General features: G+C 41.9%; 9 protein-coding genes, 1 long non-coding RNA gene and 1 other non-coding gene across 14 annotated transcripts in view; 5 read left to right on the plus strand and 6 right to left on the minus strand.

Annotated features, from left to right (window-relative positions):
- Positions 1 to 11,116: 11,116 nt before the first annotated feature.
- Positions 11,117 to 12,022, plus strand: LOC133905397 (pectinesterase inhibitor 10-like). Its single transcript, XM_062347154.1, has one exon. The coding sequence runs from the start codon at positions 11,120 to 11,122 to the stop codon at positions 11,816 to 11,818; it is 699 nt and encodes a 232-aa protein (XP_062203138.1). The 5' UTR covers positions 11,117 to 11,119; the 3' UTR covers positions 11,819 to 12,022.
- A 2,398-nt stretch (positions 12,023 to 14,420) lies between these two features.
- Positions 14,421 to 17,371, plus strand: LOC133904895 (uncharacterized). Of its 2 annotated transcripts, none has more exons than XM_062346537.1 (7): positions 14,421 to 14,628; positions 14,804 to 15,324; positions 15,663 to 16,263; positions 16,370 to 16,470; positions 16,555 to 16,635; positions 16,726 to 16,853; positions 16,951 to 17,371. In XM_062346537.1, exons 2-7 carry the CDS (start codon positions 14,815 to 14,817, stop codon positions 17,075 to 17,077), a joined length of 1,548 nt encoding a protein of 515 aa, XP_062202521.1. In that variant the 5' UTR covers positions 14,421 to 14,628; positions 14,804 to 14,814; the 3' UTR covers positions 17,078 to 17,371. The 2 variants fall into 2 exon arrangements, with proteins under 2 accessions (XP_062202521.1, XP_062202520.1); XM_062346536.1 differs by having other exon boundaries at positions 14,421 to 14,624.
- A 244-nt stretch (positions 17,372 to 17,615) lies between these two features.
- Positions 17,616 to 17,687, minus strand: TRNAP-AGG (transfer RNA proline (anticodon AGG)). Its single transcript has one exon. It is a non-coding gene; the product is annotated as a tRNA-Pro (tRNA).
- Positions 17,688 to 18,483: 796 nt separating this feature from the next.
- On the plus strand, positions 18,484 to 21,541 carry LOC133905236 (cytochrome c oxidase subunit 5C). The gene is made up of 2 exons (XM_062346969.1): positions 18,484 to 18,625; positions 21,071 to 21,541. The coding sequence occupies exon 2, from the start codon at positions 21,102 to 21,104 to the stop codon at positions 21,291 to 21,293; it is 192 nt and encodes a 63-aa protein (XP_062202953.1). The 5' UTR covers positions 18,484 to 18,625; positions 21,071 to 21,101; the 3' UTR covers positions 21,294 to 21,541.
- A 701-nt stretch (positions 21,542 to 22,242) lies between these two features.
- LOC133904952 (ocs element-binding factor 1-like) lies at positions 22,243 to 23,612 on the minus strand. The gene has a single exon (XM_062346611.1). It carries the CDS (start codon positions 23,035 to 23,037, stop codon positions 22,579 to 22,581), a length of 459 nt encoding a protein of 152 aa, XP_062202595.1. The 5' UTR covers positions 23,038 to 23,612; the 3' UTR covers positions 22,243 to 22,578.
- An 11,527-nt stretch (positions 23,613 to 35,139) lies between these two features.
- Positions 35,140 to 40,199, plus strand: LOC133904265 (DNA replication licensing factor MCM7-like). The gene is made up of 15 exons (XM_062345724.1): positions 35,140 to 35,240; positions 35,383 to 35,450; positions 35,625 to 35,684; positions 35,797 to 36,026; positions 36,558 to 36,735; positions 36,962 to 37,084; positions 37,205 to 37,294; positions 37,527 to 37,669; positions 37,748 to 37,925; positions 38,026 to 38,217; positions 38,536 to 38,708; positions 38,796 to 38,999; positions 39,179 to 39,344; positions 39,435 to 39,656; positions 39,756 to 40,199. Exons 1-15 carry the CDS (start codon positions 35,210 to 35,212, stop codon positions 39,858 to 39,860), a joined length of 2,163 nt encoding a protein of 720 aa, XP_062201708.1. The 5' UTR covers positions 35,140 to 35,209; the 3' UTR covers positions 39,861 to 40,199.
- Positions 40,200 to 40,541: 342 nt separating this feature from the next.
- LOC133905493 (uncharacterized) lies at positions 40,542 to 42,841 on the minus strand. Its single transcript, XM_062347299.1, has 3 exons — positions 42,491 to 42,841; positions 41,642 to 41,757; positions 40,542 to 41,141 (listed from the first exon to the last, which is right to left on the minus strand). The coding sequence occupies exons 1-3, from the start codon at positions 42,599 to 42,601 to the stop codon at positions 40,796 to 40,798; spliced, it is 573 nt and encodes a 190-aa protein (XP_062203283.1). The 5' UTR covers positions 42,602 to 42,841; the 3' UTR covers positions 40,542 to 40,795.
- Positions 42,842 to 46,245: 3,404 nt separating this feature from the next.
- Positions 46,246 to 48,843, plus strand: LOC133905419 (RNA pseudouridine synthase 1). Its single transcript, XM_062347185.1, has 2 exons — positions 46,246 to 46,617; positions 47,853 to 48,843. The coding sequence occupies exons 1-2, from the start codon at positions 46,272 to 46,274 to the stop codon at positions 48,533 to 48,535; spliced, it is 1,029 nt and encodes a 342-aa protein (XP_062203169.1). The 5' UTR covers positions 46,246 to 46,271; the 3' UTR covers positions 48,536 to 48,843.
- Positions 48,844 to 49,032: 189 nt separating this feature from the next.
- LOC133905420 (uncharacterized) lies at positions 49,033 to 49,438 on the minus strand. Its single transcript, XR_009907608.1, has 2 exons — positions 49,257 to 49,438; positions 49,033 to 49,155 (listed from the first exon to the last, which is right to left on the minus strand). It is a non-coding gene; the product is annotated as an uncharacterized LOC133905420 (long non-coding RNA).
- A 5,298-nt stretch (positions 49,439 to 54,736) lies between these two features.
- LOC133904796 (DNA-directed RNA polymerases II, IV and V subunit 9B) lies at positions 54,737 to 57,129 on the minus strand. 3 transcript variants are annotated; one of them, XM_062346348.1, is made up of 6 exons: positions 56,856 to 57,129; positions 56,659 to 56,734; positions 56,057 to 56,215; positions 55,450 to 55,934; positions 55,048 to 55,354; positions 54,737 to 54,972 (listed from the first exon to the last, which is right to left on the minus strand). In XM_062346348.1, the coding sequence occupies exons 1-4, from the start codon at positions 56,882 to 56,884 to the stop codon at positions 55,854 to 55,856; spliced, it is 345 nt and encodes a 114-aa protein (XP_062202332.1). In that variant the 5' UTR covers positions 56,885 to 57,129; the 3' UTR covers positions 54,737 to 54,972; positions 55,048 to 55,354; positions 55,450 to 55,853. The 3 variants fall into 3 exon arrangements, with proteins under 3 accessions (XP_062202332.1, XP_062202331.1, XP_062202330.1); XM_062346347.1 differs by having other exon boundaries at positions 54,737 to 55,332; XM_062346346.1 differs by having other exon boundaries at positions 54,737 to 55,354.
- Positions 57,130 to 69,081: 11,952 nt separating this feature from the next.
- The window catches only part of LOC133904792 (alpha-2-purothionin-like), an 884-nt gene continuing 751 nt past the window's right edge, over positions 69,082 to 69,214 (minus strand). Inside the window, exon 3 of the mRNA XM_062346343.1 lies at positions 69,082 to 69,214. This exon is cut by the window's right edge and continues 228 nt beyond it. The gene's annotated coding sequence lies outside the window, so the exon portion shown is untranslated.

Consider the following 69,214-nt stretch of genomic DNA (forward strand, 5'->3'; position numbering starts at 1 on the left):
GTGTGCTCGGGGCCATGAACAGTGGTCCCCGAGTACCCGTAGTTCCCCGAGGACTGAGAAGAGACGTATCCAGAAGAGGGCGCTCGGGCTATGAACAGTAGTCCCCGAGCACCCAGAGTTCCTCGAGGACCTGAGAAGCCCCTTGCCGGTGGACCCCACAAGGGCTCAACGGTGAGGTGTTAATTGGTGAGAGGTCTGATGCTGCATTTAAGAGAGGGCGTGGCCTGTCACTTCCGACCACTCCCCCCACGCCTGTTGTCAGTCCCTGCCACCACCTGGCAGGAAGGCGTGGGGATATTTAATGCGACGGGTCCCATCGCACGTCACCCTGCGCGGCTTGGAGATATCGTCGCTGGGCTCAAGGCATATCGCCTGCCGCCCTGCTGTGTCAGACCTGCTCTGACCGGGCGGGCACGCGGGGTTGCTCAGCGACTGCCCGGTGGGCCTCCCCTGTTGCGCCCGCTAAAAGGTGGCGTAATGGGCGACAAGACCGGCCAAGGGCGTATTTTCAACCTCTTGTAACATCAAATTGCAGCCCCATGATTGTTGCTTTCCATTTATGGCTCATGGGGACTAGCGCCCTCCTTTCTGGGCACGCCAAGCCTCCCCCGACGGGATAAAAGGGGGGTGCACCTTGGAGAAGAACAGGTCACGACATACGAAGCACGAAGCCGAGTAGAAGCTCAGAGAGATCGGCGCTTGAAGACCGAAGCTCTAGACTTAGACAAAAATCCTTGTAACACAAGAGATCTAGAGAAAGGCATTCCCAGAGCATTAATAGCATACACACGGGAGTAAAGTATTACGCTCTATGCGGCCCGAACCTGTCTAAAATCCATCGAGCATTTACTCCCACTAGCAGCTGATCATCCGTCCCGCCTACATCTCACATACTCTCATTAAAATCCACGTACGAGGTAGATTCAGAATCATCCCCTCGGTCGAATCTCAAACGGGGTCCCTCAGAATCCTCGCTTGAGGAGTTCATCCTCCGACAACGGCACAACCCGATGAGCACAGAGGCTCAATGGGCTACTAGACCTGCAAGAGAACAACTAGCAGTAGCACACACCACAAGAGCATGAAGGTCAGAACACATCCATCAGCAAAGTACAACCGGGGCAGATCCCCACCCTGCAACCCGCATAGGAATCACCGACGACCCGACCGGGGCACAGGTGGTAACATCCGGCAAGCGAGCAGACCAATCTGACTGCCACCACACTACGCCATGGCCAGCCAAAAGTCCAGCTAGGACCACCAGGCCATGCGGATCTGGCAACAGATCAGGCGAACAGAGCGGCCCGACTGGGAGAAGCGCAGGTCCGACCGGAGCAACACTCTACCGGCGGAACCAGCAGGAGCAACAAGCAGCATCGGGCAAGACGCGTGGATCCAGTAGGGAGGAAGTAGATCCGGCAAACAGAAGCGCAACTCCAGTTGGGAAGAAGCAGATCCGTCGAGTAGAAGTGCGGAAACAACCGGAGCAGGCGCAACACACGACAGAGGTAGGGGGAGGGGAGGGGAAGGAAGGAAGGGAGGGGGAGGAAACCGCGACGTCATGAGCGGCGGCCGGATCTAGCTCATTGTGAAAGAGTGGTGGGTTGGAGGTGGAGTCGCCCCCCCCCCCCTGTCGCCAAAGCGGCCGACGCGAGGGGGGGGGGCAAAAAGGTCAGAGGAGACTATCTAAATCTGTAGGATTACTATGCTTATACACAGTAATCCAATTATCATCATCCATGGTTTCCAACCATAAAAACCACTTTCTGATTCCATAAGAAGTATCTGATAGAGGAAATCAGGTATACACATTTTGTTGTTTCAAACTTGAAAGAAAAAGATCTCATCAGTTAATACATTTCAAGAAAGAGCAGGTTTCTGAAATTGTTCCTCCTTCCATTCTGCTCTACGTCAGGAACATCTGATCACACACTATCACCTTGAAAGGTCATGCAAAGAAGCCTCACAGAGGATAAGAACAAAGGATAAACACTTATGTTTTTGCACAAAATTCAGCATGGCAAATCCTGCCAATGGAATATGCAAGCACATAGATTTAACCAGCAACCTCAACATATTTTGTTGTAACAAAATGGTCACTTAGATCTGCCATCATGTCAATCCTTAGAAAATCCAGGCCAGCGTTTCATCAGTTTTTGCAAGACTTTGAGGATGTGGCTACAACCTGCAAGCAAGAGGCCACCTGCACATGCACACTGAAGGTTTTTTCGCCTGAGACCACGAGGATGGGCATGTGGAGCTATCAAAGCCACAAAGCTGCGCGGCAAAAACGATTCTATGCTTGCATTGTACACTCCTTCAGCAAAATCTGGAATTAAAATATCAAGCAGTTTTCGATTGGAAAGAACACTTACTGATCATTGTAACATAGAGATGTTTGGCCATTTGCACTGATTGTATTTCCTCATGGTGGTCTCAAGACACAACTCATAGTTTTAGTATTCCTTAGAATCTATAGATTCAAGGCTCAGACTGCTTCACCTTCTGTTGTGATGTATGATAAGGTTAGGTGCCTAGGCTATGGATATCCAAACCATATATATCCAGAAAATTGGGTTCAGAGTACATAGGCTTAACGGATGGCATGTTCTGAAATGAAGACTTTTACAATACATCTAAATAAGTGTATGTCTTTCATTTTCTTTATCCAGTGATTTAGATTGCTCTAATGATACTCTATCGCCCATCAGTATTATAGGTACTATTAAGGAGTATCATGGGTATCATAAAGGTAGGATTGGAAATAAAAAAACTATAAAAAAACTTGTAAATTATATGTTTAATTAGGGAAGGTCAAAATGTTAGTTTATTCTTCAGATAAGTTTTCACTTGTTCTGTTCATTTCATTTATTATAGTTTCCACACTCCGTCGGTCGGTCAATAATGGATGGTGGTGATCCGAACGGTCAGCCAATGACGTAATTGCCCTAAGGGTATAAAGATAATTACAATAATACCTACTCAAATGGACGGTTGGATCACAACAATAATACTCTCAAACATTTAGTATCATGATGTACTGTAAAGGTTCTCGATGAAATAGCTCACTTTGTTCATAGTACCAAATTTTCAAAACAAGGATGTAAGAAAAAGTTCATGGGAAGTTAGATATTCTTGAAAATTATGAACACTGTTTGTTCAGAATACCAAATTGTGCTTTGCATTCTTCATACAAGAGTGTATGAGTGAGAATCCTTCATACCTGGCTTACATGCATAAAGATTGCCACTTCTCTAGGTTCTCTTATTATTTCTACCTGATCGATTCTCTAATTTTTCTGTTGATTTTTCCTTCGCTCTTTTCCATTTTGTTAATATTTTCTATTTGTGCTGTAGTTAACAGATCTAATAGTTGTTCCTTTGATAATCTGCAGGCTTATTGAGAAGAAAAGGCTAAGGTATCTTCCTACAGTCAGCACCTATCTTAGTTTTCAATTTCTAAATTCCACTCACTCCTTTGTCCGTTTAGTTCAAATTTTGTCGTAATTTTTCGGTTATGGCATGTATTCTAGCATCATAAACTTTTTTTTTTTTACAATAGGACCTATTTTCATGGCCTTCTTTAGAGACAGGGTCGGGCGAGCCGTTTTGTGCGCACCAGCTCCATGCATACCGGTGCGAACGCTCGGACTCGAACGCAGACTGGCTCGAACGCTCACACCGTGCGAGTGCTGTCCTTGCCAACCGGGCGCTACACCAGCACCATGAACTTGTTTCGCACTATTTCTGCTTACTCTAATACAAAGACCAGCATGGCTTGCGCGATAAGTGTTTGACGAAATTACTTTGGTCTGTAGAGCTTTTACTTCTTTTTTATCAGGAGCAATCGATTTCATTAATACGAACACACTGGCAGATTGTTGTTCCGTTGCCATGTCCGGGCATTTGGCTAGTTTATTAAAGAAGAGCGAGCCAGCAAGAGAACAATGCGCCATCTTTGATCGGACACAAAGAGGAGAAATATGTTCATATAAGCATGCTCATGTACATGTTCTCAAACACGATAAGATCAACCAGGGTGACAAAGGCTGAGATATGCTTTTATTCCATGATTAAAGAACAGCCTACGGGAATGCAGCTTCTCTCCCTTGATGAGTGGGTTGCTGCGGGCGATGGCGTCGCCGCCGGCGCCCTTGAAGTCCAAGGTGCAGCCATGCTTTTTCTGAGCCAGCGGTCCGACGAACCCTGTCAGGCCGACCTTTTTCTTGCAGCACGCGCACCGGTTCGGCTGCAGCTTCCTCGCCGCCGCCTCGGGCTTGGAGGACGCGGCGGCTTATGCGAAACCATCAGCCTTCGCAGCAGGAGGCGCAAAAGAGACGCTGGCGGCGGGCGCCGCCACCGCTGGCTCAGCGAGAGCAGGGGCGCCGGTGGTCACCACGTACGGTAGCAGCGGCGGCGGCGGCGGCGGTGGCGGCGATGGCTTCGGACGCCAAGGCGGTGGAGGAGGCGCCCGGCGGCAGCTCAACGTTAAATTGGTTGATGATTTGTTTCCGGTTTCATTTGAACCAATATATCGATCGTGTAGTCCCATGGACACCAATATATACAGTTAATAGATATGTATGGCACCGTGGATATAATGGAAAGGCATCGCTGTCTGTTATATAGTATCTTTCTCAAAGTACATGTGTATAGCTTTAAGGTAATGTTTAATTTGTGGGATGAGATAGGATAGAGTAGATTTATTTTATTTTTTTAAGTTGTTTGGATGAAGAGTCGTGTAATGAAATAGTTTAGAATTAAGAAATATTTTTAAAAAATTTGTAACGGAGTCGTTAAAAAAAATAGTATAACATAATCATCTCACTTCGAACTTGATACTGATGATAAGCTAACTATATTAAAATAGACTTATTTTATCCCATCTACCAAACGAACATATATGTATTAATAGAATTATCTTATATCACCTCACTCTCCAATCAAACACTATCTAAATGTTTGCATGCGAAAGTAGTTTATCTTACTTTACGTCATAGGTAATAAGCTCACTGACATATAGAGCTTACTAAGAGATAGCTCATATGTTAACGATCACATCACTGTGATTTAACGTTAGAGTATCTGGTTTCGTGAATGTGATTTTAGATTGCAACATATATACTAAGTAGCTGGACACGTATTTCACATACGTGAAATCGATCTAAAATATTGCGAACTGAAGAAACAAAAAATAGCATAACAAAATAAAAATTTGCATACATGAAATTCACAATATGTGCATGTAATCTTAGGAGGGAGGAGAATGATAAGTATGTGGTCAGATGGTGAAGAGGATCATATCATTCAGAGTTATCTATTCATAGCAACGGTATAAAAAGGATCAAGATTAGGGGTGGAAATGGATGGCAAGAAATCCGAATTATCCGATTCTGTATCCATTAAAATACGAATATGGATATCTGTATCTGTATTCGTTTCTGAAATAGATACTAAAATTGATATATCCGAATTCGTTTTCGAGATTCGGATTCAAATGTGGATATCCGAATTCGAGATATATCCGATTCGTATCCGTATCTGCCAACCAGGGAACCAAATTTTGCTAAAGTTTTAGAAATTTTAGATATGAACGAAATTCCAACCCAATCAAATTGGAACAAATTTCAGTCAAATTTCATCAAATTTCAGTTAAATTTGATAAAAAAATTTAAATTTCCAAGATGAATTTTGAACAAAATTTCTAAAATTCCGGCCCAATCAAATTAGAACAAATTTCAGTCAAATTTTATCAAATTTCAGTCAAATTTTTTCAAAAATTTAAATTTCTGACCTGAATTTCGAAGATCAAGTAGATATCCAAATGCGGATTCGTATTCGAACTGTCCGATTCATATTCGTATTCGAAGATATCCGAATCCGTATTTGCATTCAGATTAAAATGTGGTAAATCGTACTATCCAAATTTGATTTCATCCTTAATCAAGATGATGACCGATATCGGTTTGTGAGGGGATAAAAACAATTATTGTATAGTACCTTAGTGTAAATATAGCATGATGGAGGAGATCTCCATGGTAAATAACAGAGGAGGTGACGTGCGGGTGGCAATGCACCCTCTGAAGAAACCCAACAATGAATATATAGAAGATAAATATTAGACGTCTTAAAATGTATGAAAGATAAATATTGAACATCTAGATATAGAAGATAAATAATAGAAAATTAGATGTATTTTTAAGAGAAGAAATACGATCTAATTTTATATAGTGACCGTTTGGTAAATAGGGTGTACTATGAAGATCGATATATCTATCAATCTCACATGATCTCTTCCTTTGATAACTAATAAATATATTTCATACTAATTAGTAGTAATTATCTTTATATATTACTATGTTTTTTTATCTATAGAAGGTTACATAATCATAAGAAATGTTCGGACGGTTATCAGTGACATCTTTCCATTGTAGAAATTACAGCGAGATGCTTGCACGACCTATGAAACAAAACGAAGATAATTAATATAGTCCATTGGATGGAGAGAATAGCGGTACATCGATTTATTTGTGTATGGTCTAAGTGGCTATATTTTTTAAGGAAAAATCCAAATAATTTTCTTGAACTATTTTTAGTGTTTGGATAACCTCTGAAGTTTAAAACCATTTATTTAACTCTCCGAACTTTAAATATTGGATCACATAATCTCCTGAAATGATTTACAACAGCGGTTTTAATGACGTGGCTACCATATCACCTGTTTTTGCCATATGGCTAACACGTCATTTCTCTCTCGCGCGTATTTTGAAACCGAGTTAGCTTAGACACTAGTAGAGCTCGTCGCATATGGCCTAAGTCGTCCAGCAAGTACTAATCATTTTTCCTCCACGGGTTTATTCAGCTTGTTCTAACTTTACCTATTTCAATTGCAATGACAGGGCATGCATTTTCTGCAATGAAACTTGTTAAGACAAGACTTTGAAATAAGAGAAAATCTACGATTTGCCATCGAATAACTACTGATTCTACAATTCGCCATCGAATAAATTCTGTTTATTTCTATACCATCGAATAAATGTTTCAGTTCCTTATATGCCATCGACTTCCGATACTACCCTCCGCTACACTGTTCATGAACAGTATGAACAGTACCCGTGAATAAAAAAAGTCAAAAAATATGTCGATTTTTGTGCACACTCTATAATTCATAATCAACCCGTTTTAACTGTATTCATCTAAAAATACTGTATAGAATTCAAACTAAAATTCTTCAAAATGTACTACTTTTGTAACTTCTTACAATTTTTAAGCCTCATAAAAATTTACAAAAAATCTGAGAAAATTTACTAATATTCCTCTAATGTGATGTAATAATTTCTAAAATTATCTCCCGCGGTGAAAAAATTAGTTCTTTGTAATGCACAGTATTACAAAAGTAGCTCATTTTGAGAAATTTTAGTTTGAATTTTACACAGTATTTTTAGGTGAATACAGTTAAAATGGGTTGATTATGAATTATAAAGCGTGCACAAAAATCAACATTTTTTTTTGACTTTTTTTATTCTCAGGTACTGTTCATGAACAGTACAGCGGATGGTATATAAGGAACTGAAATATTTATTTGATGGTATAAAAGTAAACAAAATTTATTCGATGGTGGATTGTAGAATCAGTAGTTATTCAATAGCGAATCGTAGATTTTCTTGAAATAAAATGGGAGATGGGTTGATAAGAAATTGCTTGATAATCTACATTAAGAAAGATACTGCAATAGAGTTCAAATTACCATAAAATTGCTTGAGCGAGCCCAATCCAAGATGTATCATGATGTGAGGATCGGTAACATCCAAAGATATAGGTGAATTCGGACACTTAAAATATAAACTAAAATAGCTCTAAAAACTTCACAAGATATACATATATCAGTTTTTATCTAAATATGCTCTAAATTTATCTAGTGTGTTTACTCTACTGTTTAAAAGAGATTGCAACCTGTCTAGAAAGATAAATTGCAAGAATGTGAATACAAAAGCGTAAATAAGTTAGAGAGAGCAAACTCGGTATAAGAGATTTTTATCTCGTGGTATCGATATCATAAATGACACATGTAGTCCACATTGAAGCTCCACTAAGAATATGCTCCCGGTCGGCGTCCGATCATAACTCTTGAGCCACCAAGGTAAGGCCTCAAGCCGAATGAGCTGCTAAGCCACCAAGGCAAGGCCTCACCATTAGCTTTTCTCCTAGTCGTTTGCCGCCCTAATCACTTTGGAGCTTGAGCCACCAAAGCAAGAGTCTCTACATTCTCGTACACGTGTCTTACCATCGCTCCACACCATGTCAGAGGGTCAACAAGCTTGAGCAATTCTGGCTCAAATTGCCGGTGAGTCACTAAGACTCCAAGGCATCGGCGTACCACTTGATATAAGATAGGATCACTCTTTGATCCCTTCTTTAAGCTACAACACCTAGCTACAACTCACTCTAGGTCTATAAGCACTTCTCTAATTTTGTGTTTAATTGTCTTGGATTATCCCTTTTAGCACTTTGGTGGCTTGAATATCTTCTCAAGTGTCTTTGTGTATTTCTGGACTCTAGCAGCATGCCACAGCTTCAAATGACTGAGTGGACGGGTATTTATAGCCACAAACTCGTACACTAGCCGTCAACCCAACGACTCAGAAAAGCTATTAACACCAGATTGTCCAGTGAGAATAGTAATACAAGTACCAGACAATCTGGTGAGTACTTAGAAACTAGCTGTTGGATTCCACTCAAAGTCATCCTAAACACCGGATATCTCGGAGTATTCTTCAACTACATCACCAGACTATCTGGTGAGTTGTCTTGAGCCAGACCACATCACTTCTTCTCTATACAAAACACTCCGGTGAAAACCTTCTGTGCTCTTCTTCTTAACATCGAGACATTCGGTGGGTTGAGCTTCAAACTTCAACGGCTGATATCTTCTCTGCAAGAATTGCTCCGGTGATAAGGCTTCGATGTACGCAATATGATCATCGGACTATTTGGTTCGTTGTTCTTCATTCTTCAGCATTTGGAAATGCCTCTGCAGAAAATACTCTGGTGATTCTCTTGCACCTACATCATACAATTCGGTGAGTTGAATCTCCTTTTGCCCCAAAATGCCTCTGCTGCACAAATACTCCAGTAGTTCAACAGCAGGGCACCGGACTATCTGGTAAAGCGATCAACCTTCATTTTGCCTTTGGACAAAATACTCGATAAGTTCAACACCCTGAACACCAGAACATCTGGTGAGAACAAATCTCCTAGGATTTCTCTAATTTGATCAAATTTTGTCCTGACTACAATGACTTCTTCATGCATTGTATTCATAAAACATACTAAAATATATACTTAACAAATATGTTAGTCTCGTGGATAATACTGTTATTAATCACCAAAATCGTATACATGCCCTAAAGATATTCCGCTACAATCTCACTAAAGTCACGTTCAAAAGTTATAAAATGGGGCGCCCCAACTTCTAGGATTCAGAGTACCTTCGACCTTGACTTTTATGGTGGCATGTTACGAAAATAGTCACGTTGTACAAAACCACCGAATTTCTAAATTGAGGATGTAACAAAAGGGTTCGTGGAAAGTTAGAAATTCCGGAAAATTTTGAACACTAAGTTGCAAATATATTAAACTTAACACATACTACAATTCTCAACGAAAATCGGGGCATCGCGCCGGATGTCTGTATTTGAGTTGTTTGTCACCAAACACGAGTGGTAAAACTATTTCAGATGCTACTATGATCTTATACAACTAGTGATGTTATTAAATCCTCACAGCACATGGAAAGATGATGCTCAACGGGAAATGGAATTAGGGGGACTGGTATATATCTCAATGCGATAAATTACTGTCTCAAACTGAGTGAGATGACTAGAAATGGTTTGATAAAAGGGGTAGCAAAATTCTGATCCCCAAATGAAACACCACCTAACATTACAAGCTACTTCATGAGATAGATACAACAACCCATTATGACTGAGTCTTGTCATTGTTCGTTATGATGAGTTTAGTCCATGCTAACGAACTAAATTAATATGCAACCGTCCAGATCCTAATTTGCTAACTACTTTTCCTTTTCTTTTGAGGCTACATGATAGACATACAAGAAAAGCAGTATAGCACACACCTATTAGATTTGAACCCTGCCGGATAGAGTCGTACTTCTATGAATCTACTTTGCTTTAGATCGCGCTTTCCACAAACACCCAAATCAATGCATCATACTAATCACTTTGCTGACTTTTAGGACTACGGCCACCTGCCTTCTTCCTCGTGTCCTATAAAGTTTACATTGAAATATTTAAAGCTTAATGAACCATGTTGTCCTCTTAGGCCACTCCTAATGCAAATGCAAATTTCTTATAGCAATATCTATCACATTCCACGTCATATAGACGTTAATGTAGAAATTAATGTAAAGTTTCTTGCACATCTTAAAATATATGTCCACATCCAATCTTCTATTGGTACTCATTTATTTGCTTGTTTCATGCAAAACATGAAGATGAATATTGAGCACCACAATGAATATATTGGTTTGTTTCTTGTGTTGGATATTGTACATAGATTGTTTCTTTGGGAAGAAACTAGCTTCAACTCTTTTCTTTAATTCATTGCTACCTTATAAAAAATCATATGTAGCATGGTCATTTAGTGTCTAAGAAACAAGCCAAGATGAAACATTGGAAGTGGCATTAAATCTCTTCCGTCCATGTGCTAAATTCTCTCGAGTCATAAAAGAATTCCAAATCAATTCATTCATTTTGTTTCATGACACTATCTTACCAACAGATTAATCATCACTAACCGTAGACCAAATCCAGTTCAGTTCATCTTTCCATAAATTTCAAAGCCCCCAAAATAGCAAATTTTGGCACCACACCTTCACCATTTGCTATTTTTTCCCCTTCAAATGGCAGTTGCTTGCCGATGGCCATCGTTTCCGCCACTTTTCCCGGGAAAATGCAGCCGGCCAATCCCCTCCTTTCCCTCCCATTCAAATAAATAATTGATAATTAAATTAAATTAAATTAAGTTAACCACGTCTCCTCCTATTTACTTGACCCTAATCAAACTTGGCCTCCATTTCTCCCCCCTTCGCCATGCACGCCATGGAGCCGCTGCCGCCGCCGCCGCCGCTTCTTGCCTGCCTCCTCCTGCTCCTCCTCGCCGCTGCGGTGGCGCCGCCGGCCGCGGCCGTCTGCGTTCCGCGCAAGCCCGGCTCGCCCGGGAAGCCCGGACGCCCCACCGGCCCCACCCCAGTGCCGCCGCCGAAGCCGAAGCCAACGCCGCCCGCGCCCGCGCCGCCGAAGCTGACGCCGATCATCCCGGGAGCCGACATCGTGAAGAGCATGTGCCTCAAGACGGATTACCCCGACGTGTGCCTGTCGTCCATCGCAAAGCTGCTGCAGCCGCCGCCGCCGCCGGGCGGGAAGCGTCTGGACGGCGCGGGCGTGCTGCGGCTGGCGATGAGCGCCGTGCGCGGCAAGGCAGCCGAGGCCAAGAACGCGGCGGGCGCGCTCGCTGCCAACCCCAAGACGCCGCCGCTGGCGCGGGGCCCGCTGCAGGACTGCGTGGAGTCGTACGACGACATCGCCTACAGCCTGGACAATGCCGAGAAAGCCATGGCCGGCGGCGACAGGGACACCACGGGGACCATGCTCGACACCGTGCGCACCGACGTGGACACCTGCGACCAGGGCTTCGAGGAGCGCGAGGAGCTCACGCCGCTCATGGCCAAGCACGACGCCGAGCTCGCCAAGCTCGCCAGCAACTGCCTCGCCATCGCCACCGCCGCCGGCCTGCGCTAGATCGATCGATCGTTCATCCATAGCTGCGCTAGCACCTAGACAACAACAATTACACCGTATACGCGTACACCTCGTCGCGTCGAAGAAGCTTGGCTGATGCACGAAGCTTGTGTATCCATCTCCCTAGGAAGAACATGTAGTTAGTGGAAGCCTTTCGATTTGTGTCCGATTTTAATCTTGCAACCTCCAATCTTTATTTGTGTTTCCCTCTTTAAATTCCTTTTATCTTCAGTCCTCGATAGAAATATGAGGAAGAACTACTATCTTTGCATTAAGAAGATGAAAATACAAGGGCTTTTACAACGCGATAGATGCGCGTCGAGTTTCGTTTTCAATCTAGATGACTTGAGAAATTCTAATATCATGTAAATTAATTCGCCCTCTAAAAGGTTTGGGGGCTTTTGGGATTTTAGGTACGAATAGGGTTTTGAAAATGATTAGGTGGTCCAATATAAGTTTTCTAAATGTTTCAAATACTTAAAACATGATTTTAAAATACTATAATGCTTATGTATGCTCCGCGACTGAATTAAGATTTTAAAGTCATAACATGTAGCTGGGCAGCGCCAAACTTTCACAGGCAAGCTAAAGTTTGATACAGAACCAAGTGATGACCAAATCTCACGAGCACGCCAAATTTTGGAATGGTTTGCATCAATAACCAACCAAACACACCCGTAGACCCCACAGGGATTTGGTTAGCCACTGCATACACGTTGGAGAAACCATCCACGAGGGAGCTGGTCACCTTGTGCATTTGGGGAATTTGGCATGAATTTTCCACAAGGGTTGGTCTCCTCATTGAGGCTCCGAGGTACAAGCGTTGGGATGTCGTGTGGGGGAGGAGATCGTCCAGCGTCCATGGTGGTGGGTTGTTGCTGCCGGCATACAGGATTGCCAAAAAGGAGGCGATACGATGAATCACGGAGGTGAGGCCGCGCTGTGTGGTTGTGTGGAACGGTTCCCGACCTTGGAAGGAGTTGCTTCTTTCCCTGATAGATTAGGGTGGATCGGACCCAGAAGTTTCCTACCCACGACCTATCTAAATACTTGATTGGGACACACCGGGAGATTTTCCACACCTAGGTTTTACACATGGGTTAGGCCTTGATCCCAGCCCACCTAAACGAGGCCTGAGAGAGCAGTCAATCCTCATAGTTTCTGGTTTCCTGTAATTTAGGCATGTTGATAGAGAGCCATATCTATATGTGAGTTTTCTCCAATCATGCAGGGTGCTGGTCTACTTCTAGAGAAAACTCATGCAAGGTCTGAATATATGTGAGCTGACAGAGGTGGAAGAATCAACTTCTAACGGCTGATTACTGTAGATTGATTTTGTGGGAGGCCATTGATACGTTGGCATGTGAATTTGACAGGGACGACCTTTCCGATGTCATAAAACAGGGTACACTACTGCATGCCTCTGTTTCTGCAGCGTGTGCCAATGCAGAGTTTCTGCGTTTAGTTATAACTGCTGGAAGACAATGAAGAATATCACAACATTTTATTTAGGCTCTGTTTGGAATTAAAAAACTTTGTAGGCTTTATGTTATTGGGTATGTGTCAAATATTATTATATGAGTACGATTATGTTAGAACTTGAAGTTGTAATTAATAGTATATGGTAGAGTTGGAGTTGTACTTTTGTAACGTGTCCTCATAAATATGAGAGGATTGTTGTTGTAATTGTATGAAGACATAGCGATAAGCTCGTGAGAGTATGTTGGCGGTTCTACTAGGATCCTAATAGTCGGTGTTGTAACTGTGAGGAGAAGTGCTCATAGTCATGTATCGAGATGTAAGTTTTAGTTGAATCTTATCGACAAGCATCACGTCTTCGATGTCATATATGATCTTGCATATTTATCTTGGTAGATTCATATTACTATGCAGGCTAATTTTTCTAACATATGTGGATTTTGTAGTGATTGCTGCAAAATCTTGTGTGGGATTCTTCTGCTCTAAATATGGCCTAAACGAAACATATTTATGAACATCTGAATAATATAAAATCAGTTCTTGCAATATCTTACGCGAAATTCCTGCATTCCAAACGCAATGTTAGAATGCAAATGAAGTATGCACAGACATCTGAATAATATAAAAATCACCATTGAAAGGCTAAGTACATGTCTTCACCTCACACTCTCTCTTTAAGAAAAGGCATGATCTCCGTCTAGTCACTGTTAGCAAGAAAAAGGGAAGGCATTCAGCTTTCTCATGTCTCAGTAATGTGGTAATGCTTCCAAATATAAGTCTGATGTGCTGGGACATTTCCAAACTAGACCAAATTTCTTTTTTATTTGAGCAAATGTAAACATATTACTCATACGATGAATCTTCTATTGTGAATTGTGATAGCCAAAATATATAGTTTTTAATTCAATCCATAATTGTGGGTTTTATTACACGAGAAGAAAATTATGATGTCTGTTTCCGTAATTCCGATAAAGTATAGGTACTAACGTGAAAGTACACTGAAAATTACACTGCACCATACGTCCTCCGGGGGATCTTACTTCATGTTATATTTGGATCGCAAATGAATAGCCAAGATTTAGTGTTACCGTATCTCGTGAACAGTGATTATCTGCAAATTATCTCCCATAAATACTGTTCCTCACTGACTTCATTGTGCTCCGCCTCCTCCTCGGCGTCCGAACCCAAACCAAGAAACCGTTCTTGACCTCTGGCTCCTCATCCACCACGGCGGCGGCTGCGGCGAAGATCATGTAAAGCTCGTCGGACCGTCTCAGATCCTTTCGTGGCGCTGCTCGTTTCGGGTTCTGCAGCTATTTTTTTTCTTGTAGGTCTCTCTCCAACTATTTCCCCCAATTTCGGGTTCTTGATCTATCTACGAAGCAGTCGGATTCATCAGCGAAAAGTTCATCTTTTGGGGGGCAATCCTCGTAGATATTTACTGTTTACGATCCGTGCAATAATTCCACGGCTCATGGTTTCTTTCCCCTTTCTCCTCACGTCTAGATTCCGGTCGGATGGAAGGCGGTGACGGCCCCGGATTCGACAGCGCGCCCATGAAGAGGCGCCGAAGCAGCGGGGCGAGGCGGCCGAGGCAGGACGGCGGTCCGGCCGCGGAGCCGCGGGACAACACCTCGCCTTCGTCGTCGTCGATGTCGCCGAGGAGCGGCTCAAGGAGGCTGTTGCCTTTGGATGAGAACGCCGCCGGTCCCGACGGAGGGCTCCAGAGGCGAGAGTTTCACCTGAACGCTCCTTCGCCGGAGCGTGTGACCCATGGGGGTAACCGGCTGCGTTCCGAGGCCGCGGGCAGTAGCTCCAGAAAGAGTGAGAGTAGCCATGGTGCTCATGTGTCTGAGGGGAATCGTGGTTCGTCCTCCACCGGTGACAAATCACGGAAGTTGAAGCTCAAGATCAGTCGTAACGTGTTATCGAAACCAAACCCTGATACGTCGTCAGATTCCAGGTCTTCGCCTGCGAAGCCTCCACGGCCAGGAGATTCACAGCACCAGCAAAAGCATGGTAATCTGGTAAGTGCCTAGCAGTATGTGTTTATTTTGTAGTGTACTTGCACCTGCACCTAATTGGCGCATAAATTGTTTCGATAGAAGTCTAGCTGCCTTCTGAAAGCAAGCTCTGTAATGGAAAACTAGCCGATTTTGTGAAGACATAAACAGATTTGCAGAGATGTGTGCACATGCAGTTTCAACTGAGATTGATTTTAACTCGACATCTAGGTTTAGCGCTTGTTCTAATTACTCTTTTCCAAGTGATCACCTTATCTGGGTCTTTTTTAATATCTTCTTTTGTTTACTCCAAGATGCTACCTGCAATTGATAACTGATTCAAAAGGATGAATTACTTGTAGACTGAAGGCAGAAAAGATCCCGATAGGTCAACCTCTTCGCGAGACAAGAAAACCAGAAAAGAGAGGTCAATTGAAGAAACATTGGCTCAGGAACAACCAGCCAAAGTTCAGAGAGAACTGCCTTCAGAACCTCTCCGGAAGAGTAGGAGGATTGCTAAGAAATCCATCTTGGACAGTGAGTTAGATGAGGACTATGATACAAGTAACCTTGAAAATCTTGGAACTCCTGAAGACATGGAGGGTCACAATCGTGGGCATAAAAACAAAGTAGAAAGTAGCTCTAAGAAGAATGCCTCGAAGAGAGTGAAAAATATGAGCAAGGTATATGAGGTCGATAATGATTTTTTTACTTCCAGATCTAGTAGAGATGGCAAGAAAAGGTCAAGAGAATCAACGGATGGTGATAATACTGAAGAGGAACCTACCTCTGATAGCGAACTTGATGCCGAAAACAAGAAGCAAAAACCAGTCAATGAATCACCCGCCAATGTTAGAAGTGAACCTCTCACAACACGTCGCCGTGCCCTTCAATCATGGATGGATGGGAGCAGCAATAGCACTGTTGAGTTTCCTGATGGTTTACCTCCAGCTCCTTCGAGAAGTACATACTATCCCTTGCTGTCTTTGTTATCCATGGGAATTTGATTAGAAAGATCCACCTTCATTCTTCTGTTAAATGCATTCGAAACATCTTTCTGTTGAACCAGGTAAGAAGGACAAGCTTTCTGAAGAGGAGATGCTTGCAAAGAAGGCCGAGGCTGCTCAGCGGCGCAAGATGCAAGTGGAAAAAACTACTAAAGAAAGCGAGGTAGGAGAAATATTTGGTCACCTTTTAATCTTCCTTGAAATGCTTCGATTTCAAGAACTTGTCAGTTATGTATAATCTCTGCAGGCTGAAGCTATAAGGAAAATATTGGGCCTGGACTCTGACAAGAAGAAAGAAGAGAGGAAGCAAAAGGAGCGAGAAGAGAAGGTCCGTTGCATCATTTCATCTTGCTCTGTTGAGCTCACTAGTGTTCCACTACTAGCAGTAGCAGCTTTCTGAAAAAATCTCTTCACACAGGAGCGGGCTACCAGAGCACAAAACCTTGCTGCTAGCTCAATCCGCTGGGTCATAGGGCCCACCGGAACCGTTGTTTCATTCCCAGATGCAGTAGGCCTCCCCAGCATCTTCAACTCCAAGCCTGTCAGGTAATCCTCACAACCTTTGCATTTTCTCTCTCTAACAAACTGCAACTGCTAAGAACACATACCTCACACCATATTGTCTTGTCTTCGTGACACGCAGCTATCCTCCCCCAAGAGAGAAATGTGCTGGGCCGTCATGCACAAACGCTTACCGGTACAGGGACTCCAAGCTGAACCTCCCCCTCTGCAGCCTGAAGTGCTACAAAGCTGTCCATGAGAAAGCCTGATGGGATTCTGGAAACATGACGAGTTCATCTCGCAACCATCAAGTTCTAGCCAATGAATGGTTGAAATAAGACATGGGTGATTTTTCCTGATGGTGCACATTTGTGCTTGACTTCTAAAAGATGCAATAAGCGCCTGTATAAATGTATAACTACATATAGATTTGTGTGTAGAGCTCTAGAAGATTTTATTTGGAGGTTATGATGAGATGTACGGGATGTTATCCCACGATGCCTGTGTTGCAGATATTAGACATACATTCATGTAATGAAATAGCAGAATAAATTTGTTTTTTTTTTATTTTCTTCCTTCAGCTGGTCATGCATACAGTTTCATAAGGTAGAAAAGAAAAGTCGAATGATAATGGATCATCAAGGTTTAAAAGGAACTTTTACTGTAGTACAGGAATCATAGAGTACCACTACCTGTTGAAGCTGCAAAAAAATCAAGGTTTAAAAGGAACTTTTACTGTAGTACATGAATCATAGACTATCACTACTTGTTGAAGCTGAAAAAAAGAACTTCATTTTATAAAAAGAAGGGGCATTCCGAGAATTGAACTCGGGACCTCTCGCACCCTAAGCGAGAATCATACCACTAGACCAAATGCCCTTTTGTATGTTTTGCTTTTAGATAACTTTTTATTATTTTTCTGGAGTACCCTTTGCTGTTTGCAGCTTTGCCTATGCAAAGCAGAATGCAAGCTCTTGAGTTGCAGCGCATTTGCAGTCACACAAGGCACAGGTCAACCATGCAAAAGGGGTCATTTCAATTTTATGAAGATATTATTATATTTCAGAATCTGATAATATTGGTCCTGATAAACCCCTCGAATTTGTAGAGTAAGGTTCAGACGTTTATCCATAATAGAGGAGTGGCCCCCCACCAACCAAAGCAAGTAGACAGCCACGATTTATCCCAGGTGAAAATAGAGATATCTCCTATATTACCTATAATATGTGAAAATATGGATGTAGTTTTATAGTCATTCAATCTTAATACTACATGAAGAACATAAGTTTGACAAAACCGAGCACAGATATATAACCTCGTAGCAGCATAATATAGTTTTAAATACGTGACCTGTATATTGAATACGTAAATCTTCTAGGAGCTATTCAGCGCCAGCCACTGAGAACCACGTCTTGATTGGGAGATTAATTGAGGTAGTTTTACTCTCTTTTCCACTGAAGATCAAATTTCAGATTTATTTATTATGTGTCTTGTTAAGTAAAATTTTCATTAGTGATAGCGTGACATAACCGTCGACGAGATACCTATGTGATTTTATCATTTTTTAAATTTTATATTTACAGTCTTCAGTAAGTGTTGTACGTGTCTGTGCACGCGTGTTAATGTGAGTTACTATTTGTAATACGGAGTAGTGTTTTTTTTTTTAAGTCAGCGCCAGCCACTCGCTCGCGAATAGGTGGCGTTTAAAGGGCGTCTCCGCAAAAACGCCACACCACACGGATCGAACACAAGGCTCGGTTCCTCTCGCGGCGGCGGCGCAGGCATCTCCCTCCTCCTCCTCCTCCATCTCCGGCAAGGTGAGCTCCTCTCTTCTTATCGCTCGGATCCCTTCTTCCTCAGCGCCCGATCCAAGCCCACGCTCTTGCTCGCGGGCCCTTTTTTTCAGTTACAGGAAGAATTCCCCTTGATTTGGTTGACCCCCTCTGGATCTGACTCCTCCTCGGTGCCTGCGTGCTGGGTTCGCGCGGCGGATCCATTCCGGTGGGGGTTTCGAGGGCTTGCAAGGCGAGGGATTTAGCTTGTCGTATGGATTAGGGGGGCGGATAGGGCGTCTCTGGTTTTTATTCGTGGGTTGAAGGACGCAAGGTCGCCTGCCATGGCGTGATGGGAGTGTACCCGTCCGTCCTGTGCGAACAGTTCTGGTGTTTTCATTCATATGCGCTGCTATCTGTTGACCTGTGATGCAAGGGCTATCGGGTTGATATTGGGATGTTAATGGTATAAGAGAAATGGTGGTTTCTTGCAAGGAAAATGTTGCGTAGTGCCTATGGAAAGCGATTTCTTTTGACGTGTTGTATCCTTTTCTATTCAGTCTTTGTGGCTGCCCTACAATCCGGATGCAGCAGGGCTAGGCTATAATACGCATAGGAATATAGCTCTGTTACATGATATTAAGGGCGTAACCTATGTCTTCGAGACATCGCCTGATGGGGTTATTACTTTAGGGTTTTGGGGTCTAGCGTGCTTTCAGGTTGCCGCCGGTTTATCTTCCGTTCTATCTTTAAGGCTTTGCGTCTTAGTTGAAGATGTTTTGCACTTCTTAGGCAATGTCCAGCGTGTGTAGGCAGTTTAGCCTCTAAGCTGGGCCCAGGATCCCCTGGATGTCTTCTAACCTAGCACAAGTTTCTCCAATGTGTAGAAATTGTTTCACTTACAACAAGTTAGAAGACCTTATCAGCTTATCTGTTGCCTTCCATTTTCTTGTAGCTTCTAGGATTCATAACATTTAGGAAGGGTGTAATCTTTGTACTAAGCATAAGCATTTGGTACATGAATACATCACATGTTGTCACTGTGATTGCACCATATACACCTGTGATCCCTTATATTACTCGTTCGTTTTACTCTTGCAATAAGATGCATCTAGCGTTCCGCCGTTCCTGTGACTGCACTATGTATATACCTATACTTGTATGTGTAATAGCTGAGCGATCAGGTGGCATTATATGTTTATGAGGTGTAAATATTGGAAATTGCTTGCTGATGCTGGCCTGTAAACTGTGGGTAAGGTTCCTCGGCCTGGTTCTTGCATCATTGGTTGTGTCATTGTTCTAGCACTAGGCACAGGCATATATTTAGGTCACTAGAGCTTGTACCTGTAGATTAGTTGTTGTTTCACTATAAGCGTATCATAGCTACCTTCCAGTCCTTTCCTATCCCAAAGCATAAACTGCTCCTAGTGCAACCTCACCAAAGTCTCAAGTATACATCATATTTCTGAATGCCCGGGTTTTGCTTTGTTAGCAGTCTGATTTGTTTTATATTTCACAAATAAGTCAATGTGCTGTGTATTTTTGCTCCGGCTCATTGAATTTAAGTGATCAGCTTAATGGTCTTTCATGGACTTGTCTATGATTCATTGAATTTAAGTGCTCATACTTGGTCTTTTTTGGTCCGTTTCTATAGCTAATTGAATCAAATTGAGCTTGCCTTGTGTTACATTTTTAAGTTTAAGTGAGAATGCTCGTTGGTCCTTGTTGAGTGTGTCTGTAACACCTAAAATTCGCGTCAAGATGAAGAAAAAGGCCCGCTGGAACTCAGTATGGTGGCCTGATAGCTTATGAATTCATTTATTGTTTAGTAGATGACGAGTCAATGATGCAGCCTTGCACAAGTCTGATAGTGTTGTCTGTTTTGATTATATGCTTGTTAGGTAGTGGATAGTCTGAGCTCTCGCAATTGCATATGTTAGGATGCTGATATTTTTAACATGATTTGATGATGAGTGATAAGGAAATTCCTCCCAACTATTTCACTTTGCAGCATTTGCGGCTTTGTTTGATCATGATGGCTGTGTTTTTAGGTCTGAGTGGCAGGTTAGGTGAAGGGTACTTGGTGTACATTTGTCTTTTAATAGAAGAAGCAGTGATTGATTCCATTATTGGAAGTGTTTCTTGTGTGCAATCACACCCTGTACTGTTTCTGAATAACTGTTGGCTTTGCTTAGCTTTATATACCATTTTGCATATTGAGTGCTATTCCTTACTGATTCTTAATTTCTTATTTTAATCTATCCCATTTTTACCTCATTACTATACCGTTTTGGGTCCACTTTTGATAGTATAATCACCTCAACGTCCCTTGTAGGTGTGACTAATCATATAATGTGAATGGGCCAATATGTGTTATGCTGTATGTATATGTCTGCATTTATTAATAGTTTCTTTCTACCTTAGTGAAGATATGCTTTATGCCTGTTGCCCCTACGAATCATCTCACAGAATCTTCTCCATTTCTTTCAGGCATTTTGCATCTGACCTCAACAACAAGCCAATGGCAGGTGGCAGGGTTGCACATGCTACCCTCAAGGGCCCGAGCGTGGTGAAGGAGATCTTCATTGGGCTCACCCTTGGGCTGATCGCTGGTGGCATGTGGAAGATGCACCACTGGAACGAGCAGAGGAAGACTAGATCCTTCTACGACATGCTCGACAAGGGCCAAATCAGCGTTGTCGTTGAGGAGTAGTTTTCATGTGTCAAATCTGAAGTTGTCTAGTCTTTGTTTTTGCCCAGTTCTTTCTGAAACTCTCTGGAGAGCATGACGAAGTGAATGCTGTGGAGATTTGTCATGAAAATAAGCTTAACCATTTGAGAACACCAGATTTTGTTGAATTTCCGTCCTTTTCATGAATATTTTAAACGTGTTCGTGTCATATCAAACAACTTGGTACTGTATTGCTTCCACTTGTCATCAATCTGATCTAGTTTTACATATATTTATGCCATCTTTTTTAGAGTGATTATGCTTTGTGTTCACCCCTTTTTCTATGACTGGATCGGTGGGTAACCTAACAAGTCAGTTCTAATTTGTGTTTGACATAATCGTGAGTGGATCAAGCGCTATAACTCTTGACCTGTTGCACGCCCAGCTGGTGCCCTTTTATTAGGTGATGTCACTGGTTCGGTTAAGATAAATTTTTCAAAGTTTTCTTGTGCCTTTCACCGTCATTTTCGCACGCGTCATGGATGTAGTGATGACTCCATTGATTGATGCCTGATTCATTTTGCTTTGATCACGGTAGCAAGTGTTAATATTTTCTTGTTTAGTAGGTGAAGGAAAAAAAGGGTGATGCATGCATGCTGATGCAGTAATACATATTGTTATGTGTTTGTTTGTTCCAGTAAAAAAAGAGACGTGTTTGCATGTGACTGCTTCGATGCCAAGCAAGAAATCAAGCAACATATAAGACACAGCTTTCAGCAGACAGAATCAAGTGAAGAACTTTGGAACAGAAGATCTCCTTTGCTTTGATTTGAGCACTTTAGATGTTAGTTTGCACAAGTTGCAGACAGATGCCTTTCTCCTTGCTTTGAGATTTGATATGAGCTCACAACTTCTGTGATTTGAGAGGTGAAATATAATCATGTGAAGACAGCATATCTAACGAAGCCAGAGAAATCTACTGCTAGGTCCATGAGAAAACAGATTCATTCACTTGCTAAAAATCCAAAATTTGGACACCATCAGATCTGATGAAACACTTTTGAGTTGGAACAGGAATTTACATAACACTTATTCATCACATTACAAGACAGAAAGCACAACAAAACACAAAATTAAGCCTTACATAAGCATCAACTCCTACACACAGACAACGGCAACAATTATTGAAGCAACCGGAAGATAGATTTAACATAGCAGCAGCAGATAAAGCTTTCTAATTCTCAAAGCAGCCAGGTAGATGTGATCATGTGTGCAACCAATTCTTCTTGCCAACCACAGCCAAGCTCCAACTGCCTCGGCGGCATCATCAGTAGTGGAGCATGTGCGCTGCGGTGGCGCCGATGGGCATGGCGGCCGCGGGGCATGGGAGTTGCCACGGCCGGAGCAGCGGGTCGTCGGCCGGCAGCTCCTCCTGGATGTCCATGGCGACGCCGCTGAACTCCTCGAAGACGCGGAGCACCTCGTTGAAGGACCGCAGCCGGTCGCTGAGCTCCGCGGCGCGCGCGCGGAGTACCGTGTTCTCCTGCTCGACGCACGAGTACTGGGCCGCGATGCCCGCGGCGCGGGACGCCGCGCGCGCGTTCTCGGCCTGCAGCCGCGCCACCTCCTGCACCAGCTCGTCCAGGTGCTGCTGCTTCCGCAGCCGCGACCGCCGCGCCGACTCGCGGTTCGACAGCCGACGCTTCTCCCGGCGGTGGGTGTCCGCCGCCGAGTCGCCGTCCGACCCGGACATCCTCCCCGTCGGCGACAGCGACGACGACGACATCAAAAGGCGATCTTTTAGCAAGAAACCGGCCTAGCTTACCTCCAAATTCGCTACTTCTGCTGCTGCTGCTATTATTCACCGATTCTTCAAGAAACCAAGAAACGAGGAGGAACAAGAAACAAGAGGAGACAGCGAGAGAACTAGCAATGGAGGATCCGGGCGAATTATGAGATCACATAAAACCAGTAGAGGAAGACAACCGAGAAGGAGTGGAGGAAGCAGGAGCGGCGCAGGTGAGTGGCGATCTTCATAAAGTTCAGAGACTTGGCATCCACATGCTGCTTCCCAGCCAAACCATGGCCAGCGAGAACGAAACCTCCCTCCAGCGCAAGAAACCCCAAAGAATCCCGACAAAAACTCCGATCTTTGGCCAAGATCTACCAAGAACAAATGGGACAGGGAAGCTGGGGGCTTCGATCGGGCAAGGACGGTCTGCTCAAAACTAATGAAATCGGGCGGAAACCTTAGCTAATGGAAGAGGAACCGATGGGAGAAGAGGACCGGAAGCTCGGGCTGGCTGGGGAAGAACGGGATCCACTCAACCGGAGTGGGAGAGAGTGAAGGGGGGAGGGGATCAGGTGGGGTGGGGAGGGGAGGGTTATTTAATGCCAGGCCGAGGGTACTTTGGTAAACTTCCACGCAGGGGTGTTTCGGTAATTCTGTCGTGGGAGATTGCAATGCATCGCCGGTTAATTGCTAGGTTTACCACGGGTGGCGTACCAGGGTGCGACGTTGTTGTTGGGCGGTTTGGTAGTTTAGCCGATTGATTTGGAGCGTAATAGAGTATCTTATATTTGCGGCGGTGTGACGTGTTATATAAAATTTTGAGGGACTTTTTTTAAGGTCAGACTTACGCTGAAACTATGATGGTAGAATTTACGTAGAGCCGTTCATGGGACAACTTATTTTAGGCCGACACTAATCAAAAATATTAAACGGAATGAAATAAAATATTTATTTGTATATCACGCTTAAAATTTATTACTTTTACCCCTAAATGATAAAATTTTATTATTACAATGTTATCATGATTAAACAATAATGCAAATCATATTTTCGAGCTTTGCGTCTAGCCACCGGCTTTCGAGCTTTGCGTCTAGCCACCGGCTCAAGCTTTTATCCTCCTAATGTCTAATTTTTCGTAGCCTAGCCCAATCCAATATTTGAACATGTATACTTAGAAACTATGGCCAAGGACAATTTCAACGAAAATTCAAGTTAGCAGGGGTAGAAATAGAATAAAAATAAGTGAGATTACTATTTTATTTATTTGAGAGTCCGCTCGTCGGCGATAACATGAATGTGAAGCCATGCCTACTTTATTCGCTTGCAGCTCGTATTCTTACTCACTTATGCATATGTTCTCTCAAGTAAAAAAAAAATTGCATGTTGCTGCATTTTCCATCTCTTTTCCTTTACCTTTGAATTCAAAAGTTAATCTTTGCTAATAAAAAATAGATCTGTCTTTTAGTTGAAACAATTCTGAACCTCTCAACAATCTTTTATGTAAAATTGTACAAGCAGCATAAGAATCTGTTCCATTCAAATTGTTTATCATACAAGAAATCTCTTTTAATATTCACCCTATTTACACGGACCACATGTGTAGACAGGCTAATGTGAGCTCTAGGTATCTTTTCTAGTAAGTCCCCTGTAAGGAATCTTGAGCTTTTCCTCCTATACGTTTCTAGAGGTGGCATTTTAAAACATATCATATGAATTTACATATTAAAATTTAGTAAAAAAGACTGGACGAGTGACAAGTTAAAAACTTAGTATTCTACATTCTTTTTAAATTACAACAACTTGAACAACGTAGGCATGGTCTTTCTTACCATTTAAATGAGACTATCTTTAGGCATTCTACTGGACGACATTATTTGGAGTAATTCCAGAAGAGCAAGATAGCATACATCTTTTAGGTTCATTGTATCTTTTTTAAGGAAATTTTAGGATCATTGTATCTTTAGGTACTTGAAGAGCTCCAAGGATACAACTTCTAGCAACACATTTAGTCAGTGCTTAAGCTTTGTACGATAAGCACCATACTCGTTAATAATTGAAAGCCGTTATAATTTCTTTGAAAACGAATATGGTATTTTGTTGTGAAAGGAAAATGAAAAAATTCACGCAGCCATTTTTCTCTATGTGTATGATGACACGTGCTAGCACAAGAGATTGATGGGATGGAATATTTTCAGCAACAGTAGTCACACCACAGATTAATTAGAAACATCATGTCTATAATATTTGTTATCATGTAGTAAATTATTTCAATTGACTTTTTCACATGATAGCCCTAGTTTTATATGCTAATCACTCACTAACCAACATGATGAAATTTCTACCAAAGCTCATATAAGAAGAAACAAAGCATCACACTCACTCAACCCCAAATATATTAATTCGTTTCAGATGAGCTCAAGAAAAGAATCTCCCATTGAAATTCATGATCGTTGGGAAAATAGTATGCGGGAGGACGAGTCCAAATTATACGAGACCGCATACAAATATGTGAGCTGGAATTTTCTCCTTTTATTCATTTGTTCGTGGAGATAAAACGGAGGAGGAAAAAGGAGACAAATATGGCCACCTCAATTATTATTGTCTAGGGTCTTGTATATATGTTTAGGGCCTAACATCGTGGGCTCCACCTCACTTGAATGTGATGCCTCCATGATTGCCCATGAGAATGAACATTTTATGCATTTCTTGCTTAGAATAGGTTTTGAAATTTTTATTGTAGTGTGGAAATTTGGATAAAGAAAGAAAATCAATCGCAAAAAATTTACTGTTTTTGAACTTTCAATTTTAATCTAGTTAGCTTACAACTTAGAATATAATTCTAGAAATTAACATGGTTAAGTTATGAATTGCACCTTTAGTTTTAACATAAACCAAGATGTTGAATTGCTAGAAAATCAAAATGTGACAAAGAGTTATTGATACTGTAAAAACATATATAGATGGGAGTTTCACAAGAAAGTTCCAAGTGGCAACAAAATTAAAATAGCATGGCTAAATAGTAAACATGGACAATAGTGACATTCTACCTAGTAAAAAAATATATACATTAATAATTATTATTATTTAATAGGTTTGCATAGTCGGTGGGCGTCCACATATACATGATTCCTTTTTTTTCTAAATAATGATGATGCAGTAAGAGGAGCACTGTCGCAAGATTCTCATGGCTCATGTTTTGGCCAATTGATTGGTCCACACCGGAATGCAGCATTAAAAACCCTAAAAAAAAGGGAATTTTGATGTTAACTTAGCAACAATATATTTGCTCCTTTTGAGGTCATATCTTTCAATGGATTTTGTAGCATAATTGTGAAAGATTTAGTTAGGTAGTAAAAACATATGTTGATTAAGCAAAAAAAATTTAACTAGTGGGTTTGCTTAGAGCCTAATTGTTTTTTATTATGATTTCAGGATTCTAATTTTAAAATTAGAATAAAAAAATAAGCCGATTCTATAATCAGGTTCCACAAACTGGAGGAAGATTGCCATAATCTATAATATAGGGAAAGACTGCTTTTGAATTATGGATCGTGGATTATGACACATATTTACTCACCCTTGTCATTACAAACATAATATTTTGTTTTTTTCCTCCCTTCGCTCTCTCCCTGCTTCTCCCGTGCACAACCCGGCGGCAGGTGGACAATGTCGCAGCAGCTGAGTTGCGCCGGATGGCAACCACTTGTTGTTCCCTCACTACAGCAGCACATCCCTGACACCGTCGCCGATCGAGCTCGGGAAGGCGGTGTCAAGCTTCGTGCACTCTGGCCGCCTCCTTGCCCACCTACTAGGCGCCGACCATCGGCCCACCTCACCACGTCGCTCGTCGATCTCCTCTACCATGCAACACTCATGCTCGGTCCCCATGCTTCACAATTTCGGAGGCAAAGGTGGTTCGATCCGCGGACGGCAGCAAGGAAAACAGTTGCATGCATCGCGAACATGACTAGAGGAGGAAAGGGCGATGGGGTTCGCGGTAGAGGTGTATGACTGAGCTCTGGTAATTGGGGAGGCTGGAAAATCGGTGACGATGACGATGAGCTGCTACTTAGGCAACGATGGTCGATGAAGAGGAAGGCATCAACAACAACGCTTGGCTGCTGGGAGACGGGGAAGGAGGTGGGGAGCAGGTGTAACATCCTGAGTTTAAACATGTTAAATTAATTATAAATTTCACTCTAAATTTAAACTTTTATGATTAGTTAGGCTAACTAAGATTAAGGAAATATGTATATGAATGTATATATACCAATATGTATGCATTCATATATATTAAGTGCACTAGAATCAATTTCAAAATAATCACTGCATTAAATTAATTCATATGCATTGGTTTGAGATCTTTATGGTTCTTTATGTGGAGGTTTGAAATCGAATATCTCTCCATTTCAAATCTACTCTTAGATTATATTTAGCTTAAATCTAATTTGAATTCAAATCCTTTGATTTAAATCGTCTTCAGAATCTCAAGATCCAAGTCCAAATTATAGTTCAAATATGTTTAAATGAGTTGATCCTAATCCAATGTCAAAACTAAATCCAAATAGTCCATTTGAATTTATTTTAAACTTCATTCTCATTTTTTTTTCTTTTCTTTTCCTTCTTTTCTTCCATTTCTCCCCATGCCGGATTTCCTCCTCTCCCTCTCTTTCTCAGCCCATCCAGCTGGCCTTCTTCTTCTTTCCTTCCCCTCTCCTTATTTCCCGTGCTAGGCTGCCATCGCGCCCCTCAGCCCAGCTCGCATAGCGCCGGCCTGCTCCCATGTGCTCGTCCACGCCCATTCACGTTCGGCTATCCACGTGTCGCGCATCCAACCGCTGCCCGTCGCGCCCTCTCCTCCTTCTTCCTCCAGCGCGAGGCCGCGCCTCTCGCCACCGCGGCAGTCGCCTCCTCTGGGAAATATCCCTGTGCACCTCGACCGACCTCCACTTCTCCCACTCTCTTCTTTCTCTCCCGCTCTCTCTCCGGCCATGCTCGCGCGCCCATGCTGTGCGACTTTTGCGCCCCCCTGCGCATGGACGGTGCAGAGCGCCCACACCGTGGGAAACGCAGTGGGCGCCGCCCCGCCACCTCATCGTTGCATTGCCTGCTGACGTCCGTCCGACATCACATGCGTGCATCGCCTCTCTGCAGCTCCCTCCCCCGCTATAAAATAGCGCAGCCCCAGCCTATCTTCTTCCCATTTCCCCCCATTTCATCGTCATTGTCGAGCCACCGACCACGTGCTGCCGAGGAGTCTCAGGACCTTGTCGTCGTCCCTGTGCCACCGTCCATTCGCCAGAAGCCCCACGGGAGCCTGCCCGAGCCAATAGTTGAGTAGTGCCGCCACCGCCTCTTCGACGAATCGCCAGCCACCGCCTCGCTCATCGCCGTTCTTGCGCTTGGTGAGCCTCCCAGTCCCCTCGTGTGTCCACATAGGTAGAGTATAGCCACCCAAGCTCTCTCTCTCTCTCTCTCTCTCTCTCTCTCTCTCTCTCTTAGATCGTAGCTATGAGCCGCCATGCTCTTGTTTCCACAGTCGTGCAAATCACTCATCACCGGCATGCGTATGCTTTGTGTGTGAGGCTGGCCTTCGTGTCGTGATGTCCAGGGTGTCTCAGGCCCCCTTTTCTTTGCAGGTTAGCACCTCCCAGTTAAGTGCATCTAAATTTGAGATCTACCCATCTATCACATTGTGATATCCATTAGGACTCATTTGGCTTTTCATTGGTGTTAATTTTCTTCTTCTCTAGTATAGCTTGTTACTGATCATGGTCGCAATTATAGAACCGTCAGAATTCTGCGAGAGCTACGCAGGAAGCGTCAGGAGCGAGGAAGATCCTGACTACAACCAAGACTTTGAAGAAAACCTCTGAGAAGGCAAGTCATATCTCATTGATCATATTGGATCTATGTTTTCAATTAATCTACATGATCAACTTAAAACTAGACTTATATCGCATGTGCTATATATTGCGCTTTTACAAATTGCTTATAGTAGTTAATCCTATCAAACACTGACCATGCCATAAATATTATCATCCAAAATGCATATCACCCTAGGATACCTGTTGATATCAAGCATGCTTAGGATTAAATACATCTCCTCGGAGACACCGCTTTTAAAAAAAAACATATCTCCTCAGAGATAAGATTTACCGTTGTCAATGATAACTCATATACCATGAATCTTTGGTGGTTGTGAATTCCATAATGATTGTAAAATTCTTGATGTCGTGTGGGATATGGTGAGTGATACGTACAAATAGTGAAAACTATTTGACGGGGGTAGGTGGAGTAGTACTTTAGATGAGGATGCTCATAGGGGCTTGAGTCACCTCTATGGTGTTCATTGCAAGAATATATTTGTTCTGGCCATTTAAAGACCGAGTCATTGCACCATCATGCTTAGCCACCCTCGTGCAACCATATATTCTGAATAGGCAGGACATGACTTCTGCTTCACCGGACTGAGTTGGGCATTCTACTATGAGGCTGAGAGCAGTGAGGAGTCAAGTGATTATGTGGCCCTCTATTTGAGCATGTAGAGACCAGCAAATGTTTAAAAATGGAACCTAGCGTTCAGTACAAGACCACTAGTACTTGGGGTAAATCTCGTAGAAAAGCTTAACAAGAAAGGTGATTGAAATGTTTCGGTATGATTTGCTCCTCTGCTTGCAACGGTTGGAGGCTAAGCATATCGCGTGGGTACAGTGTATAACCTCTGTAGAGTATAAACCTATTCGAATAGCCGTATCCACGGTCATGGAGATACGATTGCAATAACCGTTGTGGCTAGACTCTGGGTGTGTGTGTCTTGATGAGTGAGTGTGTGGACTAGATATCCGTATGATGAGATTCCTAGCTTAATCCACCAGAAGCTGTGTAGTATTAGAGGTACACTAGATGTGATAATAGGGACTGCGGAGCGAGGTGTAGCTCCTCCCAGGACCGAAAACCCCTCAGATATAGTCTGTTACCTGATTTGAACTATTCAAATTATTTTCAAGTCAAGCTAGATAATACAATGGAATACTTGCATAAAACTGCTTTACGCTTAAAACTAAACTGTAAAGCCTTGTCCTTGTTTCATCTCTTATGCATCTATCAAACACTCGGAATAGTATATGACTTGTTGAGTACTTTCCGTACTCATTCTTGCTGTCATTCAGATAAAGAAACTGATACCGACTTCGCCGGAGGTGAATGTGAGGATGAAGAGTAGTCCTAGAAGTCATATTCACGTCCTAGCTGCTTGTGGCTTGGGTCTTTATTTTCCGTTGTGTTTTAGTTGATCGCTTGGCTAGGTTTGTAATGTGTACGTTATAGTTTATAATTTTTTGTACTCTATAACTTTAATAATTATGTACAAAATTTGACTGTGATACTACAACTATTATATTATACGTATTATTGAAGGTATAGGAGAACCTGTGGCACGGGATCTTACAGCAGGCGGATGAGGCTGGAGTGGAGCTGAGAGGCCCCCGATGGTGTGATAGTGGTGGATTTGGTATCCCAGGTGCAGCGACGATGAGCAGCTACTGCATGCTTTCACTCAGTCGAGAGGGAAAATGGCAAGAGAGAGAAGAGAGCAGGAGTTGGAGAGAGAATAAGAATGCTGGTTTCTTGACAGAGAAAGAGACTATGCGGATGTGCCTCCCAAGGAGCAGAGAGGAGGTGCTTCATGGTGTGGAGTTGCTGTCCGGCTTGGGCATAGGCCGGCAGCCTCGTGACGACATGGCTTTGTCAAAGCAAAGCGAGAAGAGGGAGGGGAGACTATCCAGCAAGCCCCCTGAGCGCGGGGAGGGAGGGGAAGAGATTATAATATTTGGTGCTATTTGTTTTAAATTGTACAATCTAGATTCTAACCATCCAAATTTTAATTATAGAGTCATAATTTGAATTATTAGAATTATAATAAAAACAAATAGGCCTTTATTCACGCCAAATACTGAGGAAGGTTTCGTCGGTGTTGTCGAAGACTAAGAACCCACTATATTAGTAGATATATTTTCAAGGTTCTTTCATCTTTTTGCTCTATCCGAATATTCCATATTGCAACGAGAGATGATGCTTATCAGATTAAAAAAATCACTGAAAGTGTATGCCAAATGTCTTTCGGAAAATGACTCGTACCAAGCTGTTTAGTGCATTGCATGTGTTTCACCGTCCTTAACGTAACACGTAACATACTCTATTATAAAGTGACTTCATAGAAAGCTAAAGTCACATAGGAGTACTGGAAACGAATGAACGCCCGTTATTCCTATAATAAATACTAGATGATCAAATTTCAACGGAAATTAGACAGGTAAACCAAGCCATATCCTCCTTACGTTCTTCATTCCAAATCTATTAGCCGCTTAATTTTGGATGCATGCTTGTATGGCGGCCACACCAGTCAACCCAACCAGGCCAGTTTCTGAATTAATCTACCCATTCCGTTGGAACCAAAACAATCAGCTGATGTTCGTTTCTCTCCCTAAACATTCAGAAACAATTGGAGTACACTGTCTGATCCTGCTTTATGGCCTTTTTTCCATTGGTGCAATAACACTTCAGCTCAATATATAGGGTTATCCTACACGAATTTAAGTAATCGAAATGTTGGGCAACACATTGTGAAATTGGAAACTTCTCAGCAAGCAGAGAGTGCCACGTCTTCCTCCTTTGCTAGTACATGTTTTTTGACTTAATTTTCTTATGGTGCATCCATTACTCGAAAGTAAAAGCATGCATCTCTCTCTTTCCATGGTGCAAAAGGAGCTTTGCTAAGCAGCCATTTAAAAACTAAGCCTCCACAATCTTCTTTCTAAGTGGATTCCTTCTGATCACCAGACGAGAGGAAAACTAACACAAGGTTTTAAATGACAATTCATATCACAATCTCCATGAACCAAACACAAGAACCACATGTATGCAATTATAAATCAAGATCAAGAAGCTAGATTTCTTAGTCCCCAAAAAAAGAATCTAATCTTTTTTAGGTTACCAACAAAGTTGTGACAACCTAACTAATAGTAGATATATCAAATAAAAGAAAAAAAATGTTGTGCTAAAAATTCATGGCTGCTTCTCTAAGTTAGAGAGGACTAACAAAAGAAACTAAGAAAGCCATGTGGGCCATGGCTTGTCTCTCAAAAGAGCACAGTAAACGTGCTTGAATCCAGTGGCCACTTTGGCATGTTGCAGTGCGCTGATTTGCTCAATCTTTTTCTCCTTTCCGACCACGTTTAAGGTTTAGGCCTAACTCGAGAAGGGTCCCAATCTTGGAAGCACCAACGAATGTTCCAAATTACAGATTATCACAAAAAAATCTTGAACCATGCCGGTGACAGGCAGAACATGCTGCTTCCTGGCATGTTCGATGTGTTGAGTTTGAATGATAAATTTATATTCGAGAAATTACGGAGCGGACACCAACCGGAGTAAATTTATATTCGAGAAATCACAAGATTTGAAACCCTATATCAGCAAAAGAAGAAAAAAATTGAAGATTTGAAACCCTGGTACTAACTGTAACTAGCAGTGCCAGCATCAGATCCTGCAGGTGGTACTCACGGTTTGAGAATTTTTGGTGTCTAGTGGTGTTCGATTGTGATGGTGGCTTTCCAAGTGCATGCATCCATGTCTGGCATCTCAAGTTTTCTCTCTCTCTCTCTCTCTCTCTCTTGTGTTGACAAAATCCACCAACCAACCCTCCACAATTTTATTCGATTCCTGGATAGGCTAGACCAAGAAATTAAATGAAGTTGACAAAACCAGGGCTACGATAAAAAGATTTTTTTTGGCGAGGATAAAGGATAAAGTTGTGGATGGCATAAAAAAAGAGAGAAGGATAAAGTTGTGGAAAATTTACATGAACAAGGAATCATCTGCAAGTTATAGTTGCCGGGCGCTGATAGCTTGAAAACACACTCCGCTTTGTCTGTCTTTTTTTTTTCGATTCCATGGATTAATTAATGATAGGAAAATGGAACTCTAACTGTTCCATAATATTTGTCCCTTCTTTCGAGAGTCTTGTTTCAAAATTTATATTCACTGAGAAATAAAAGAACACTGTAGTTTTCGTAATACTTCTACTCTCTACTTTTAATGATGTGAAAGAGGTTAAACGATTACCACACCATAGTAGTGGTATTTGTGGTTATTTTTCATTACCTTTCCCTAGACAAATGAATTTTGGCATATATGATTGGCAGTCATGGGTAAATATCGTGAAATAGAAGTTTTCTCATTTACCTCCTATCTATAAAGTGTTTATTTCTAAAAGCTAAAACAAAGCATGTGTTTCTATAATTGGCCGGACATTTTATTATTTCTTTGTGAGAGGCGCAGATTAGATTTTCAATGCTTATTTTATCGAAGAACATTGTTTATAGGCATATGAACGCCTTATAATGAATCTGAGAAGTCTATGACACTCGAGTTTTCTAGCTAACGGATGTGGTTTGATTCCCACAAAATTCATGTTAAAACGATTTTATTGTTAAAACGATTTTATTGAAGATTATGATTTGATACAATAATCTCTAGGTGGCTCAACCATAAATATGAACATGATAATCAAATGCATACTTCGCATATTACTTTCTTAGTAAAGAGATCGTCATACCTGTCCTGTCTTGACAATCCAATCAAAGTATAGACAATTGTGGTTAGCAAATTTGCGATTAAGTATTGGCAGGAAAATTGAACTCCATCTATTTCATAGTATTTGTCCCTTCTTTCGAGGGTCTTGTTTCAAAATTTCTATTCATTGAGGAAAAAAAAGGAAATTTGTACCTTTGTTTTTCTACTCTACTACTTTTAATGGCGTGAAAGAGGTTAAACAATCATCATACCATTTAATAGTGGTATTTTTGGTTATTTCTCATTATCTTTTTCTAGACAAATGATTTTTGACATATATGAGTGGCAGTTATGGATAAATATCGTGAAACAAAAGAAGTTTTCTCATATACATCCTATCTATAGAGTGTTTATTTTTAAAAGCTAAAACAAAGCATGTGCTTCTATAGTAGGTGGGTATTTTATAATTTCTTTGCGAGGAGGTACATATTAGATTTTCAATGCTTATTTTATAGAAGAATTTTGTTTATAAATGTGAACGCCTTATAATAAGTTTGAGAAGTCTAAGACACTCGAGTTTTGTGGATAATGGATGAGGTTTGATTCCCACAAAATTTATGTGAAATAATTTTTATTGAATATTATAATTTGATAAAATAATTTCTAGGTGGGTCTGTCGTAAATATGAATGTGAAAATTAAATGCATAGAATTGTCTTAGGGTAAAGATATTGTCATAGGAACAGAGAAATGTAAAACCGCCACCCAGAAAATGAATCGAAACAAAATCAAATTCGATTTTTATTTTATATTTTAAATAAAAATTAAAAATATATAAATTAATTTTAAAAATTGCTGATCTAGAGTTCTGTCGCCTGTTGGAAGGGTGAGAACATGCCGTCCTTCCAATGAGAAACATGTTTAAAATAATTTTTTTTGCATTTCAATACTCTCAAAATTCAAAACACTATCAAAATTGTCATTAAAAAATATAAAATAATTATGTGATGTAGAGGATACTATCTTCTAGCTCTTAAAAAAATATTTAGACAAAAATATGACTTTTACAATGAGAAAAAAAAGATATTACACAATTGATTATTTAAAGAGCTAGATGATAGCATCCTTTATATTACATAATGTTTTTAGAATTTTTCATCACTATTTCAATAGTGTTTTGAATTTTAAGAGCAATAGAAGGTAATATTGTTTTGATTTTTAAACCTACCACCAACGGGCGACGAGTGGCCTGTAGTCTTGCAACAGGCGGCATTACTCTAGATTTATAATTTTTCGAAACAGATGAATATATCTGTATTTTTATTTAAAAAATATAAAAATAAAAAAGTTCAAATCCCAGAAGCAGGCACATGCGTCAGTGCTGGGCTACTCGCCAAACTTGCAGGGCAAAACAGCCCAATTCGAGGGCCCATTTGTTCTTCGGGCCCATCTAGGCTTCCCGCCACGCCGCCCCCTCCCTTCCCGCCAAAACCCCTCCTCTTATTCCCCTCCTCCCGCCATTCTCCAGAACCCTTTCCCGCCTCCCTCCCTTCTTCCTCCTCCCCGCCGCCGCCGCTGTCACCATCGCCGGGATGAAGACCCCCGACTTCGCCGCCGACAAAGGTGCGTGCTACTCTGGCGGGGTCGCTCCCTCCAGATGCTCCTGGAGTCGTTTCTTGCTGGCGTTCGCGGCACGTTCCCGGAAGCTTCTAGAACATTCGCTGACGGCGTGTTGGTTCGTGGTGTTTGGTTTGTCTCTCTGCAGCGCTAGCCAAGGACTTCCTGACCAACTTCGCTGGCCCCCGCGGCGAGCCCAAGTACCTGAACCTCCTGGTAAGGATGATCTCTTCCCTGTGTTCTAGGGCCTTCAAGATCCAATTGAGGCCGGGAGCGGCTTCTATTGCTTGTAATCTCTTGTTGTAACAATATGAATCAATAAACCTTCCCTTATCGAAAAAAGATCCAATTTTGCTTTGCAATTTCACGATGATTTCTCTCTGGTTCTAGCAAGATGTCGCGAACCGGAAGATCCGCGCGGTCCAGATCGAGCTTGATGACCTGTTCCATGTACCAATTCCCCACCTCCGCAAAATCCAATTTATTTTCTTTTTCTTGAGCGAATGTGCGGGGGTGCGTAATATGTGATTTTTGGTGCGAAATGGTTTTTGTTGTTGTGCAGTATAAGGATGTGGATGAGGAGTTCTTGCAGCGGGTCACCGAGAACACGCGGCGTTACATCGGCATCTTCGCAGAGGCCGTTGACGAGCTCATGCCGGAGCCCACGGAGGCGTTCATCGTCGACGAGGACCGGGACATCCTGATGACGCAGCGTGTGGATGAGGGGGCGGACGGCGGCGCCGACGGTACCGATCCTCTCCAAAGGATGCCACCAGAGATCAAACGGTTCTTGTAAGTATGGTGCTCCTAAAATTTTCTTACTGTACTGGATTTTAGGTAAATTGGTTAACAAAATAGGCTGGCGGTTATGATTCATATAGAGTAGAAACAACTTTGCATGTTGCGAAGATGATACACCAAATTAGTGTTGATACTGCCGAATTTGAACTACCTTTTATCCTCTCATATGCAAATTACTGCTGATAGTTAAATCTAGGCATATGCTCTGGTTTGATAGGACATGTTGGCAATGGTAACCACTGAGTGATTCAGATAATATAAACATGCCCTGCAAGCTTGTGCTTTTATCGACATTGTGATGTAACAAGGTATTTCCTCTAGATATGATCAAATGTGTTTTACATTCTTGATAAGACTTTCTCTGACTCTTATAGATGCTTGGAGCTACCCAATTCAGTACCTTTCATTGAAACTGTACTCTAATGAATTTTCCTCTATCCTAAACAAAAAGATATTTCCTTTCTATCCAATTATTAGGCTTTCTTGATCTTTATCTAACATGATTTTGTTTTGGCATTGTAGTGAGGTTTACATCAAGGCATTCTCAAAGGTGACTCCACACACAATTAGGCAAGTGAAGGCATCCAACATTGGGCAGCTTGTGAAAATATCTGGAATTGTAACTCGCTGTTCAGATGTGAAGCCCTTGATGCAGGTTGCTGTTTATACATGTGAAGAATGTGGTTTTGAGATATACCAGGTATTTGATCTCTTTTCAGGTTTCCTTTTTGATGATTAGTCATGATGTTTTGACCTTGTATAATAAATCATCTTAGAGTACTGTAGGATATTCCTAAGTGCATTTTTTTTGCCTTGTACATCGAAGAATGTACTACTTTCTATGCTGAGCTGCAGACGTAGCACTTTCTCCGTCCCAAAGTTCTATTTAGAATGAATGTTAAAAACTATTGTTTTGAATTTGACAGGAAGTGACTGCTAGAGTCTTTATGCCTCTCTTTGAATGCCCATCTCAACGATGCAAGCTGAACAAAGCAAAGGGGAATCTAATCCTTCAACTGCGAGCATCAAAATTTTTGAAATTTCAGGAGGTAATAACCTTTCTACACAATCTGGTCAGGCATGGCTATCTTTCTTCAGTGGAAAAGACCAGCTCAAATTTAGGCATATTTTAGATTCCACTTCCATAAAACAACGACATTGTCTTGCAGGTGAAGCTCCAAGAGTTAGCAGAGCATGTGCCGAAGGGCCACATCCCTCGTTCTCTGACTGTTCATCTAAGAGGAGAGCTGACTAGAAAGGTAAAGGAAATTGCAGCTTTTGTTTCACTTTAGCAGTCTACTTCGTGTTGCTTTGCAGCATAGTACCTTCTACTTTTCTGATATAGTTACATGTTTAGAGTTGAAAGGAAGTTTCTTTCAGATTTCTGCTTTTGGTTTACTAAATTAGGTAATTAAATGCTCTCGTGAGCACAAAAAGCTCACTAGAGATATTCAGTAATACAACCAAGTAACTAAATGTTGTCATCATCAGGTTGCACCTGGAGATGTGGTTGAGATGTCAGGCATTTTTCTCCCTATGCCATACTATGGATTTAGAGCAATGCGTGCAGGATTAGTTGCTGATACTTACTTGGAAACAATGTCTATCACCCATTTCAAGAAAAAATACGAAGAGTAGGTCATCTAAAACCTATGCCGCGCAACCTACTTGTCTTCAGCAGCTGTCTGATTAGCAATTGTAAACTATTGCAGATATGAACTTAAAGGTGATGAACAAGAACAAATTGACCGATTGGCTGAGGATGGTGACATCTACAGTAAGTTGGCAAGGTCCTTGGCACCTGAAATATTTGGACATGAAGATGTCAAAAAAGCACTGCTGTTGCTACTTGTTGGCGCACCCCATCGGAAGCTCGCAGATGGCATGAAGGTATGCATGCTGTTAGGATTCAGGATGACTTGTATATTCCACTGTTGCTTTGCCTCTCTCCAACTGCTCACATCTCCACATTGGCTGTGTAAATGTACAGATCAGAGGAGACCTGCACATATGCCTGATGGGAGATCCTGGTGTTGCAAAGAGTCAACTTCTGAAGCATATCATCAATGTTGCTCCAAGAGGAGTGTACACCACTGGACGTGGGAGCAGTGGTGTCGGTCTTACTGCTGCTGTCCAGAAAGATCCAGTTACAAATGAGTTTGTCCTCGAGGGTGGAGCACTGGTAAGACTGAGACCTTACGATGACATCTTTTACTGTATTTCTAGTGAACTGCAGGCGTGCTTTCACAAGTGTATATATGAACTTTTCTATCCAATCCTGACGTGAGCTGTTAAGAAAATCTGTTAATTTAAATGAAATCACCAGTTGAGATTTCATACATGCGTCTTACTGGTAAACATTCCATTTCATTCTTGTGTAGAGTTGTCTCCTTAACACTACAAAATATACTAGGACAACAAAAACAATTCATTTGGTGTAGAGCACATGCATGCAATCATACTAGTGATTAATCTCATAGTGCAAACTCTTGGGTTTCAGGTGCTGGCAGACATGGGTATTTGTGCTATAGATGAGTTTGACAAGATGGAAGAGTCGGATAGGACAGCTATTCATGAGGTGATGGAGCAGCAAACAGTTAGCATTGCCAAGGCTGGCATCACCACCTCTCTTAATGCAAGAACTGCACTTCTGGCTGCTGCAAATCCAGCATGGCAAGATTTGATCTGAATATTTTTTTTCTAAAGGATAGCAAAGAAAATTACATTGATTGACAATGGCAATTGGCTTTAACCATTCAGGGGAAGGTACGATATGAGGAGGACTCCAGCTGAGAACATAAATCTACCTCCAGCGCTTCTGTCTCGTTTCGACCTCCTTTGGCTGATCCTGGATCGTGCAGACATGGAAACTGATCTTGAAATGGCAAGACATGTTGTTCATGTACATCAAAATCTTGAATCACCGGCGCTGGGGTTCACACCACTTGAACCATCTGTTCTTAGGCAAGTACACTATTCCTGGAGTTGCGTTATTTGTATTGACTTAATTTCAAAGTTGAATTGCCGACACTTAAGTTGGTTTAGGAAATGAGAGAAGCTTAAAGACTGAATTACAATCATTGTGTAGTATCTTTGTATTCTATAATATGTCTTGCTATTTAACAATCTTGATCTGATCACAGAGCATACATATCTGCCGCAAGAAGAATCGTTCCTTGTGTTCCTCGTGAGCTCGAGGAATACATTGCAACTGCATATTCCAGCATCCGCCAAGAGGAAGCAAAGTCGAATGCACCACATTCCTACACAACCATCAGGACACTCTTGAGCATACTCCGCATTTCTATTGTAAGTAAACTCCCACTTTGTTCCCTTTTTTAGTAACACTAATATGTGAAAATATATCTTTTTAAACATGATGTTGCTTGCTTATTTCAGGCCTTGGCGAGGCTTAGGTTTTCAGAAACTGTAGCTCAGAGTGATGTTGATGAAGCACTGCGACTAATGCAGATGTCCAAGTACTCGTTGTACTCGGATGACCGGCAGCGGTCTGGGCTGGATGCGATTTCTGACATATATTCCATCCTGAGAGATGAAGCGGCAAGGACGAACAACATGGATGTGAGATATGCTCATGCTCTTAACTTGATCTCCAGAAAGGTGCAATTCTACATACATTAATTGTTACCAGTGATACAACTCATTGTGGCCTGATCGCTAACAAAAAGTTGGCTTCTGCTCATATGATTGTGAAAACAGGGGTACAGTGAGGCTCAACTGAAGGAATGCTTGGAGGAGTATGCGTCCCTGAATGTGTGGCAGATCCATCCAAGCACCTTCGACATCCACTTCATCGACGCATGATGCAGAGATCGATCTTGATCACCTTCTAACATTCCATCATGAGCACATGATGCGACATTAAGAGTTTGAAGCTTCATGATTTGCGACCAGCGCGAGGAACACCATTGATAGGCCTAACAAGATGGAAAAGTACTAGTGATAGCCAATGTACTATTTCATGATGTTAAATCATTATATGCTGGGTACAAGCCTGTGATAATTGTACTAATAGAGCCATCATTATTGTGCACCTTAGGAGCAGCCGTCCTTTATTAACCATCTTGTTTAACACTTGGCACCTAAGTGTAGTGTACATGTATTATGTTGTGTTTCCATATTCATTGCTGCCGCATTAGGCCATTTCTTCCATTTTACTTTATGCTGTTGAAAAGCAATCCAAGACACCATGATCTGGTAGTGAGGGTTCATGATTTCAGCCGATTTCAGTGAAATAGGATGATAATGTAAACGTGACAAATGAGCACTATTAAGGTATTAAGTCGATCCTAGTCGGCAAGTTGCTAAACCCAAATTTACGAAATGTAAGAATTTATCTATATATAAGCAGAATCAAGAATATAGGAAAAAATTGTGACGGGAGGGATGCCTAATTAGATCTTTTGGTGATTGCTCATGAAAACCTGGCTGAGAAAAGGAATAAATATTGAAGTGTTTAACAACTTGAAAGTGGATAGTTTTAGCTTCAACACAATCACCACAACCCAAGTCGTTCTATATTCAGAAGATGGAACTTAAGGATAATCAGCTTTCTTGAAAGTCAAAACATCCTATAGAAGTCACTTACATAACTTGACAAGCATAAACAGGAAGTATATAATGCATATATCAATCAATATAACATACACCTCTAGATGTAACCTACATCAACTTCTTACCATTCAAGCACCAAAGCTACTTCACCCACTAAGAACTAAAAATTACAGCACAAATAAACATCACATCTTCAGGTTGCCATACTCAGACTCATCACGCTGGTCTGTAGCGCTGCCATTTGGTACAGCACTTCCTCCTTTCCGGCTGAGGTCACTGAAGGGTCTCTTTCTTGATGATGATGGTGATGGTTCAGAAACATCCATCTCCTTGCTCTTCTCACCTTCATCAATAGCTATGTCATCTTTCTCTTGATGAGCACCAGCTGCTGAAGGCGGAGGCGGCATCTTGTCGATTCCACTGAGCCGGCAGAAGACTTTCTCCACAGTCTCGGTTATTTCTTTCCCTAATCCGCCACTGTCAAGTATCAGCTCCCAAACAGCCTTCGAAGCTTTCTCAAGGACTGGAGTTCTGCGTTGCATAAAGCAGTTAACATTCCTTTGTATCTTTGATGAAATATTCCTTCTGCTTGAGGCAAGAAGAAGCTGGGAATAATGTTAAAATTTATTCTAGTGACAAAGATTATCCATCTTCTCAGATATGAAGCTGCAAACTGTGCGCCAAATGCAGATAATGTAAATTTGGACTTCCCACAGTACAAACAATACATCAGAATAGTACAAGATCAAGTAAAATAATGGGAGCTAGATCATTACTACTTTTCGAACAAGCAGCAATCAGCAGATGATATGCTAGGCAGATGAGTTATCTTGGAGATTTCTATAGAGTCAAACTTATACATATTTTTTAGTAAAAAATTGCTACTGAGCATCAGAACAATTGATAACATACAGATAAGCACTCTACTGCTACAGACCAAATACAAACCAAGCAATGAACTGCTACTGAGCATAATCTGTTTGTTCAATATGATGCAATGTTAGTGAGTGGTACAGAAAAGACGAGCTTACTCCAGTTCCTGCCGAAGTGCATCAAATAACTCCCTCTTGGTCTTTTTCTCAGCTCCAGGAGTATTCAGTACTTTGCTTTGCTCCACCATCATCATAGTGTTTTTCTTCATATCCTCCTGAAATAAATTTTAGAAAGTTCAATGCCAAATTCCCACTTCCCACTAGCTCATTGGTCAAGTGAATCTGACAGAGCGATGTCTAGAACGTGAGGAAGGACATGTATAACATAAGGCGCTGTAGAAAACTCTGTATGCTGCATTGTTAAGAAAGATCATCACACTACATATCTATACGCGCGCACACTAGAAACCGCATGCTAATAAGGGGGAAAAAAGAATTGTTTCTGAAAACATCATGTTGATAGGAGGAAAAAAGAGAATGAAACTGTCGAGCAAACAACAAGTGCCAACCGATACTAAAGGATAATTAAATACCCAAATTCTCATTGAAACCAATTCCCTGTTAAAAGGTCTCAAGGGACATGTATGATCACGAACTGGAACTTGCAATTACCTAAGCAACTAAGCTCTAGTTAATTGTATTCACAATTCCATCAGTTACATACAGGACTTCACAATTCCATCAGTTACATACAGTGCACTCAACCTGGACAGCAATTCAGCAAAGCATGAATTCAGACTGTCCCGCAGCACAGCGCAACAGAGTTAAAACACTAAAACCATCTCTCCTAAGCAGGGTTAACCACCTTGAGCTGGAACTGATTTTGTAGCCGTGTAATGCTTCCCCACCATACAGCACGAAATAATTTTTAACATAAAAATGAGCACAAAAAAAAAGTCTCAAAAGGCTCAGGAGGGGATTGGGAGAGGAAGGGCGGCCAGTACGCACGTTTGCCTTGAGCTGGGCGATGATCTTCATGCGGAGAGCGTCGATGGTGCCGTCATTCTTCAGCGACTCAAGCACCTCCTCCGGCCGCACCACCTTCGACGACGATCCCATCCTCCGCCTCCTCCTTCGCCCCCAAATCACCCACCTCGCCCCCGAAAATCCCTCACCCAAGGGGGCTTCAGTCTCGCGGCAGGAATTGCTGTATCCGCGGAGGCGGTCACCGGAGATCCCGGAGAGTCGCCGGCGGCGACGGCGGACTCTAGGGTTTGATTTCCCTCGCTGGCGAGAAAGAGAAAGAAGAGAAGAGCACGAGATAGTCACGTGCTAGTCCCGTGTTCTACTTCTGGGGGAAATGACGAGACTGCCCCTGCCCCTTCTGGGGGAATAGTATTGTAATATTCGTATTTTTGAATCGTTAGGTCTAGAACGAATGTACCATATTATGTGTTATAGTACCTCTGTAAACAGTAAAATTGTTACAAGATTTTACTATAGTAAATAATGGTATGATACTATTCGCATAACTCATATTATTGTGCATTTCGGTGACTTTGTAAAGCAAAATCAGAGAACACGCGTCCTCGCCTCTCGCCTCACGCCTTGCCCCGGCCCCGGCGGCGAAGACGGAGCACCCGTCCCCGGTGTCCCCTCCCCTCCCCTCCCTACCCGACCGCCTTCAAGGGCGTGGAGCTCCGTTGCGCTCCTCCACGGGCGTCGTGTTCGAGGACGAGTGGCTTGCCTCGTCGACAAGCCAGCCGGCGTCTACCGTGACGCCCTCCTCTGCTCCCTCCCTCGCTCCGCTAAAGCATAAACTGTTTCCAGGGAAGATAACCGTGTCTGGCAAATGGCAACACGACATTCATCATAAAGCATGCAAATTACTGAGCATGTATGTCTCCTAAAGTTAGCAAGGTCAAAGTGGATAAGTATTAGCTCAAGTACAAATTGTTTCCAGGGAAGAAGAAGGTGATTATGGCATGTCATGACATGATGACAACAAAAAACACTACTGCTCTCCATGTATGAGCCAAAGAACAAGAAAAGCTTTCAAATTTCCCATATATGTTACAAAAAAATACAACTGCTTTAGCCGTATGTTCTTTTGAAAGCTATTGATGCCAGGCTAGGAGCTGAGAACAAGATTCAATTCGCATGTCTGTCTTCTGCCAGGAAGCAAATATTTTATAGTTAGAAGCCTCATAAATGTTTGAATATTGCTTTGCTATATTTTATCACCCAGATTATTTCGCAGTTTCAGGCTGCAACTTAATTCTTTCTTTGGGATCGATCCTATTATTACTGCTTTGCTATTTCAAACTACAGGAAAAATACTTTTGTGACAACTAAACCTAACCTTCACCTTGCCAAATAACCTGATCATGGATTTTACCAAATGCAACAATGTTACAGGGAAGCTGGTGAAGGCCTTCACTGATCATAGATAGAGTCAAGAAAACATATCTGGCTGTGTACACAGATTGCCCACCTATGTGGGAGAAGATCAAGATATGTTCTGGTCATGGACGATCGAAACATGGTGCCTGGCATGTATATGCAATGTCTGATGTTGGCCAGTCACTGCCAGGAGGGGGTTCCGTTGATGAACACACAGTCAGTTCACGCTGCTACCATGGGAACGAAAAGTTCAAAAACATGTCCCTCTCATTGTTGCATCAGAGGAATCCATTTCCTCGGTATGCCTCACTCTCTCCAACAATGACCGGAAACTCGGGTTGCAGCAGAAGCGTCATCCCTTCCTCCCCTCTAGAAAGGGCGAAGCCAACGTCTGAGAGAGAGGGTGCATGGTTCTTTACTGTTCATCAGAGCTACAATATTTTTACTGTTTATCAGAGTTAATTTTAGTAGTATTTTTGAATAGAAGGGAGTGCATGTGCACCCACACTCCATAACCTAGCTCCGCCCCTGCACCTCCCTTCAGGGCTTTGCTACCAGAACAGGCTCCTGCCCCAGTGCCGCCCACCACCTGGCTTGCCGGCCTCCTAATTTCTGTGTTCGAGGAAGAGAGCAAGAGGAGCCACGAAACAAGAAAACTCTAGAACCCTAACCCAAGTCAGACTGCTCCTCTACTCCTCCTCCGGCAGCAACACATGGTCATGTGTTGTCGCCCAATAGAGTTTCACAGATAGATTTATCATATCACAAAATACAAATAAATCATTCTATGGATGGAAAAACAAAAGGAAATATTGTGTGACATGTGGCCCATTTTAATTTGAAGTATAGAGACTTGATTAGACAAAACGGAACCTAAAGTTTAGACAAATCTACAATCTTAAAGTACGGACTTAGATTAGACAAAACACAATAGCTCAGAGTGCAAGAATATACAAATGTTGTAATATTATAAACTATTTCAAGACAAACCTAGCTATACTATTTTCAAAAGTCCAATCAAAATATTCAAAAAATGATTTATGATCAAAGTTCAAACGTTGCCGACTGAATGCATCCTAAAACAACGCTATTTTGTGATTTAAAGTACTGTAATAAACTAAGGAAGGTCGGACAGTTGGTGAGAGACCCCAGGCTACTGCTTGGACAGGGTGCCATGTGTTTGATTTACACAACGGCCATGTGTAAATCAAACCCGGCCGACTTTAATACCAAAGGCATGTTGGTTTGTTGCCCAAATAAATCTCAAAAAATGGTAAAGTGCAAGTATTTGGTTTGCTGCCCAATAAGAACATAACTTTTATGACACCTGTTGACTACCCTTTCTTGTTTCAGTGTCACATGCAATATATACCTATTCTCCTTCCCTTCTAGTTCCTCTCTCCCCCTCCAACTCTCTCAAAGATGGGAGGATGTCGGGGGTGAAGGTAGCATGGTGGCCGACAAGGAGCTTCCACTGCCCTCACTCTCTTATCAACCAAATCTAGGATCTGAGGAGGCTTGATGGGCTGGTTGGAGCTCCTATCTATCTCTACTAGAATTTAGGTTATTACTGCGGAGAGAAGAGTTTGCGGCGACACCAATACCGAAAGAGGAGACAATTTGTGTTCCATATTTGATTTATTTAGTTCCAAATTTTGTGTTAAATTTTTTGGTTGGAGATTTTTGTGCTGGAAAAACTGAGCGATATTTGAATTGAAAATGTTGTGTTCGAAAAGGCTTCTAGTTTCTTTTGGAAGATCTCAGTAGAAAATATTGAGCTGAAAATTTTGCGTTGAAAAGTAATTTAAATCAGTTGTGTTGTGAAACCATGTTACCATAGTACTTAGACTAACTCCAGCAAAATCAGTATCCAGTGCTACAGTACTCCGCAAAAGCACTGTAGCACTGAAAAATGCTACAGTACTCCGCAAAAGCACTGTAGCACTGAAAAATGCACTTGGACAGGTATCTCATCCAGTGCTACAGTGCCAAACAGTGACTGCAACAACACTGTAGCAGTGCTGTAGCACACTGCTCCCAGGGACTGACAGTGGGCCCGGATGCAGGAAAACGCGTCGGATACTGTAGCAACACTGTTCACAGAGGCTGACCGATGGGCCCAGAGAGAGAAAAAGAGGAGTAGAAGATAGGAAATGGAGTAGCCGCTGGAGATGAAAAAATAAGGGACGCTGTAATAGTGATAGAGGATGCTGTAATAGTATTTTTGAGGATGAAAATTTGAGGTAGCTGCTAGAGATGATCTAATTAAGTAATTAAACAAGAAACTGAAGGAAAAGCGCAAAGAAACACTAGGGTTTAGTTTCTTTCGCTGGGAGAAGAGAGAAGAGCAACACGGGATAGTCACGTGCTCCCGTGTTTTACTTCTATGACGAGACTGCCCCTGCCCCTCCTCCTCCTTCTCCTCTCGCCTCCCACCGGCGCCGCCTCCCCGCCCCGAGCCCTCCTGCCACCCGCGCGACGCCTCGCGGCGATGTCGGCGGCGACAACGACGGCGCCGTCAAGTGGAGAGTACCCATCCCCGGTGTCCCCACCCTACCCGGCTGCCTCCAAGGACGTGGAGCTCCGGCGCGCCATGAGCGCCTCCGCCCGCTCCGCAGCCTTCGCCTCCGCGGACGTCGTGTTCGAGGACGAGTGGCTCGCCGTCGTCGACAAGCCCGCCGGGGTCTACTGCGACGCCCTGCTCTCGTCCCTCCCTCGCTCCGCCACGTCAGGTAAAAAAGATGAAAAAAGGAAGTTTACCCTTTCGAGATCTGAAAAGTTCGTGCATTTAGGTGCCAATGGCGCTGCTACAGCTCGCAAACGCGATGCTGTACGGCTGAATAGCTCGTTGCTTGTGATTTCGTAAGTTTTTCCTACAGTGTGAGTAATCTTTATGGTTTGGACTGACGAAATTGGCGGATTGGGATAGCGTGTGATCTGTGTAATACAGCGTGTTGTCTGATGTTATTTTAGTGATTGCAACGCTGAAAGATTGCTCAATACTTGGTTAAGTTTAGGACAAACAGGCTTAGTGATTATTCCAAAGGATGAGTGAAAACTCGGATCCTCCTTGTCGATCCGTATGTAAACAGTGGAGGTAATTGATGAGGATTACAATGTAGAATGCATTCGACAGAATGTGCAATTTTGCTTTTTTATTGCAGGCATGAGACAAGCCGAATTCAAGTGTTGATTCTCTTCCTATTCCCAAATGGATCTAAGCTCCTATAGTAGGATCTTTAATACACTAGGTTCACAATCCCTATAAGCAAGTGAGTGTCCCTTCCTGTAAGTATGACATGCTATGATGACAATAAAAAGTACAATCTGTGTGTCGATTTGAGCCATTTCCTATATGGTTAACTTATTCTAGAACTAGGGTTTATGTTTTGCAGATGTAGAAGCAGAAGGGCAGGTGTTCAGACTGATGTGTCATTGTCTAGGATCCTTTTGTATTTTTTAATTTTATTCAGTTTCTTAGTTCTAAGCTATGGGTACTTCTGCGATGTGAGGCAGTTAACTTTAACCAAATGGTTCTCCAAGCAATATCAATGCAAACTAAGTTGTAATAATGGATCATAGGGGCCTATATCTAGTTTTATCGATTAGAATTTGTGTGCAACTCTTCATTTATTATAAGAGTTCTTGAATTGAATATAATACTCACCTAATCTCCCAAATCGTATGGAATTAGTTATGGCTGGTTAGTAGTTTGTACCTTTGAATGCAATAGATGCCAGGCTGAGGTGAGGAAACAAAATTCCTGATCTGTCTGTCTTTTTTCAGAAAGCAAATGTTTGAAATAAGTAGCCCGATAAGTGATAATATCAGAATATTGCTTTGCTATATTTTGTCATATAGATTTCACTATTTCAGGCCACAGTCATTTTATTTCATTGCATTCTTATTGCTTTTACTTCACTATTTCTTAGTTCTAACTATAGGTAAAAAAATTCATGGCTTGTAGGGGATCCGGCGACTAAACCTAACCTTCACCTTGCTAACCGGCTAGATCGTGATACTAGTGGGCTCATGGTTATTACCAAATGCAACAAAGTTGCAGGGAAGCTAGTGAAGGCATTTACTGATCATAAAGTCAAGAAAACCTATCTGGCTCTTTGCATAGGTTGCCCACCGATGTGGGAAAAGATTAAGATATGTTCTGGACATGGGCGATCAAAACATGGTGCTTGGCGTGTATATGCTATGTCTGATGTTGGCCAGTCACTGCCAGGGGGTTCTGTTGTAAGGGACATGAGCACACAGTTTGAAGTTTTAGGGGTCAATGGTAAAGGGCAGTTTAGAGAACCGTACAGTTTTTACACCAATGAAATACAGTCGATTACTGTAGAAGAAAAGGCAGCTGACCAGATTTCAAATGATGATGTGAGGAGCAGTGTGATTTTGGTTAGAGCCTATCCTCAAAGTGGACGAACACATCAAATTCGTCTACACTGTCAGTATCTTGGGTTCTCGATCAGAGGCGATGTGAAGTACGGTGGGGTAATTGAGTGGAATGGTGTAGAGTGTGATGGCCATGCATTACATGCAGAGAGCTTGTCATTTGTACACCCTGTAACTGGATTGCCCGTCACTTTCCGATCACCTCTCCCTTCATGGGCAAATGAATATATTTCAACAATGGAATAAAGCGCCCTTGATCTTATTGTGATGCACAGTGGTCCAATTGATGCTGAAATATTCACCAAAGGCTGCAACTCTGAATTGTCAAAAGCATCTCTTGGATCTCCTTTCTGGGTGCAGCATCGGTCAGTGATCATGAGAAAGGGAACTATTAAGTATCTTTCACAGCTCGACTGCACCTTCTCGGTGGATGTTCATAATCCATACTTCATGAATAGGTATCACAAATTTTGATATGATTGTTGTAGCACAGTTTTGACTAAAAACTGCATTTGTAACATTTGTACCGTAGAGATATTGAGATGTTTGTTGTAGTGTTGTTTCAACTTGGAGTACGCAAATGTAGTTATTCAAAGGCATGCCAGAATAGAATGTTTCAATAGCTCGAATGCAGTTCTGCACTGAGCTAGTTCTTGGTTTGGATGGCCATTTCAGTGATAGCTGGAAAACAGTTACATGGCTGTTCAAGTTTTTTTTTTAATGCATAACCGTGTGCCAACTCAGACAAAAACAAAGTATCCATTGCAAATCAATTTAATCAAGTTCTGCAGCTCATGGTTTGCTTGAGTGAATTAAACTTCAGAACATGATTGCTCTTAAGGTCCACTGCTGAAGCTACCGAAGAACTGCAGAAGGAAACATTAGAACACCAGCAAATTATCCTATCTCATCATTTATTTGATGCAAATGAGCCACAGGGAAACTTAGCCCAGTTGAAGAAGATGACCTCTGAAGTTTGTCATGACATCTGAATAAGATGAAGCTAGCTCTGGAGTAAGTTTGTCATGGTCTCTGAAGAAGATGACCGGGAAGAAGATGGCCTCGCCGTGGCCACAGACGGCGCAGCGCACAGACTTGTGCGGGGGAGCATCGTGTCGGCCGCGACGTCTTGTGCTGTGGTGCACCACGTTCCGGTACACGCAGTTGTCCGCGACCTCCCACAGTTTTCAGAGCATTTCAATTCAGGAAGAAGTGCAATGACTTTGATATTTTCACAAATTCAAACTTCAAACAAAGACGCTCATGAAAAAAAAAAAGAGTGGCACTTACCATGATTCACCAATTGTGGATAATTGGAACTGCATTTCTTATCTGTTGAAGCCCTAGATCAAACTCTGTGTGGCTCACTAGGGATTTCCCTCCGATAACGCCTCCCCCCCTCACCAGGGCTAGGGTTAGGAGTAGACACGTGGGCGTTCAAATGAGATTTTTCCTATGGTTGTGTGGCTTCGGCACAAGGATAAGAAGCAGGCACCCCGCACACAAGGATGTCAGAAATTGGGAGAAACTGGAGGGATTGAGGGGGGAAGAAATTGGCATGCAGGAACAAGGCAAACTCACAGGAAGGATGTGCTCATGCGAAGGAGCCACATGTAGCAGGTATTCATGCAAAGGAGCCACATGTAGCAGGTGAATGAATCTTTCCCTACAATGGTGGACTTCAGGATGGCACTGAGACAACATGGAATAGAGAAGATTTTTTTTTAAAAATAATATTAAAATGATCAAAAATTGAAAAAATAATATCCATTTTTAGAAAATTACAGAAGTAGTACTATATCGGCAAGTGAAATATCGACAGGATACCTATCGGTAGATGAGATGCCAACAATTACATATCGGTATTTCACCTAAGTATGGGCCATCACATTTAGTATGGTTATTAGTGACCTATCGGCAAACCGCGTGCCGACAGGAGTCTCCATTAAGGAGCGTGGCAGTGCCCGCATGGGCAGACGCCCCCCCCCCCCCCACCATTTTGTTCTGTTCTTCCAGAGAGTAGAGGAGGCACTTCTGCGTGCACGAGAGAGGAAGAAAGGAGGAGGAGGAGGAGGAGAACAATCAGCGACCAATGGGGAGATAAATTGTTCGTCGTCTGAGTCTTGTACCACAACCTCCATCAACGGCTCAGGAGCCACATTTTCTGGTTTCGTTGTTGCAACAATTTTTTTTCACCTCCACGGGGGCACTTGACTCGCCTTCTCCAGAACATATCATACTACCTGGCAAGAGCATGACATGCCAAAAACCCCTTTCCAACCCTAACCCCACAAATTGCCTCAACTGCTTTGTATTTTCAAGCTTCCATAATTCCCACTTCCACCTAGTAGCACACCACTTAGGCAACATAACTCTAACCAACAACGGCTGCTCCATTGGACTAATGTGCAACACATCACGTAACATCCTTATTACTTGATTGTGTCATAGTTCAACAGGATTATTCAGACCGATCTCCATTTCCGAGAAATTGCTTAAATCTACCCGACCACACATTGCATAACATATCCTTCTCCATAATACACACTAAAAATGACGTCTCCTTACATTCGAAAATCATTCAAAAGGTTACTCCTAAATCATGCTAAATTTATTAGTAAATCACGCTACAATTCCTGCAACTATACTAAAATTTCTATGCTATTCTAAAATTATTTCTAAATTTTACAAAATATATAAAATATTCCCTAAATCATGTTAAATTGTGCCAACTAGACTAAATTTTCCAAACTACATTTTCTAAATCTATTTTTACATTGCGCTAATTTTTCACAACTAAACTAAATTCTAAATTTCCTAAATCTATTTTTACATCGTGTTAAATTTGTACAACAAAACTAATTTTTATATAACTATTTTTTTACACTATTTTCTAAGTCTATATCCTAAACTAATTTTTCTACACTGCATTTTCTAAACTATTATACACTACTTCTACGAACAAGAAAAATAAGGGATTTTTTTTTTTACCTTCGGTCACAAAGCTTCTCCTTTCTCCTCCTCTCTTCCTCTCCTTAGGCGGCGCCACACCCTATAATGGATGCACTTGTCGGCATGTGTTTTGCCGATAGGTTACTGTCGGCAAACCACATACCGATAGGATGTTGTCGCAGTAATAACCACACTAAATGCGGTGGCCCAGACATATCGGCAGACGAAATACTGATATGTGACTATCGGCATCCAACATTTCGCTTGGAGACAGGGTACTACTTCTGCAATTTTCCAAAAGTAGATATTATTTTTCAATTTTACATTATTTTAATATTATTTATAAAAAATTGAATAGAGAAGGAGCTTAAGGTGCACAAAGTGAAGCTTGATAGGACTAGGTATAGAGCTCAATGCAAGGTAAAATGGTGTCACTGGAGAATTGTGACCCACATATTGCGGAACCAACCGTTTGACATACCTAACTTGTGAACTTGCCTAACTTGTTAGGTCAATGGCATCTCAAAAAGGGTAACTGACAGTACTTTTGTTGTAGGAAGAGATAGAGATGGCTAAATGGGTCTATCGGGTTAGCCTAGCATGAGCCCATTTGGCACGGCACGACCCGAGCGGGCCAGCTACTGTAACAGGCCGTGTCGTGCCAGCCCACATGTCTCCACCTCGGTCCACGGCACGACCTGTCGGCCACTGTGTCGTGCCGGGCCGGCTCGGCATGATCATGGCTCAGCGGCACTACCGGCCTGTCAGCACAGTCGGCCCAAAAAAATAAAAAATAGCTGCAAAATAAAAAATAGAAAATAGATAAAAATGAGATAAAAAAATATACAAATAGTTAAAAATAGCTACAAAATTAAAAAAATATATAGAAAATAGCCGGGTCCAGATGTGCCTAGCTGGATCGTGCCTGACCATGCTGTGCCCGTGTCAGCCCAGGATAGGCCATGCCGTGCCGGCACGCCATGTTGTGCGCTCGGCCCAGGCACGGCATGTGGCCTCGTGCCGTGCTAGCCCGGTCCGTCTCGGCTCGGGCCGTGTCGTGCCTGAGGCATGCCTACAGTGTTATGCATCGGACCGGCCCAATAAGTACAACCTATTTAGACATCTTTAGGAAGAGATACAAAGCGGAAGTGGACAGGAAGGCCAAGGATGGTGCCAGAGACACAATATCTCCAAGAACTATCACGGAGGGATGTCAAATCTGTCGCAGGGAGGTGAAGACACCCCAGTCCAGGGTCATCTACCTTTGCTACCGCAGCTAGGTGCCTATTTGTGATGTCCCAGGATCCTTCAACAGCTGGGATTTAGTTGTCATGTTATTGTCGACCTCAGTTATTTGCCGTGTTATTGTTGAGCTAAGTTGAAGATGTTTGAAGTTGCAGAAGTCTGAAGAGATGCTGAATGGTGGTGATACTTTGTTGAGGGCGATGTTTTGGTGATGTAGAAAGTTTCTAGTTTCACTGATGGAAAAGGTTGGAGAAAACTGAAGCTATTAGGACATCATGTTATTGTTCCTGGTGTGTCAAGAGACGTCACTTTTTGTAATGTTGGTTGCCTCTTCCTTTGTCGTTTCAAAGAAGAGTGCTTTAAAAGCTGGGAAGGGAGGGTGGGTGTTGACAATGTTGGTGGACAGATAGGCTACGTTAGTATGAAATAAATTTCTATCACGTTCAACTAGAAAATCATATGAGTAGGGAGTCGTGAATCATTACCATTAGACGCATAGTCTAGCGGAAGAAGAGTTAGAGCAAACCAGTCCAACATCGTGCACGTTGATGTAGAGGAAGTAGCTGAATTCAGCAGGGTGTTTGTCCCTTCCACGTGATCTCGTCCTCGAGTAGATCTAGATGATCAACTTTCTAGTCAGAAACCCTTTGACTTCCTAGTTGGGAGTGTTCCGACTTTCGACTCAGAAACGAACATAAGTCAAACTTCAAGTTCTAGTCGCTAAGACGATCAACGTCACAGTTATAGCAGCGCCTTTATAGTATCCACACTTCCTAGGGGAGAATGTCGTGTTGCGGTGGGCTAGTACCGCACACGTGACTAGGGTTTTGAGAGGTCAGGTGGAGACACGCGGCTAGGCTTTGGAGTGGCAAAAACCTTGTGCACCCCCACCCCACGCCTTTCCTTATATAGAGCCCACTAATATGCTTTCATATTGGTAGTCTATTAGAACTCTAAACCCTCATGGATCACAATTCAATTAAACCCATTAACGGATATAATTCGTATGTATTGTTCTAACCCATTAAATGTGTTTCATGTTAGGTTCATGTATAAATGGCTGTGACTCGGAAACTCTTTTTGAACCGAAAGTAATAGTGGTTCCTAGGAGGACATAATGACTCTTGATTGTACATAAAGATCATATAGGCTAAATCTTGATATACTCATGCACCAATCTTTTGCCTCATGATACTAGTCAAGACCAAGACGAGATACGTGTCATACTTGTGATAGCTCGGCCATTCACTTAATCTTGTAGTTGATTATTAAACTTGTGATTAACTCTTTAATTATATTAGAGTGACCATGTACTTTCTAATCCAGCCACATTGAGGAGTCAAGAGATATCTTTCCTGTTATATATGAGTGAAAATTTTTATTTTGATCACTCATACCCCACAATATGTTTCATGGCATACCTAAAAACTATCTTTATGACTATCTAGTTACGGAGTAGCGTTTGATAACCTTTAAGTGTGCCATTACACATTCTGAGAATAAATGATAATATCAAATCTAAGGATCCTGCAGGTACACTATTTAAGATTACAACTAACGGCATATTATATAACAATCTCAGCAACATCTCAAAGTAGGTCTATCTAATACCATGATCTTTAACATGTGTCCATATTATTAACTTGATATCTTTATACTTATGATCTGTAAAACATGATCATCAATCAATACATGTGCTAATCTATAAATCATCATTGTCCCACATAATGATATGAGATAAGGGATTATTTAGAATAACATCACTATTCAAATAAAGAGTTAACCAACAAGTTATATGTAAGTGATTTATCCATAGAATAATACATTATTCAAAAGTATATAAATATAGATATGATATAATTATCTCTATGATTACCTCTAGTGCATATCACCAACAGACAATGCCTCCGGGGTGTTTCTTCTTTTGTTTTTGTAGCCAATATTAAACTTTGTAGTACTGTGGTTTCTATTAATGGAAATTGGAGAAGGGGGGTAAAACTCCTTTTCTTCTCTAAAAAAAATGCCGAACTCAGTTATTGTTGAACCGAGAACTTCATGTATGGCTGGTTGTGTATGCTGGTTGAACTAAGTTGATGCTATTATCCTGTATGGTCGACTGAGATATGAGAACTCATGCATGGATGTTAATGATATGTTGTCAATCCCTTTTGGTGTTCTTTATTGCATTGCATTACTACTGCAACTAACATGTATATATAAGGGCCATGTCAAAATTTGACACATTCCAGATACGTAACAAATCAAAATCATCTATATTGATTTTTGACACCTCCAGATTTACAGAGCGCAGAAGAAGGGCTCATGGAGGCCAAGCTGAAAGGGATGGCTCAGGATCAGGTATTCAGATCCGACATCACCAGGCTGGCCTCTTGTATGCTGCCTGGTGAAGGGATTATGGCATATGGTGAAGCACACGCCCCTTTGGAATTGCATTTTATGGATTCCATCCTTTATAGTGGCGTTTCCTGAATTTTATCGTCAGTTTGAAGAACTAGAATGAAAAGTTAAAGTTTGCTCTGCACCGGAAAGTACGTCACAACCTGACTACTAGCAAAATGGAATGTTTGCTGATCTTCCAGATGGCTTAAATTCACTTGTAAGAGCATCTTTCCGCCGTTTCAATCTATGCACAGGCTGCACTGTGCTCCTAAATCTATATGTAGGCCGCATCCTTTTCTACTGAATTTGCGCTGTTTTCGGATATTTCGTCGACGGCTGCTGCTCATCTCATCTTGTACCAGGGATCTGAATCCAAGAACAACCTCAAATGGGTGGATGGAGAGTAGAAGAAAGGAGAACCTACATACCTTCTGCTCCCTGTCCTCCTTGGGATACATCATGTTGTTGCTGCCAAGAAAGAGATCGAATGAACCTGTTACTACTGAAACCTCATTCCCAGCTGAACAAGGAAATGAGCAGGCATCTCACCAACAACAGCTTACCATTCACGGCAGAACTTCATGGTAATCATGGCTTGCTTGCTGCTGTTCCCCGTGGTTGCAAGTTCTGCAGCTCATCGTTTGCTTAAGCGAAAGAAACTTAAGAACACGATTGCTCTCAGGATCCACAACTGAAGCTACCGGAGAAATTCAAAGGAAACAGAAAACCAAGAAGCTTGTCCTCGTCATCAAATCCTTTGTTTGTTAAATGAACCACAGGGAAATTTACCCCAGTGGTCCTAATTGTCTCCCTTCTGAAGTTACTGAAACGGCTTATGCCTGAATGTGCTTCAAACATACAATCAGTTCATGCTACTATGGGCAGGTCTCTTGGATGAAAAATTCAAAAATCGTGTCCCTCTGACTGTTTGCATCAATGGGATCCTTTTGCCTGGCTGATCAACACCTCACTCTCTCCACCGGTGGCCGCAGCTCGGATTGCAGCAGACGAAGAAGAGCGTCATCCCTTCCTCCCCCCTCGCGGTGGCCTGCAGAAGAACAGAGGAAGAAGAACCATGGTGAGGTCTTGTTGGTCAGAAGTTTGTCATGGCCTCTGAAGAAGATGAAGCTCTGAAGTAAGTTCGTCATGGTCTCTGAAGAATTAGATGACCTGGAAGAAGACGGCCTCGCCGTGGCCACAGACGGCGCAGCGCACGGACTTGGTGCGGGGCAGCGTCGGGTCGCCGGCGACGTCCTGGAGCACCTGGGTGAACTCCCCGGCGCTGTGGTGCACCACGTTCCGGTACACGCAGTTGTTGTCTGCAACCTCCTGCAGTTTTCAGAGCATTTCAGTTGCTACCACAGACTCACATTCAGAGCTAGCTGTACAAGGTGAAAAAGAAAAGTTTGTTCTTCATCGATCACAAAGTAACACCCTGACTATCGGAAGAACTGGATGTTCTCTGATCTTCTAAGTAACTTAAATTCACCTACAAACACATATTATGTTCATTTCAATTTGCAGGCAGAAGCGTACTCCTAAATGTATTCACAAGCTACATGTTGCGCATAATTACTCAGTAGAAGACAGAGACTCTGTTCTACTCAATTATCCGTGTTAGTCTTGTTCACATGTTTCATCCATGGCTGCTGGCCATCCCATCCCATCCCATCTTGTTCTAAAGATCTGAATCCAAGAGCAAGCTCCAGTGGATGAATTGACGAGATCTAGGGTGTATGGAGAGTAGTAGTAGTAGTAGAGGAAAGAAGAACCTGGTGGTCACAGTTCCTGCAGGCATAGAGAAGCACCTTCTGGTCCCTGTCCTCCTTGGGGTACAGTATGTTGTTGCTGCCAAGAAAGAGATGGAATGAACCAGTTACTACTGAAACCTCATTCCCAGCTGAACAAGGACATGACCGGCAGATAGGTGCACACAACATATTATCAGCAGACAGCAGCAGCAGCTTACCATTCACGGCAAAACTTCATGGTACTCATGGCTGCTGCTCGCTGCTTGAGAGAGTTGAGCTGACCTGACCTGTATGCTCAGCTCTGTTGACCCCAGCCTGCCTGCCTGCCTATTTCAGATCTTGTTCTTGGTGGTGGTTTCCAGTGGTGGAGCTGAAACCTATTCCTTCTGCAAGAAAGGGTTGATGAGTGGGAATGGATGCTGTTCCGAGTGCAGCTCTGGTCGTCAAGAAAGGAGGCGAGCGAAAAAGTAGCCACCAGTAACCATTTTAGAAATGCACGCTAAAGAATATTCTTTTTCCAATGCAAGTTGTAGCTAGTTTTGTACATTTCTGCTGCGGTGTGATGCTGCCTGTCTGTGGGGGCACATGAGACCATGGGCCTGTTTATTTCAATTTTGAATAGTAAAAAACAGTTTTTAATTGTGAATTGTGAAAAACTGAGTGATGTTTGGCTACCTAGATTATGAGAAGGTTTGATGACAGCTTATGTTTTGCAATATCTATAAATGCCCTTAACTTTTGTAGCAATATTTCTCCCGTTTATTCTTTTATAGCTATTTTAGAAATATGAATTTGCAGGATAAAATAGCAAATAAAACATAATTCATACCGCATTGTTTTTTAACCATCAAGTAGCAACTGATACATCAATCATACAAATTCTTTTAGTCCATAAGCTAGAAAATATTACATCATTCATATCCTCGCATGAATAATCTAGTTTCTCATAGCAAACAAAGCATCAACAAGGTTATCATAAAATGTATTCATGTGTCCATCTTCATCTCCTAATCCATTGCCACCACTTTCATGAGATGAAGATCCTTCGACTGTTGGAATGTAGTTTTCATTTTGATCACACATCTCAAAGTCTTGATCACTCATAGCACTTTCTCGAGTGAAGTTATGAAGAGTCATGCATATAATTATTATTTTGTTTGCTTAACCATAGGATAACTTGGCAAATCCAATAATATTCTCCAATTCATCTTCAAAACACTAAATGATCGCTCGATCACATTGCGGAGAGATGAATGCAACTGATTATAATTTTCTTTTTTACCACTAGGTGATAGGTCTTGTCGAAACTCCTGTAGATGGTACTTCTCCCCTTTGTATGGGGATAGATAACCCGATCGATTAGGATAGCCCGAGTCAATAAGATAATATTTTTCTAACAAATACCATTCAACATGAGACATATAGTTTTTACTATGTTGCAAATGAGATGATATACAACCATAACTTGTCGAGGATGTGGAAACTTGACGTCATATTTGCGTAAAGCATCATTGAACACGCTTATATCATGTACCGAGCCGGGTCATCCGTCAACAATGAAAGTGAACCTCATGTCAAAGTCACATACGACAAACATATTTTGAGTCGAATATCCATGACGTCCCACATGTGCAACTAAATTTGTTGAAGGCACAACAACAACTATATGTGTATCATCTATTGCGTCTATACAACTATGAAATATGGTGCAAAACAAGGATCTTGAAGCCTAGCTTGTACCGTCCTAAACTTTGGGTCCCTAGGTTTGATAACATCCACTGCAAGGAGATTGATAGTATCTAACACATGAAGGAATTTCCTACTAAGTGTTAAATACATCACGGTGTTTAGCTTTGACAAAAAGTTTGCTAGCCATGAAATGATCGTCACTTCCTTCTATTGCCCCAGACTCCACCGCCGAACTCATCACTTGCTTAATGAATTCGAACCTCATTTCCCCATGCATCACCTTGTTGGCAACAACACTAAATGATTGCTTATTATCTCATATACCTTTCATTATCTTAACTATAGAGTTCTTTCTTTTCTTCAGGCTACTAGCACTACTGTTAGTACCACATAGCTTTAATGGATTAGCAACATTTCGAGTGTTGGTGTTGCCTTGAGGGCTTGTAGCTGCCAATTCTTTGACATCAACCGCATTGTTTGTGTTCCCTCCTACTCCTTCACCGGGAATACAAGAGGAAGAGCCATCTATTGCGCTATGCTCAAACATCCTCCTAAGCTCTAAGAAATACTTAAGAGGTCCATTCCGAACCTTCCACCATTCTCCATGATTCTGAAAACCAAAGAAGGTAATATCAGGTTTCTTATGAAACAATAGAATTAATTGTAGTAGGTTTCTTATGAAACAATAGAATTAATTGTAGTAATAAGTATATAAAACTGAGTACCTTTGTATTCTCTTTCCACCAACTATCACTTGCATCCACCGTTCCTTTGGTACTATCCCATCCAAGTCCAGTAGCTTTCTTGATGGTTAGTCAAACAGTATACAAACCCTTCAACGAATCCCATCGGTTTTTAAATTGTGTTTTTGAGTGATGCTTCCCTTTCCTAGCGAAGAACTTATCATGCAAGTTCTTGTATGTTTTGTTAGACAATACACCAAGAGGCCTATTCCCATCATCTATTTTTTGTACACAAATTTCACAAATGGCCATGGTGTGATAGGAATCCCAATTTGCTCTGTCCCAAATAAAGTCCTCCATCTATTTATCACAAACAATTATGTAACTAGTAAGGATACAACAATTGACAGGTATTATGTAACTAGTAAACAAAATATAACCATTTAATAACAACTAAAAAGAACTAAAACCCTATCATATTTGTATGTTCTTGCAATATATCACTCTGCAGCATGTCTAAAACCACCCATCCGAATCAGGGTCTAGAGTATGCCTAACTGCAAATGCAGAAATGCCTAGTGGAGTAGTTTATAGTCTAGACTATAACCAATTTATAATATAAAACACATTAACAAGTAACATATCACCAAAAATGAAAGTTTAAGTGTAGAACATTGTGGTATGCCATGCAATTTCCGTTAGCACCGAGTTGTAAATTACGCACTACAATTGCTTCTCTAGCATTTATAAAATGTCTGAATAAGCTTGTGTTCAGAAGTAACCATGCATTAATATCAGTTGATAGCCAAATGTAAGTTATTAAAAAAGGCATAGATAATAACAATCACACAGTTTTGCAATGTTGGAGTATAAGCAGGAGACATGATCGTATGTGAGTTAAATCTGCTCCACAAGCAAAATTTTATGAGATCACAGCTAAGGAGCGCAATATGCAGGGAAAATCACAAATGATATAATCCCAAGTAGGCATAAGAACAGGTGACTCACTGGCTAGCAACCTAATGATGCCGGCCACCCAGTATATCCTCGAGACCTTACAATCGATCCCTGCCGTGGCTTCCTCTGCACGCGAACAAACGCATGCACGTGTAAGCTACCACCACCGATTTACAAGTCGAATAGCTCAAACTACCCAAATCAGGAAGCGAAGCCACGAAACTCCATGGATCTAAGCGGCTAATGAGGTTCTCTACGGTTTAGGGAATATGGAGTGACCTGACGAGAGAGCGCGGAGGGGGCCGTCAGACTCTGTGACGGCAAAGGTGTTGTGGCCGTCGAGCGAGCGGATCTCGTAGCGATCGTGGAACTCTCGCAGTAGTGGCGGAGCCAGGTTCAAGACTAAGGGGGCCAAATTTACTATAGCATGGTGGCGCTCGGAGACTGGCAGCAGGGAATGGACAAGAAGACTCTATCCAGCGACAAATTCAAAAGGAGGAGGCATCAAAGAGGTGCGCGACCAACCTAGGAACTCGTGGATGCGATGAATCGAGGGATGGCTCACTGGGTTCGATGAATTTGGGAGCGCAATGTAGCACTGCGCGGTTATCAGATTTGGGGAAGAAGGCAGCGCAGCTCTGGTCGATCCGCGAAAAGGAGTGGATTGAGGCTCGGAGTCGACGTAGAGAGTCGTGGCGAGGCTCCTCGGACTGGCTAGAGTAGCGGGGCGCTGCAGGAGCTGCTTCAGCGATGGTGGCAGTGTTGCTCCCTGTTGTTACAGTGGAGCTCAACTGGGAAGAAGAAGAGGTCAGGGAGCTCGAGCTCGACGGGGAGGCCACCACCGGTAGCGAGGATCCGGTGGAGGACGTCGTCGCGGAGCTCACCGGCGTGTTCTGGCCTCTTCACTCTTCAGAAAATGTTGCATGGTAAGGGGGGCCGGAGCCCAGGTTGGCCGATGCCTGGCTCCGCCCTTGTCACACAGCTCGGGGGCAAGGAGGCGTGAACGGGGAAGGTGCACCGGTCAGCGAGATCAGAAGAGAGCGGCGTGGAGCAGCAGTGGAGGTCCATCTGGATGTAGATGGGGTAGGGGCGGAAATCCTTTTTCACGCGCGTTGCTTTGCTCACCGCTTTTTGACAGGCTCACTTTCTATTTTTGATTTTTTTTGAAAACTTTTTCAATATTTTTAAAACTTTTCTTGTTAATTTTTTTAAAACTTATTCGAAAGACTTACCCGGAGTTTATTTTTTTATTTTTTAGAAATGAAATTAACAGTTTTTATTGAAAACCAATTTGAGACAAACAACCATAGAGTTTACCCTAGAAAAGAAAAAACAAAAATGCAAAGCTGGGGTTACCAGCTTACAAGAGGACACTACCAACAAACGTCCCACAAAGACTCATAACAGCTCACCTATGAGTCACATGTAACAAAAGTATAAAGACGAGCACCACCATCAAACTACTACATATACCATCAAAAGATGAAAATAGAACTGATACCCTAGAGTTCCACCACATCAGATACCGGCATACGATTTGTTTTGAATGTCGAAGTCCACTGAAGAACCTTGGACACAGCTGACTCCAAAGTCTTCTTATCTTCCAATTTAAGAAGAATCTTCTATTTCTGCAAATATGAAATAATAGAAAAAATCACATCAATGGGAAGAGTAGGAAATTTCTTTTCTATCACCATCCTATTGCGAGCTCTCCAAACCGCCCATGCTAAGCCTGCAAAAAGGAAAACACCTAGTTTTTTCAAGCCTTTAAAAGTCAAACCAAGCCAATTGTATAAAAAATCTTCCATAGATTTGGGCTGGGATCTCCAAACAAAACACTCCATGAGAGAACACCAAACAAAATGAGCTAAGAGACACTTAAAAAGTATATGGTTAGTTGTTTCCAAATGACCACAAAGACAACATATATCCTTTCCCTTCCAACCCCTTTTTTTTTCAAAGCATCAGTAGATTGCAACCTATTATGGAAGGCCTGCTAGAGGAATATCTTGACCTTCATAGGTAGTTTGCACTTCCAAATTAGATCAGGCCCCTTGCTAATAACACCCCCAAAAGTGATAAACTTATATAAAGATCTAGCTGTAAAACTTCCAGTTTTATCCAGAGCCCAGTGCACCTCATCCTCATTATCATTTATATTCACCTCTTGCAGCCTCTCATATAGCCTTTGTAAGCTTTCCTGCTCACTATGGTTAAGAGATCTTCTAAAAAGAACACTCCACCGGTATCCATAACACAATCCTCACTACAATAGTAGGATCTTTACAAAGCTTATACAAATCAGGATATTAAATATGAAGTGGAGTATCCCCCAACCAAATGTCTATTCAGAAGCAAATCTTGTCCCCCCTATTGACCTTATACTGAGCACCCCACTTAAAGATATGTTTGACTTTATACAGTCCCTGCCAAAATTGGAAAGTTCCTCTCCTCTTGGAACTAAAGAACAAACCATCGGGCATGTATTTGGCTTTAAGAATTTGACACCATATCTCCTCACTGTTCCTAATGATCTTTCAGATCCATTTCACCAGCAAGCACTCATTCATAATCTTGGTATTTGCAATACCCAACCCACCAAACTCCTTTGGTCTACACACTATATCCCATTTCACCATATGATATTTAAACCTGTCATTAGCACCTTACCAAATTTTTTTTTGCTCTAATGGAATTCATCTTACCATGCACCCTATTCGTAAGAGATAGAATCCCATATTGTATATGGGGAGGCTGCTTAAGCATGAATGGGTTAGAATCAACCTGCCACTTGATGACATATTCTTCCCTTTTCAAGGGGCCAACCTTTTATACAACCTTAGGTTTATAGGATCAAAAGCCCTCACACCAAGGTGATGATCATAATAGAGATGCCCAGATAACTAAAAGGGAAAACTCCCAGCTTACAATTTAGCATATTAGTAATCTTTTTCTTGCCTTCTTGATCATACCCAAAAACAAAAACTTCACTTTTATGGAAGTTGATCTTAAGCCCAGATAACCATTCAAAATAGTATAGAATCACCTTAAAATTCAAAATGGATTGGTCACTTCCATCAACCATAATAACAGTATCATCCGCATATTGTATATGAGAAACCCCTTTTGGTATTAACTGGTCTACCACCCCTAAAATTAGCCCTTTGTCCACTGCCTTATCAATCAATTCCCCAATAATATTAGCCACCAAGTTGAACACAATAGGTGATAAAGGATCCCCTTTGTCTCAAACCCTGGTAAGTCATAAAATAGGAGCTCCTTTGCCCATTCACATTTATACAAACTTGACCCCCTTGGACATATTGCATAACCTATTTGATGCATAAACCAGGAAAACCTTTTCTTTCCAACACTTCCTGAAGAAAGTTCCATTTAACTTTATCATAAGACTTCTCAAAGTCTGATCTCCTCTGCAGCTTCTGGCGCAGAACTCTCTCTCGGTTGGAATCACCTCACCTCCAAGGAGGTCATCCTCATATAACCACAACTCATCCTCTTGTCATCTCTTTCCCCAACCACGACCCTGACCTTGCTCCGCCCGCTTAGCCATCTCCTCTCCATGGACCGCTTCTGTGAAAGAGCTGGAGAGCGGAGGAGGAGGGCTGATGCAGCGCACCTTGTGCGCAAATGCCCCAAATTGCCGGATCTCGCTTGTTCTCACTGGAAACCCTAACCCACTCAACGCACTCACTTTGGATATCCACACCCATGCCGCCAGCTGTGGTCCCCTGGAATGCGTGTAAATCCTATCATGAGACTGGGCTGATGGCCTAGAAGCCAAATTGAAGCCCATCAGCGACAAACTATCCTGACCCATAATCGAAGCCCTTGCGTGGGAGCTAGAGTTGACACCCCTTCTCTCCCCTTTTCCGGCAACCGTGCCGAACTCCTCACCAGAGACTACTGGATGACATCCCTCTTCATCAGAACCCTATCAATTTGTGCAGACGAGATTGGAATACACCCAATACTTTTTCTAGTTCATCCACAGCCTTATCCAATTCAATCTCCTCCACCTCCCTTGGTGAATGCACAAACAACTTCTCGTGAATCGCTCTTGCGCAATCGCTCCTCTTCGCCTCAAACATCCAACATGGTTTAGCATGCGGGAGAGGCGGATTCCGAATCGCATGAAGAATCTCTTGCTCCAAGCATCTAAATTCCTCATCACGCTGGACCTCAAAACCCAGCCGTGAATCCCCAATTCTAGCACCCAACCCAGTGCAATCACTAGCCCGTACCTGACATGTAGAAGTTGAAGACACATCCTCCTAGAGAATCGTCGGATCCATCCATTGAAACCCTAGCTCAATGCCATTAGATTCCTCCAACGCGCCAGGAATAAGCGTGAGTCACCGTGGACGAGCCTCAACACCATCATCAGTGCACCCTACCCAGAGCTTGTTATCCTGAGTAGAGGATGGAACCCTTCCTTATCGAGTGTCTGTTCCCTCAGCGCACCCTGCAGTAGGAAGACAGAGGAGCCGGTTGTGAGCTCGACCCAGTAGGAACCATCGCCGACTGCCGTAGAGAGAGAGAGAGAGGGAAGTGACAAGACGTGAGGCCGAGGAGTAAGGACGAGACCAGAATGATGGGAGCTGGGGAGCCAGATGCTTCCAAAAATTGGTTGTCATTGATATTTCCCCACCGCATCGGCTAGAGCGGGCCAAGCACACGGATGGGCCAGAGAATGTTGACTAGTCGCACCGGCTAGTCAACATTCTCTAAGTAAAACAACGACTGCTGTTCAAGTCCATGTCGATTTGTGCCAATTTGCATGAGTAGCCACACCTGACACTTGGTTGCCACTCGTTGGCCAACATAAAGCCGTCCGTTCCTCATCTTAGCTATTGCCATGACTTTCTGGCCGCATCGGAATCGCATGCCAAAGCTAGGATTTTCCCAATTGGTTCGAGTGACCCTTCTTCATGTGCCATGTTGGCCCTTTGTCCTTTGGCTCATGTGAGGATGGCTAGGTGAAAAATAGATAAAAAAGATAATATATAAGTGACGGGTCATAATATAATCTGTCACTTATGATAAAAATGATGGATCGTAGTTGTGATCTGTCATTAATGATGATTCATTAATGACGAGTTATCCTAGCCGAGTAATTGATGACGGGTGAAAACTTGACCCGTCACCAATAATGACTCATCAGTGATAAGTCATCCTAAACCAAACATTGGTGGGTCAAGTTTTGACCTGTCACCAATAACAAACTAATCAGTGACGGATCAAGTTATGACCTATCACTAATGACAGTATTCACAAATACCTGCCTCAGTTTTGATAGTAGGATAGTTGTGACCCGTCACTTATATACTCTACAGTCCTATACGACATAAATCTCGAGTTAAAAGTGTTAATTCTTCATTGGATTTGCTTTTCAAATCTTGCTTGAAGTGAAATATCTTGAATTTAAAGTGAAATATTTATTTTATTTTATTTTATCATTCTCTTATTTTTTCTCACTTTAGCAGCACTAGAATAGGAACTATTGTATATTTTTACTCAAGTTTGATGTAAGGGGTGACAGCTATGGACACAAACGCGGGTTCTGAAAATGGTGCAGAAACTTCCGGGGGCGAGAACTTAATCTTTTAGGCCATTTTTTGGCCTCAAAAAATTTCCCAAACCCAACATACCTGGGGAGACAGATGTAACTTTTTCTATAGATATCCGTAGAGTAAAAAAAAAAACATCAAATTTGGAGTCCATATGGAAAAGTTATATCCGTTTTACCGAAGACAATCTGGTTTGTGTGTCTATTGTACAAGGAACATTAGTGACCGGTCATAACTGTGACTCGTTACTTATGACTTGATAAATGATGGGTCACAATTATGACCTGTCACTTATGACCTTCAGTAAAATGGTTAAAAGGATATTTCTCTGGCTTCCTTCAGAATGCACATGAGGGTGATGTGGTAACGCTGCTACGCGCATGAGGGTAGGTCACAAGTTTGATTCCCACGGAATACAAAGTATGAAAACAATGTGAAAAATTGCAAGGGACATGTGGCGAGTGGTGATGTCATTGAGTTGGGTTGGCTCGGTTGAAATAAATATTTTTTTTTGACTTTTTTGGTGTCCAAAAAGCATGAAAAGTCATAAGTGATGTGTCATAACTATAACCCATGGCTTGTAATAAGTGATGGGTTAGAGTTACGATCCGTCACTTATGATAGTGATAGATCAAGTTTTGACTTATCACCAATAATCTAATTGGTGACAGATCCTTGCTTATCACTTATGACTAGTCATCAGTGACGCATTCGAGGTGAAAGGTACGAGACCCGTCACACATGACGGTTATCACCCGTCAGTTATAGCATTTTTTTTTTCACGTAGTGGCTAGGGATGACAATGGGTATAGATTAACCGTGTACCCATGGGTAAAAATCCTAATAGTTATAGGTATGGGTCATATTTTGTGTCCATAGGTACGGGTGCATGTCTGATTCTAAACCTAACGGGTATAGGAACACATGCATAGAAAAGTCTTACATTGCTTATTTCGTTTGAGTACCCACTCTAAGTACAACTTGTGGTTATACTTAGATTCAAAACTCAACGGGAAGAGTAACATGGGCATGAAACTTACCCCTACCTATTTCTCCTGTATACCTGCTCTAAGTACCCCCATGTTTAGATGTTAGCAGGCATACGGGTGTGCACGTGGGTATGCGATGCTTGCGGACGACAGGAACATATTTCATTTTTTACCTGTGGCAGGTAATGGATATAGGCGTAGGTTTAAGAATTACCTCGTGGCACTACTACATAATACCACATATGTAGCGTCACATTAGTGCCGGTTCACATATAACCACTACTGAAGACGTATCAATATCGATTCTTAAACTCCCGCACGTGAACAATGACTGAGGAGCTAAGAACCGACACTGATAGTCACTATCAATGCCGATTCTTGGCTAGAATCGACACTGATACTGATTTAACAGTATCGGTTCGTGGCTGGAAGCGGCACTGATACATCAGTGCAAGTTTCAGCCACGAATCAGCACGAATACATCAGTGTCGGTTGTAGCTACAAACCAGCACTGATACATGGCTAGAACCGATATTGATACTTACTATCAGTGGTTGTTCATGGCTAGAACTAGCACTGATAGTAAGTATCAGTGCTAGTTCTAGCCATGAACAACCACTGATACTATCAGTGCTAGTTCTAGCCATGAACAACCACTGATAGTAAGTATCAATATCGGTTCTAGCCATGAACCGCCACTGATAATTGCTACTGTCACAACTTATCTTAAAAAAATCATAATTTTTTCGTACCACCATGATCAATTGACACCTTATCTTAAAACTTTATATCAAATTGTAGAAATCTATGAGGTCTACAAATTTGTAGTTGAAAACTTTTAAATTTAAGGTCATTTAAATGCCCAAATTATCATAACAAAGTTTCAGTCGACCACCATGATCAATTGACACCTTATCTTAAAAAAATTATAATTTTTTATATTAACTTGGATGGGAAAAAAACTTTATACGAAAATTATATCCCTCGACAAGATCTATAATTTTATAGTTGATCACTTTTTTTATATCTAAGATTATTTAGATACCCAAATAGCCGTTCAAATATTTGATCAGAAAATATTAAAAAGATTGGTTTTGCTATTATAGTCAAGAATGAATGAGATGTGAGATGGTTAGAGGGTCACACGCGCGAGAGGGGAGCTGCTATGACGTCGTGAGTTTGAGTTTTGGGAAACGCATACGAGCAAAAATCGTGAAGCTACTATGAGGTCGGGTGAGCGCCTCTGTTAGCGAATATTTTTTTTTGTTGCTTTTTTCGGCCTAAAAAATATTGAATCGGACACTAACTATCAGTGACGGTTGGAGCCACCAACAACACTGATAGTCCACCTATCAGTGCTAGTTAGAGCTACCAACCAACACTGATAGGGATTTCAGTACCGGTTCTATAACTGGCATTGATAGTCTGTGATTATTAGTGCCGAGTAATTAGTGTCGGTTCAAAACCTGTTACTGGTGGCGATTTTGAACCGATACTGATGAGGGTTTCTGCAGTAGTGCATTCATGGGTTTATATGACCCCTTCCATTTGTTTGCCTGACTTGACACATCTTCACTCTTATTGGTGTCAACATTCCAAACGGAAGTTATGTAAAGAGCTGAAGGACACTTTCCGAAGGTTTGAGGTATTGTTTGTTGAAGAGTTTTTTCTCTACATTTACAAAAAGTTTCAAGGCTGCATACTAAGATGACGATTTCGAGCCTTGGACTTCATATTTTGTAGTAGCCTGTTCCTTTGGCACTTTCAAACTCAAGGCTATTTAATTCTTCGTGCGCTTTTAGCTAGAATGCGGGTGTTAAAGGGTAAAGAGTGTAGCACCCGAGTGTATGATGATGATACCCGAATGTTTCGTTATTTCACAGTATTTAAGAGTCGAGTCTTTCTGGTTCTTGAGTCTTTGTACGGTATATATAGCCCTTTAGGCACATATCATCTAACAAGCATGGTCCTAAAGTTAACAATTTGGACCACATATACAGAGGCATAATTAGCGCCCCTTTTTATTCAATTTTGGTGTACAAATAACCGAAAACCACTAACATATACAATTCACCTTTTCTAGGAACCCACATTTGTTTAATGCGTCGTGCCAAAAATATCGGAAGAATATTTCCCGAAGGGAAAACCCATCAGAAAAATCTGACTAGTATTGTGCTCCATTGTACCACACATAACGGCAGCGAATTGCCGATTGAAAATGAGAAAAACAGGATGTCATCGAAGCTTCATGCCACTGGCATTGTCACAAAACACTCAAGAGTTGCCCATTGCAATTCAATTGTAGTTCGTGCGCTGATTTGAAAGAATTTTCAGGAAGACTTTAGGGGTTAGAATGTGATGCCCCAGAAGTTGAAAGTTCAAAAGAATTTGTTACCCCATTTATACACGCTTCAATTCCACATCGAATATACGATCCAAAATTAAACCATTAAATTCAGAAAACAAAAATAGAAACTTAAAAAGCAACACAAACCTAAAATAAACAAATTAGAAAACTGACAAAAAACACAAAGTATGTACTTGTAGTTTTTATATTAATTGGCCAAGGGTAAACATATATATCTCGATCAAAGATCAAGATGAGCACATCAGGGCAGGAACATGGCATCCATCGTGATGACCTTTATTGGAACAAAGAAAGGAAAAACAC

Source organism: Phragmites australis, chromosome 22, assembly GCF_958298935.1.
Source record: "Phragmites australis chromosome 22, lpPhrAust1.1, whole genome shotgun sequence".
Classification (NCBI taxonomy): domain Eukaryota; kingdom Viridiplantae; phylum Streptophyta; class Magnoliopsida; order Poales; family Poaceae; genus Phragmites; species Phragmites australis.

Bases quoted from the DNA above. Each gene is read 5' to 3' on its own strand.
- LOC133905419 (XM_062347185.1), top strand. From the start codon at position 46,272: ATGACGAGACTGCCCCTGCCCCTCCTCCTCCTTCTCCTCTCGCCTCCC. The intron at 46,618-47,852 runs GTAAAAAAGATG...CATGGCTTGTAG, and splicing joins CCCTCGCTCCGCCACGTCAG to GGGATCCGGCGACTAAACCT.
- LOC133904895 (XM_062346537.1), top strand. From the start codon at position 14,815: ATGGAAGGCGGTGACGGCCCCGGATTCGACAGCGCGCCCATGAAGAGG. The intron at 15,325-15,662 runs GTAAGTGCCTAG...AATTACTTGTAG, and splicing joins AGCAAAAGCATGGTAATCTG to ACTGAAGGCAGAAAAGATCC. The intron at 16,636-16,725 runs GTCCGTTGCATC...CTCTTCACACAG, and splicing joins AAAAGGAGCGAGAAGAGAAG to GAGCGGGCTACCAGAGCACA.
- LOC133904265 (XM_062345724.1), top strand. From the start codon at position 35,210: ATGAAGACCCCCGACTTCGCCGCCGACAAAG. The intron at 36,736-36,961 runs GTATTTGATCTC...TGAATTTGACAG, and splicing joins GTGGTTTTGAGATATACCAG to GAAGTGACTGCTAGAGTCTT. The intron at 39,657-39,755 runs GTGCAATTCTAC...TTGTGAAAACAG, and splicing joins TTAACTTGATCTCCAGAAAG to GGGTACAGTGAGGCTCAACT.
- LOC133904796 (XM_062346347.1), bottom strand. From the start codon at position 56,884: ATGAGTACCATGAAGTTTTGCCGTGAATG. The intron at 56,216-56,658 runs GTTCTTCTTTCC...TGAAAACTGCAG, and splicing joins GCAGGAACTGTGACCACCAG to GAGGTTGCAGACAACAACTG. The intron at 55,935-56,056 runs GTCATCTAATTC...GTTCTTCTGCAG, and splicing joins GCGAGGCCGTCTTCTTCCAG to GCCACCGCGAGGGGGGAGGA.
- LOC133904952 (XM_062346611.1), bottom strand. From the start codon at position 23,037: ATGTCGTCGTCGTCGCTGTCGCCGACGGGGAGGATGTCCGGGTCGGAC.
- LOC133905493 (XM_062347299.1), bottom strand. From the start codon at position 42,601: ATGGGATCGTCGTCGAAGGTGGTGCGGCCGGAGGAGGTGCTTGAGTCG. The intron at 41,758-42,490 runs GTGCGTACTGGC...AATTTATTTCAG, and splicing joins TCGCCCAGCTCAAGGCAAAC to GAGGATATGAAGAAAAACAC. The intron at 41,142-41,641 runs GTAAGCTCGTCT...TATGCAACGCAG, and splicing joins GCACTTCGGCAGGAACTGGA to AACTCCAGTCCTTGAGAAAG.
- LOC133905236 (XM_062346969.1), top strand. From the start codon at position 21,102: ATGGCAGGTGGCAGGGTTGCACATGCTACCCTCAAGGGCCCGAGCGTG.
- LOC133905397 (XM_062347154.1), top strand. From the start codon at position 11,120: ATGGAGCCGCTGCCGCCGCCGCCGCCGCTTCTTGCCTGCCTCCTCCTG.